Source organism: Bos mutus, chromosome 22 (genome assembly GCF_027580195.1).
Source record: "Bos mutus isolate GX-2022 chromosome 22, NWIPB_WYAK_1.1, whole genome shotgun sequence".
In the NCBI taxonomy this organism is placed as follows: domain Eukaryota; kingdom Metazoa; phylum Chordata; class Mammalia; order Artiodactyla; family Bovidae; genus Bos; species Bos mutus.
Window position 1 is genome coordinate 50,648,837 of NC_091638.1, and position 70,720 is coordinate 50,719,556.

Genomic DNA, 70,720 nt, shown 5'->3' on the forward strand with positions numbered 1-70,720 from the left:
CAAAGTTCACACAGGGTGTTGCCAGGTCTTATCGGACACCAAGCCTGCCCCAGAAGCTATCTGCCCCTCCAGCCCTCCCCCACCCTGCTCCGTGGCATGTGGATGAGCGCATGAGCCTCTGTCTGCCTTCCCAGGCCTCAGCCCAAGTTCTTGGGTGCAGAGGGCCTGGTGGGTACAGGCTCCACCCAGAAACAGAGTCCTTCCTGTGGAATGAGAAACCTGGGCAGAAAGGCTCCCTCAGGACACTGGCACTGGACAGGGCAGGTTACCATGGCAGGAGAGGCTGGCCAGTTGTCAAGCCAGAAGCAATGGATGTCTCCTGAGCTTGGCTGGAGCCAAGGACCCTGGCTCCCTCAAGACCCTGGGTCCCTGTGCCCTGCCTTGCCTGTGACTCACATCCCACTTGACTGGCCTGCAGCTTCCCCTTCCGCATCAGACTAGTCGGGTAAAAACAGTTTCCATTTTCTGCTGCTGCTGCTGCTGCTGAGTCGCTTCAGTTGTGTCCGACTCTGCGTGACCCCATGCATCCGTACGTGCAGGCCTGTTAAGGCCAGAACTGGGAGCAGAAAGAGTGGCCCCAGCCACCCATCTGAGTGGAAAGTTGGAAATGAGGATGTTCGCTACAGCATTGTTTACAACAGGAAAACTGGGAACATAGCACCTGTCTTTGAGGGCACTTTCAGCAGCCTGGCTGTAAACTCATGGTGCAGCTCTCTGGAGGCTGGGCACTGGAGGATGAACATCTAGGTATCTGGAATGAACGTGTAGAAATAAACAGAAGGCTAGAAAACAGGAACTTCTGTATCTTCTGGCTCTGTTTAAAATGAAAAACACAGGAAGGAAAAACATGCATCAAGGAAAGACATGCATCAAGATACTAACTTTGAGGAAGGCCAGAGGTGAGGCTGACACTCTTTTCACGTATCTGTGTTTTTATTTTTTTTTATTTTTACGTATCTGTGTTTTTAAACATTTCTAGAAACTCAGGGTTACTTTGATAAGAAGGCTTTCCTAGTCTGGGGAAGGACTAAGATCTAGTAACCCCCAAGAGTTTGGGTGTTGGAGTGGACACAGCCAAGGCAGACAGGTGTAGGGCTTGTTGGTGGCACCAGGGGGCAGCACCTGCTCACTTGCGTCCCCAGGAATCAGGCCCCAGAAAAGTGTGCACCCCAGACACTCGCAGACTGTGGAGGTACCCTCAACAGTCTGCCCTTGAGGGGGGGTAGGTGGGAGGGAGGGGATATATGTATACTTATAGCTGATTCACCTTGTTGTATAGCAGAAACTAACACAACACTATAAAGTAATTAAACCCCAATTTAAAAAACTTAAAAAAATTAACAAGTCTGCCCAGTGAACTAACTGCTCTCTCCAGGTTCAAGCATTAAACTTTGCCTTTGTGGAGGGACCCACTGTCTTTGGCCAGATTGCTGTGAGCTCTGCCCTGGCCTTGCCGGTACTTGCGCAACTTTGCCTTCTCATTCTTTCCCTTTAACCGTGAAAACACGGGGCTGTCACAGTTGGGGGATTTGTTCCTCTGCCTGCGCCTGCCCATTTCAGAAACCATCCCAGAGACAGTCTGTAGGTTGTTTATATCAAGTCCTTTTATTCTGATACCACAGAATTACCTTGTCACAATACAGGGGGAGGGACACTGAAGTACCACGAGTTCTCACAGAGCACGGAGGACGGCACACAGTTCACAAGGTCACGTGAAGGACTCGGGTCATTGCACTTACAACTGTAAACTTGTTTGTTTGACTTTGTACAGCACTCTTCCCCCCTCAAAGAAAGAAGGAGAGAAGGAAAGAAGGGAAGAGAGGAAAGAAGGGAGGCAGGGAAGGAGTGTGTGGGGGGACCCAAAACAAGACATAGAAGCTAGCAGAGGAAAGGCGTGGGGCGGCCACCACTCTCCAGGGCGCTGCTCTGAGAGAGGACGGGCTTATTGGGTCCCAGAGGCCGAGTGAGGCAGACACACACACACATACGCTCACACGCTTGTTCACATGCGCACACACACAATAACCTCACGACTCCCATGGCTCTCCCGCTCCCCCCAGTGCACATGGCACCAGGGCTGCTGGTACCCAGGGAGACAGAGGTGATGTCTCTGAGGCGCTTCAGTTGGTCAGGCCTGTCCCTTTGACGCTGTCGGAGTCCATGACGACAAGTATTTACAGAGTGCAAGGAGGGGGCACGAGGGCAAGGGAGGGGCCAACAGGCCAGGGCCTTGTTGCCATGGCAAAGGATCGGCCTGGAAAACTCCCCACAGGCTCCAGAAGACAGGACATAGTTGCTGCCACTGCTGCCTCTCACCATGGGCCCTGAGACCACAGTCTCTTCCCAAGGACTAAGCGATGGTGGGGCAGGGGTTGTTGCTGTGAATGCATTGGGCCCTGAAGTAGACAGAGGAGGCAGTGCCCTTACTCATGACACTGGGGCAGGGGAGGGTATAGAGAAGGCCTGGACTGCTTCCCAGAGACATCCCCTTGCCTGTGTGGAGATGTGCTTGGTGCTCCCCAGCACCCAAGGCATCGAACACTCGTCCCTCAGCCTCTGGTCCCTGGAGTCACAGCTGTATCTACATGAGGGCCAGCACACCTGTGGCCCAGAGGCCTGCTCCAGCCACCTTCACAAGGGGGTGATGGTACAGATGTGTCCTGTGGATATGTTGGGGGGGTAGGGAGTGGCAGATGTCAGAAATGTCCAACTCAGAGAGCTTGACCAGAAAGATTTGCTGAAAAGTCAATGTGTGAGAGCCTGAAACTAGCCTTGATGGGGGCTGGCCTGCTGTCATCTCCTTGCCTGTTCCCCGCTTCTGGACCCGTCCCTTGGCCTTCTTCGGGGAGGCTCACTGCATTAGTCCCTCACATACGTATCCAGCCACTAGGCACAGCTCACAAAAACCTGGCCCTGGGTGATCAGAGGGGCCAGATGATGGCCTCCCTCAGCCCTTGCACAGATGGGCTCACATAGCCCAGGCCTGCTCTCTGCAATGAGGCAGGTGTCCCGTTGGATGGGTGAAGCCCAAATCCAGAAGGGCAGGGCCTGGGCCCAACAAAGTGGGTAATAGCCTCCTATCTCATCCACAGCTGCCAGAGGTGGGCCAGGATCCCTCTCTGAAAGGGCTTGTAGACCTTTTTGGAAAGGAGAAATGCGGACCCCTGAGAAATGCATGGAGCAAACTCTGGAGGAAGGCCAGGCCTGGAGGGGTCAGGTGCCTGCTGCACGCTTGGCTCAGTCATGAGCAGTGGGACGCTGAGGCTCCAGAGATGGGGGCTGGTGGGGTGTTTAGATCCTGGGGACAGACGCAGAGAGTGTCACCACAGAACCTTCTGGAAGTCTTGTTATTGAGATTCTTCCCAAAAAACTCCGCTTGAAGCCACTGTGTATAGGAACACCCACTCTGATGCAAAGTGACTCTGTCAGCTGTCCGTGCCACAAATGCAAAGGTCCAGCCCTTCCTGAGCATCCTCTGGCCTCCAGTCCCGGCCTAGATCTCCTGGCTCACAGACCTTGGAGCTTACAAGCCAGAGGAGGGGCACAGATCAGGCACGGTCAGGAGCTGGGGTCCTAGGACACAGGCAGGCCCCACTCTTGGCTTCTGTCTCTGGCTGCAGAGGCAGCCCAGCTCTGCCCTCAAACACTGCCCCACTGGGAAGGGGCAGCCAGATGTCTCTGGCTCAGGGCCAGGGTAAGGGCGGGGGGCAACTTACAGATGGAAATCCCACAGCCAACCTTCCAAATGTTCACGTGCACACATCCTGTGTGGGCTCCCACCGTGTGTCTCCCCGGAGACGTCTTGGTCAGAGAAACACGCAGGGTGTGTGGGGCCTTGTACTGCCGGGCCGGCGGCCTGGCATGCTTGGGCAGCAATTCCGGCTGTCCTCACTAGCTCGTGCAGAAGTCAGCTAGAAGCACTCCTGAAGGAGGGGGTCTGAGACAAAAAGAACTCCAAGCAAGAGGGTCGAGCATTTAAAATGGATGAGATCGTGCAAAGAGGCTGCGAGCTGTGCATGCTCCGCTGTGGGACCGGCGGTGACTTGCTTGGCAGCAGCGAGTCCTGCCACAGGTCGAACATGCCACAGACTGAGAACTTCACACACACGGTGGGAGTGGGGGAGGGGGAGGGGAGTGAGGGGTCGGATATGAGCTGATCTATCCAGTTTCTCAATTGCATCTTCGCAATTAACTCCTTATACGTAACATGGAATTTAATAAATATTAACAGTTGTCTTTGAGGGTTTATATTTCATTGCATAGAACGTTAGAGATGAGACTTGCGGCTGTGCCCAAGATGAAGGGAGGCCCCAGACGGAAGGGCCTCAGGGAGGAGCCCCGCCCAGTCCACTGGGGTGGATTGGACGGCGCCACCCACCCCAGCACAGGACTCTGGGCCCTTCCCTCGCTCGGCTGGCAGAAGCCCTGGCCCCTCTGCTTTGAGCACGTCCACTGGTGATGGCTTAAGAAGGACTGGAGTTCCACGGTAAACAGAGGCGGGCTGAGGGGCCTCCCTAGACCCTGCCCTGGGCTTGTGCTCTTGGTGGCCTGCTGCCCACTATTGCTTCTTAGTCAACATTCTCCCTGTGCTGAGCAGGGGCAGAGCAAAGAGGAAACCAAACCATCAGTCACAAGGTGGTGGTGGAGGGGAGAGGCAAGGAGGTGAGCCGAGAGAGGGAAGAGAGAAAGGAGGGGTGGGAGGAGAAACCAAAGAACAATGTTTATGAGGTATACACTTAAATCAAACTGAAATGATTAAGGCTGTTCTCAAAATCAAAAGAAATCCCCAGGTGTACGAACGAGGAGCCGGCTGGTCGAGACAATGGAGGGGCCGCTGGGATGCTCATGATGATTGGGGGGGAATGGCTTTGAAGATAGCGGCGGGCGTGCTAGCACGCGGCCACCCAAAGGCTGGGAGAAGCCTCAGCCGGCGCCCACGCTGCTTTTCGGTGCTATGGCCTCTGATTTCAGCGATGAGACAGTGTTAGGTCCTAACGTTTGTAAAGTTCTCCCAATCCCACGCTAGCCACTTGGACACCTGCTCCGGTGTCACCCAGAGGGCAAGATGAGGTGGGGCAGGGCCCTGTGGCCACGGAAGGATCTGGGCCAGCTGGAATGTGAAGGAAACGGAGCCTGGGGCCCCCAGCCCTCGGTCAAAGCCCCTCTCCAAGGCTGTGGAAAAACTTCTGGCATGGTAGAGGGAGGGCAGCATCCGTCAAAAACAGGCAGCGTGCGCCCCAACTCTGTGTATAACGCATTGGAGGCCGGGCCGGCCGGGCCGCGGAGGGCAGCTATGGGAAGAGCAGCAAGACTGCCGTGTGGCAAGGTCTCCAGAGGGCGTTCCTCCCTCCCACCGATGGCTGCGCCTTGACGGTGGCGCCCGGAGGAGAGCAGGGTCTCTGGGAAGACAGTCACGGGTACCCGGGTCCAGTGGTCCCACGTGACCAGCACAGGCTTCACCCCGGCAGCTGCTGTTAGAAAACATCCTGTCCTCAACTGAGGCCCGACAGCCACGTCCCACCTCGTGTGAGTCTTTGGGCCGAAGGTTTGTCAGATTGTAGATGCTTGGAGGAGAAAAGGAGGAAGGAGAGAAGGAAAAAGGAAAGAGAAAATTTTGGTCAAGCACCGTGGACAGCTGCCTCTCGCCCGCCCTCCTTCCAGCTGTCAGCCACAGGCTGATGGCCCGGCTCCTCCACACCCACGGGATCCCAGCCCCACTGAGGTGGAGGAGATGGGTGCTGGGGCAGGTTTGAGGTCATAAAGAGAAGGTCAGGAAGAAAGAAGAATCATGTTGGCCAGGAAGGGACATTTCTTTAACACAAGTTGCTTCATATATATCTATTATACATAATCTCCAGTCTGTGTGAATTTATCTGTATTGAGAGAGTCTGTGTTGTGCTATTTTGTTACTATAAAGTTAAATCGGCCATTTCTGAGACAGCTTTGGTTTCCAAAAAAAAAAAAAGAATGGTGCCCTTTGACTGATTAATACTAGCAAATAAGCAACAAAATGTGGCTCTGAAAACAATAATACTGAAAAATAATACTGATTTGATGTACAGTCTATGGCACCTCATTAGAATCCTTAACAACATGGTACTTAGAGCCATGATGTGCTTTAAAGGATACACAGTTGTGGTTTTGCTTGGCACATTCATCTCTGTCAGATTCCTCCCTCACCACATCTTAAAATCTATTACATTAAAAATATTACTCAAACAAAAATGACTCTGTATGCATGTTCTCATCTATAATGGCAATTTTAAATACAAGGTGCACCTGTGTTATTTGTAAACCTTGAAACAAATAAACTTATTTTTAAAAATTTTTTTAAAAAAAGAATGAGGGAGATGGGGTTTTGTTTAAAATGACGAGCCTCTCCCAGCCCACTTCTGAAATCTCCACAAAAGGCACCGGGAGACGGACACTCACAGCAGCGCTGACCGCTTGGCCCCATCAGCTGGATGCCAGACCTTGAGGGAGACTCCTTGAAGTCCACAGTCAGTGGCTTCAGTGGCCCATGCATGTCACGGGGCAGAACGTGGGACGAAGCCACGCCAGTGGCTCCTTTTGCTCCCCAGTGACATAGCCCTGGCCCTACACCCGAGGCAGATCCTGCCATGGGCCTGGTCCCGAGCTGCCCCTACCTCCCCTTCCTTCAACACAAATTGCCATTTCACCTCTGTTCCAGGGCAACTCAGAGAAAACATGTGGTGGAGCAGGAAGGCAACAGGGAGTCCGCTGCCCTGGGGCTGAAGGCGGGATGAACACTGGAGTGCTGCGCTGTGACTAGTCTCCTTGGAACGAATTCTGGGCTCTCCACTTTGGCCTGCAAAGCCCAGCCCAGCTGGCTCCTCCGACTACACCCTTGGACACTCTCCCCTCCTCTATGGCTCCGACTGTACTGGCCTTCTGTCTGTCCCTGAAGTCTGTCTGTCTCATTGGAAGCTCTGCAGGTGCCGTTCCTCACCTGGGCACATTCCACAGCAGCCTCTTCTCCCTGCTTGAGCCTTACCTGTTACTAACCACCTTCTCTAGAGTAGACCCCTCTGAGCCATAACTGCCTTTAGAACACTTAAAACCTTCAGAAATTCCTTTTTTTTTTTTTAAGACTTTTTTTATAGATTCATATGCTTCTCATTTAAAAAAATATTTTCTTTTTACTTAAGGACTCAATTTCATTTTATTTAACATTTTTGGCCATGCTCTGTGGTATGTGGGATCTTAGTTCCTTGACCAGGGATTGAACATGCACCCCCTGCATTGGAAGTGCAGAATCTTAACCACTGGACCTCCAGGGATACCCCAGAAATTACCTTCTCATTTTTTTTTAACTTATTTCTTCTCTGCTCCTCTTAACAGGCTGCCAGCTTCAGAGGGCAGGGACCCAGTCCTGTTCTCTGCTGGATCCTCAGCACTCTTCAGAACAGGGCCCAGCACCTACTTGTACCTGACAAACACTTACTGAATAAATGAATAAATGGATGGGAACTGGACCTTTCCAGTCTCCCCACTGGTCCTCCAGAGACAGGTGACCTTTTCGATCTCACTCCTTCCTACAAGCAGGCCAGGCCTGGGCAGAGGCCCTGGCTGGTCCCAGGGCTCCCTTGTGATTTGACTGCTGAGCACCTGGCCCTGCCACCCACATGACTGCCCACCATGAGAAGCACCCATACCTCTGTACTCTTAGCAGCAGAAGTGGCAAAGGAGGGGTAGGAAGAGGACCCTAAGGCTATGGAATTCGAGGAGGTAGTCCCTGGTTTCCCACAGAGCAACGCAGACAGCCAACCTACCCTACCCACCATCCTGCAGGAGGTACCACTTCCTCTTGCCTGCCCAGAGGCAAGGCCAGGGCCAGAGAAGGCTCTAGGTCCAGGCTTCTGATCCTGCTTTGATCACCACAGCCCAGCAAGAGCCAGGGCCCCCGTCCTGAGGCCCTTCTGCTCTCTTCCTGGGCTTACCTGGTCTGGAGCTGAGACTCCCGTCTGGGTGTCCTCCCCTGACTCTCTGTCCCTTTCCCATCCACCTCTCCGCTCATTCTTCATGTCCCTCTTGCAACTGTGAGGTCGATTTTATTTTGACGTCACACTGAGGACTGCTAACTCTACAGGGTTTGGGGACTCCAGCTTCATCTGAACATCTGGAACAAAGTGACCAGCACTAGGCCTCAGAGACGGGGCTCTGGAATCAGCGCCCAGTGTATGGAGCCCCAGTTGTGGGGCACAGTTGGTTGCCCGGCCCTTTCCTGAGGTTACTACCTGAGTCATCTCAGCCAGCTCAGTTGTTTCTGCCTCCAGGTAGCTGCTGGGCCTGTCCCAGCTGAAGGAAGCTCCCGTAGGCCCCTCCTAGTTCACACTTGTAGAAGCTGGATCGGAGGCCTGGGCCCTTCACCTCCTCCTCCGCCCAGCCCAGCCTGGTCCTGATACTCACTGTTATACGCAGAGTCCAGAGCTGCGCCCAGGCCTCTGGCTCCAGAGATTTTTCCACAGCAATGATATCATCTCCCTTCATTTCTTCAAGAGCCTGTGGAGTATACACAAGGGAGGGCTGGGAGGAGCTGCACCCCTGTGGAACCCCCTACAACCTAATGTCAACGCGTAGCTCTCAGAACCCTGTCAGGGGCTGGGATGCTGAAAAAGGACAAAGGGAAGCTGGCCCTGGCTTCCCTTAGCTGGGGATCTCTACTGTATAGGCCCCACGTTGGGCCCTCTGTGCAGAGGGCCCCTCCTCCCTTTCCTCCTCCTACACTCACTGCAGCTCTGACCACATCACCCGCTCCTGAAGTGAATGCTTCAGTGAATGCTTCCGCATCACTGAAGACCATGCTCCTCCCAGAAGACCTCCCCAAAGTCCAATGCCTCAGGCCTTTCCCAGGGGAAGGTGGGTACAGGAGGCTCATACTCACCCTGAGGGCATGGTCACCAGAAGGAGGAGAATTTTTTACCAAAAGCAGACACAGCTGTGACACGGGAGAAAGGAGAGAGGTGTCAGGAAAGTGGGCAAGGCTTCCTCCTAGTCAAGGCCATTTGGTGCAAAGCCAAGCTTGGCCTGAGGGGCAGGGACTGCCTTCAGAATAACTAGGCAGCAGCAGGTGCACCCTTGGGCTGGCCCGTGCCCGGATGGCCCAGCCCGGAACCATTCCCCAGACCCGAACTCTGCCATGGTAGGGCCCGTGAGCACCGCCCACCACGGACCCGGCCGTAGGCACTGCTTACCTTCCGTCAGCTTGCCGGCCTGCTCCGCGGCCCCACCGGGGAGGATCTTGGAGAGCACGCTCTCCCCTTCGGCACCTGGCTGGCCGGCAGGAGCCCCTGGGGTCCCTCCAGGCTTGGCTCCAGCCTTCACGCCTAGGGGGAAAGAAGCCACCATCATGAGCCGTGCCTGGACCGGCTCTTCAGAGTCTGAGCAGGCAAGTAATGGCAACACAGGTGCCCTGTGCAATGAAAGGTGAGGAGGATGACAGAGAAATCAAGAGAGGAAGGTAAGAACAGGAAGAAAAGAGGTGTGAAGAAGCAGAAAAAAGAAAGAAGTTGAGGACGATAAAGAAGGAGCAAGGAAGGGAAAGGCAGGAAAAGAAAGGGAGGAGGGAGGAAGGAAAATAAGGAGCTAGGTCGTGGCACTGTGCTCACCAGCCCCTTCCAGGCTCTCCATTCGGAGCTGCCTGGGCCCTAAGTCCCCCGTGCTGGTGACCCATTGGCTAATTCTAACTCCAGGCTCGTTTCTGCTGGGGACGCCTGCAGTGCTGCACTGGGCACTTCTCAGGAACCAGTGACAGCACGCAGTGTGGGGAAGCTCAGGGTCCCGGTCAGCGTAGGAAGAGGGCAGCCCAGGTACTCTGGGTGATAGCCAAGGGTGCCCAAAGGCAGGCTCACCTGCAGGGCCAGGTCCTGGTGGTGGCTGGGCCTGAGGAGGCCTCCCCTGCTGGGGCGCTTTGGCTGTCCCTTTAGAGCTGTTCGCCTGCTCTGCCCGTGGCTGCAAAACACAGAACACAGCTGAGCTACTGTCCATCCACTCTGCCCAGCCTGGAACCCAGGGCCCATCCAAGATGCGGTCCCAGCATCCACCCTGCAGGGGATCCATGTGCCGGAGCCCTACTTACTGGTCCTGACGGCTGGGGGCCTGTGGCTGTCGGGGGGCCTGCCTGAGGCTTCCCTGCTGACTGGCTGGCAGCAGAGGCCGGACCCCGGGCAGCTGGCTGGCCCTGCTGCTGCAGCCGTGCCTGCGATGGGGCCTGCTGCGGAGGCTGCAGCCCAAGACCTTGCTGTGGCTGCGGCTGTGTCTGCGGCTGGCGCGACGCTGTTGCCGAGGGCATCTGCCTGGATGGCGGCGGCTGGGACGGCTGTGGCCCTGGGGCTGCCTGCCGGCCTTGAGGCTGCGGTTGGGATTCTAGCTTTGGCTGCAGCGCCGCGGGCCCAGGGTGGGCCTGTCGGGAGCTCTTCTTGCTCTCAGAAGAGTGATGGTATGCTGATGGGGCACGGGATGGCTGTGAGTATTCGGCGGAGCTGGGGTACCCAGGCTGACCTTTCTTCTGCACGGCCGGGGCAGGGCTGGGCTGCGGGTGAGGCCGGGCCTCATGGCGACCCACGTCCCGAACGTGTGGTTTGGCAGCCCGTCGGCTCGGCTCCTCGCCGGCGTGGCGGCCCGAGTGCCGCCCGTGGTCACCGTGGTGTCGGTGTTCCTTGGCTGAGGCGTGGCGGCCGGGGCCACCCTCATCGTGTGGCCACAGGCCCTCCTCGGGGGGCTCATCGTAGTCGTGGTAGCCGTGCCTGGCAGGGCCTCGCTTCTGGGAGGAGGAGGAGACTGCGTGGCCCCCATGGTGCCTGAACCGGTCAGAGCGGGCATCCCGGGGCTTATCAAACCAGTCTGTCTCCTCCTGGCCCAGGTGATACGCTTCAGAGACCAAAAACAGAACACGGTCAACCCCCGGGCTGGCCGCAGGGGGCTGGCCCAGCTGAAGCCATGCAAGGAAAACAGAGTGGGCGCCACAGCCACAAGCGTTAACGCCAGGCCCCCAGCCCCCCCCCACCGCTGGGGCCAGGGCACAGGCGGAGCAGGAGGAAGGGCAGCCAGCAGCAGGGCCCACCAGGTGAGGCACCTGGCCCGGCCCTGCTGGGACACCTCAGGGCTCAGGACCCCACGGGTAGGCAAGGCCCCCCAGGTGCTGAGCATCCGCAGACATCACCCCCAGCTGCCATTACCTTCGCTGTCGGAAACTACGCAGTGGGCATCATCCAGGATGTAGCCCTCGTCACGCTTATATGAGTGGGACCGCGGTCCCTCCTTGACGTGCTCCTGGACGTCAGGCATGGAGTGGCTGGAGCAGAATGGTGGGCAGGTGTCCCCGGGGGGAAGAGGGCCCCCAGCAGGGCGGGGCCGCCCCAAGGGGCTGACGGGGCTCTCTTCTTCAGAGGCCTGGCTCCGCATGGGGGGCCGGGTCCGGCCGTGGGCCATGCTCAGAGATGAGGGCTTGGGGCCCGCTTTTTGAAGTCGCTCCACAGCCTCCCGTTCCCGCTCGTATCCCTTGGCCCGGCCCCCGAAGTCGTGGCTGGACAGCTTCTCCCCGCTGTATGCAGGTGCCCCCCGGGACCTGCTGCTCCCACCATACATGCGGTCATCCTCCTCCGCTGGGTCCCGGCTGGACACCCCGTAATACCGCTGCTGCTCATACACGTTCTTCTTGAGCCCATAGGTGATTTCGTCCTGGAACTTCCTTCCCCGAGAAGCCAGGCTACTGCTGACTGCAGAGGAGGGGTAGGAAGCCAGGTCTGACTCCACATCCTTGGCCTCTTCGATAGGTGAGAACTTGGAGATCTTTTGCTCCATTCCCTGCTTCCGGTGCTTGCTGCGCTTCGAGGGGACGGCAGCTGGGGCCAGGCTCTTAGAGGGGTGCTTGGGCCCCGCAGGGCCTGGACTATACTTGTCCGCTCGAGTGCTGTGTCTGTAGTCGCTGTCGCTGTAATAGTGCGTGCTGGCTGGTCGGCCATTGCTCTCCACACCCCGGTGGTGGCCACTCTTACCACGGGGCTCGTAAGAGTCTTCCTCGGATTCTTCCTCCCCTCTGGTGTAGCAGCAGGGCAGTGCGGACCCCTCAAGGACCCCTGGTTCTCCTGGCTCTTTCGCTGGACGCCCACTGCTGCTTGGCCCCAGGGGCTCCAGGCGCTGGCTCTCGGGGGCAGTGGAGGTGCTGTCCTTGGTCAGTTCGCTGATGTCATCAATCATCACGTAGTTCCGGGGGACAGTCTGCTCCAGGCTGGTGTAGTGTGAGTCAGAGGAGTAGATGGGGGCTGGGCTCAGGCTCACACCGCTGCGGTCACTGACCCGTGGCAGCTCGGGAGCCTTGCCCTGTTCGTAGCTGCTGCTGGCGGCGGGGCCAGGGCCGCTGTAGCTGGTTTCCGACGGGGCTGAAGACATGGCCACGACGGGGCTGGCGATCACCTCGTAGTTAGTGGGCACTTTCTGCTCCAAGTCGGCCAGTGATGTCTGGCGCGGCTTCTGGTGGGGGGCACGGCTGTCAGCCGGGGCTGGGAAAAGGGTGGTCTGTGTGGTTGGCAGGGGCGTCTGGGCTGTATAATGGCCCGGGGGACGGAACGCTTGCTGGCTGGGCAGGCCAGGCTCAGCAGGGTAACTGGTGCCGGGAGGAAAAGCAGGTGCTGGGTATGTGCTGGGACCAGGGTAGGTGGGTGCCTGGTGGGCTGCGAATCCATTCTGAGTTGGCCCAGCGCTGCCTGCAGGGTACAGTGGCGCTGGAGGTGGGAACTGGGGCGGCTGGAAAGCAGCGGAGCCGGAGGGAGTAGCAGGGGCGGCGGCAGTGACAGGGAACTCCGCATACTGGCCAGCCGGGGTGGCACAGCCCTGGAGCCGCAGCTGGTTGAGCTCACTGTCCGACAGGTAGTCGCGATGCTCGCTGAGACCACGCAAAGGTGGGTAGTCCCGGCCACCCCGGTCTTTGGCCAGAGACTCTTTGCGCTGGGTGATGCCCAGCTCCAGGTACTTGAGCTTGGCGTCGATCTCCTTCTCCTCCTCGTCCAGCTCCGCCTGCTTCTTGCGCAGCTTGGTGGACTCATGCTCCACCAGCCGTAGGTCCCGGTCAAGCTCCCGGAGCAGGCTGGCCTTGGTGGCGGGGACAGCGGCGGGCCCCACCAGCCCGCGCTGCAGCAGGCTGGCTGCATACAGCTGCGGGGGAGCAGCCTGGCCAGCCAGGGGCAGGTGAGCCTCCTCTGGAGGGGGGCTGGGCAGCGTCCGCTTCACCTTGCGGACCAGGCCGTTGGGCGGCGGCGCCGACACCTGAGACAGAGGGAAGGGCGGGCAGCACTGAGACCCAAGGTGTGGGTGGCTTGCTGGGGCACGGGGTAGAAAAGCCCTGGCCTGGCCGGGGTCAACGCCCTGGTTCTCCAGGCAGCCTCGAGGCCTGCCCTGCCCACCCAATGGCCTTGGAAGGAGGACCTGTGATTGTTTTATGGGCCTTTTCCTTCCCAGAGCTCAGGGCAGTGGGAGGGGAGGAAGGAGCAGAGGCCCCTCTGGCTGATGCCCAGTACTGGCCTGGCCCCCAGCAGCTCTGAGAACCCCTGCTCATCTCCAGTGGGCTTAGCACCTTCTGCATCCCACTGAGTGTACTGAGGGCAGGAGAGTACAAATTTGGCTCTGGGTGTGGGTCTGAGCAGGCACCAAGGGCAGCGGAGGGCCATGGACAGGAGTGGAGAGAGTCCTGGGCCCACTGGGTTCCCTAGAGGGTCGTGGTCAGGGGTGCGTGCTGACAAAGTCAGGGGCTGCAGGCTCTTTTCTGCCTCCTGCCTTCCTCCTCTCTCAAGTGAAAGGCAGTTCAGCTGTCTGTTTGCAGTCTCCTGCCCTGCAGCCCTATATCACCCTCTGCCAGGCCATGCTCTCCACCTGGCCCCAGCTTCCTCCACGTCCCCATCAGGCCCCGAACTCTGAGGCTGCCAGACCCCTCGAGGGCCTCTGCAATCGTATCTCTGGCTCCTTAGTTTCCTGGTCCGGGCTCCCTAATGTGCGCTCCGTGGGGCCCTGTTCACCTGCTCATTCTGTGTTGCCGCAAGGTCCACCCTGCCAGAAGCTTTGCCCTCCAACTTTGCCCTCTAGCTCCCTGGCCTCTGGGTTTTATGGCCCACCCAAACCCCCAAATACACTGGGGACTAACACTGGACTTGCCAAGCAACTCTCAACCTGCTTTCAACACGTGTCCTAAAGGAAATGCTAATGTGTCCCTAAACCTCAGGACGAAGGGTGGCCTTTGAGGAAATGGAACAAATTTCCCTCTTTGAATTCCTCACGCTGTTGTCCATTGCTTGTCATTTTGACCACACGCCATGAGTGCTCACGGTAGAGCGCCCAGTGCACGGGACCTCTGTGCTGACCCTTGTGTGGAGGCAGGACCCCCGCCTCTCTGTCCTGCCCTCCCTGCCAGCACTGACTCTGTATCGCACCCCCTCCCCTCTGGGCTGCATACCCTAGGGCTCTCCTACACAACCCCACCCATCGAGGCCTCACCTCTCCCCTCTCTGCATCCTACCCAGAAGTATACCTCACAACGCCTCTGGCTCCTCCAGGCTCTCCCCAGGGCCACTGTACAGGCGCTTCCTTCAGTCCACCTGCCCACATTCTGCCCAGGAAGCTTCCTAAGATACTCATCTCGTCCTGTCTCACCTGCCTGAAACATCCAGAAGCTTCAAGGGCCTTTGAGAAAAGCCCTCCCCTCCTGGCCTGGCATTCAAAGTCCTTGGTGTCAGGCCCTAGCCATCCCCATCTTCCCAACATGCCAGGCCCTCTCTCACAGTTCCAGGACATCACTGGCAACTAAAGTCACAGACAAGGAGCTGCTATCTAGGGGAGCAGACAGGTATGTGAACAGATTCGCTGAGGGTTGGATGTGGGCACGGGACAAGATGAGGTGGAGTGCACACTGCAACCTACGGGGATGGGCCCTGAAGGGTAGTTCAGGGGGCTGGGGCTTAGTGTGGGGCAAGGGGAGCCAGGCTGGAGCTGGGGACTGGGAAGCAGCCCAGCCAGGTCCATGTTACTCATTTTCCCAGGAAAAATCCAGAGAAGAGGTTTGCACTAGGAGGGGCACAGGCCAGATGGGAGAGCTGAGGAGGCCACAAGGAGGAAGTGGCAGAGCCTAGGCCAGCTGTGGGCCGTGAAGAGGCAGCTCTAGGGAGGAGCTGAAGTTTCCAGCAGGGTCTGGATGGCCGCGGGGGCCCAAGTGTGAGTTTGTCTTGCCCAGGATCACCTTGCTGGGCTATGGGCTCCACCAGATATGGACCCAATGTGCCTCCGACTCTCGACTTCTAGCTCTGGGCCTCTGGAGCTGGAGGTGACTCCACCCCCACCCCAGGAGATGCCCCTCCCTGTGGGGCCCCCCAGGCTAGGCCGAGACCCCTGTCCCACCCTGGCCCAGCCCCGGTGCCCATACCTGGCTACCCAGTCCCCCCTGGTGCTGGTAGAGGGGGAACCTCTCTTTGGCAGACTCCTCGGCGGTGGGGCTGAGGGGCTTAGGGTCGGACAGGGAGCGCTGCAGGGTCTTCATGGGGCGCGGCAGCGTCTGCTGGCGGAAAGCGCTGTCAGCTGTGAAGTGCTTCTGGGGACTCACGTGAGCCTTGTTCAGCCTCTCACTGGAAGCAAAGGAGGTGTCCAGGAGCCGGTGTGGGGACAGAGGGGAGACTGGTGAGTACAGGACCTGGGGGGACTTGGGAGGCTGGCGGCTCACGAGCTGAGAGAGGGACTCCGGGGGCAGGTGGGCCTGGTATCCGATCTCCAGGGGATCCGGCTTCTTTTTTTCAAATCTGCCCAGGGGCCCTGGGGTGACGATCTGGATGCCAGGCAGGTAGGGACTGATGGCGGTCGGCCCCATGAGCTGCGGCCCGGCCACGCCCTGGGCTTGCCCCTCTGGCTCCGTCTGGCAGGCCAGGCTCTCACCGCGCCCAGTCTTCTCGGGCGCCGATATGTACCTGACGATCTCCACCTTGGGGTCAGTGACGGCTGTGATGTGAATGGCTGGAGAGACTCGGGGTAGCTGGTCAGGCTCCGTCTGCACAGAGCAGTCACTGATGGTCTGGATGCCCACGCTGCTCGTGGCCCTTGTGGTGGGGGCAGCAGCGGAGGAGGAGGCCGTGGCATCGTGCTTGCTGTCAGAGCCAGAGTCTGAGTGGCGGGAGAGACGGGACCGACGGCGGCGCACGGGCTGCTCCCACTCGGCGCTGTCCTCGTCGTCGGTCTGCACGCTGCAGTCGGTGCTCCGCCGTGCCCGGCGCCGTCGGGTCAGAAGGTAGCGGCCCTCTCCATCCTCCTCGTCCGTCTGCACACTGCTGTCCGCGATCCTCCTGACCCCGCAGGGCTCAGGCCCCGACTCCGGCTCGCACGCATCCCGCAGGCGTGGCATGGAGTGCCGCTTCTTGAGGCCACCACTGCGGCCCACCTCCCACGGCTCCTCCGTCTGCAGCGACATGTCCGAGGCAGAGCTGGGGAGACCGCGGTGCGGCATGGGCTCACGCGGCTGCCCGGACCCCTCGGGCACGGCGATGAAGGCTGCATGGGTCAGGGGTGGCCAGTATTGGCCATTCTGGGCCATCTCTGGGGCAGCCGGGGGTGGCCCTCTGCCAGGTGCCTCACAGGCCATGGGGAAGGGCGGCTTCTGCCGCTGCTTCTGTTCCTCCAGCTGCTGCTGCAGCTGCTGCTGCAGCTGCTGGATCTGCTCCAGCTGCAGGCGCTGTTGGGCCAGCTGCTCCCGCTGCAGGGCGAACTGTGCCTGCCGCTCCTCCTGCTGCTGCTGCAGCACGTGATGCTTGAGGGTCTGCAGCTCCTGCAGCTCCCGCTGCACCAGCAGCTGCTCCTCCTCACGGTGCCGCTGCAACTCCACGCGCTCCCGCTCCAGCTCCTCCTGCAGCCGCAGCTGCCGCAGCTTTTCCAGCTCCACCCTCTCTCGCTCCAGCTGCAGCAGCTGCTCCTGCTGCTTACGCTGCCTCTCCTCCGGCAAGGCATCCTCCTTCTCGAGCCCCGGCCGGCCCAGGGCCCCGCTGCCACCACCGGGAGTGGCCTCTCCCAGCGGCTTCTGGCCCGCCCCCAGGGCTGGGGCTGCTCCTGTCTCCTTGGCAGCAGCAGGGGGTGCTGTGGAAAGGGGTTCTTCCCGAGCAGCCCCGGCAGGCAGCTCTGGCCTGGGGGGCCCCCCAGTCCCTGGGCCCTTGGCAGCAGCCGGCTTCCCCAGGTAGACAGGACCCTCAGTGGGTGGAACACTGGCAGGGGTGGGGAATCTACTTGGTACAGGGTATCGGTACAGCCCCGTGGGCCCGAGAGGTACGCGCGGGGCAATCACAGGCATGCGCGTCAGGCTGGCAAGTGGCACGGCTGCGACTCCACCGGGTGGGTAAGGCCTGTACATGCCGCCACGCACCATGGGTCGCAGGACTGAGGCAGGCTGCGTGGTGATGGGCAGTGTTGCAGCAATTGGAGTATTGATGGTCGAGTAGATCATGCCATCGGCCGCCCGCACGGTGGCTGTGGATGGCAGCAGCTGTCTGACTGCTGCGGCCTGGCCAGCTGTAGGCCGGTACTGGGCGAGGCTTCCAGGACTACCCTGGCCCTCTGGGAAGGTGGGGTTCCCAAGGAGGCCAGGTCTCAGGGGAGCCAGGCCCTGTGGGGCACTGAGCCCGGGCTGGGGCTGATACTGCATGAGGTCGGGGCCCCCAACACCGCTGCCGTGCCTCCCTCCATACTGGTCCATGGAGTTGAGGGCCGCACACATACGACTTATCTCACGCGCTGTGGTGGCGCTGTACTGGGCCAGGCTGGCCTCCTGGAAGCCAGCTGCATCTCCCCGTGGGCCATACCTGTGGTCCGAGTAGATGTTTGACACTGAGCTGTAGCGCCGCATGGGAAGCGGGTGAGTCAAAAGGTCTGTGGGGTGACGCAGGTCAGTGAATGAACCGTACTGCAAGCCCTGCCCAAGGTAGCGGCCATCTGCAAAGCCCAGGCTGTAGGAGTGCTTCAAGGAGCTGAGGTCCATGGCTGAGTCTCGCCCTGGGCCCTGGAAGAGCTGCCCAAACCTGTGGGCATGATAGTTTAGGCCGGCCTCAGCCAGATTAGTGTCAGACATAGAGGAGTACAGCCTGCCAGGGAGGCCCTGTGGGTAGGGCCTCTGCTCGTCATGGGGGCCGGGTGCCCCGATCACCTGCGCCCGGTAGGTGGGGGGCTCGGGAGGTTCTGGGTCCCGGGGACTGTAGAAGGGGCCGCTGCTTTGGCCAGGTGGGGCAACTTCTGCCACACTCCTCTCAGGTGCACTTGGGGTGGCGCGGAAGCTGCCCGTGCAGCTGCTGCCAAACGGGAACTTGTAGACCATGTCGCAGCATGCCAGCTGGCTCTCTGGCCTCATCCCCGTGAGGTCTAGGGCCCCTGCCGGCTCCTCTGGGAGCAGTGTGCTCACGGTGCCTGCTGCACCTTCGCCCACCTGCACCACCACTGTGTGCGGCTTCCTGGCGCCTGGCAGGGCGTGCGACCGAAGCTCTGTAGGGGCGGCCCGATGGGGTTCAGTACTGGGCTCTGGCACTGGGCCCGACTTGAGGCCAACACTTTGGGCCGGGCCCACCTGAGTGATCAAAACGTCCCTTCTGGCCAGAGGTGCTACCTGGTTGGACAGGTTATACCTGGCAAACTTAGTCTCCCGGGGTCTTCCCCGAGGCCCACCACGATACGGCGTGGTCTGGACGGCCTGCTCTACCTGCTTGACCTGGGCCAGGCACACTGGGCTCCCTGCACCCTGGCCAAAGTCAAGCCGGCTCTGGAAGGGGTCTCCATAGACCACAGGCTGCTTCTGCTGAGCCATGAGCACAGAGGAGGCCATGGTGATGCTCACGGTGGTGGCGGTGCTGAGGAAGGCATGTGTCTGCTCCTGGGCATTGAGGTTGATCACCAGAGGCTGCACAGCAGTTGACTGGCGTCCTGGGACTGGATCCAGAGCCAGGCCGTACTTCCTCGCTTCCACGGCCAGAGAGGTCAGGTCCATGCCCTGGTCGGTGAGGATGATGGGCGTGGGCTTGACGGCAGTGCGAAGGTCTACCACGGCACTGCCCGGGGCTCTGGGGCCAGGCTCAACCCTAGACGTTCCAGGGACGGAGGAGATCCGGCACAAGGAGATGTTCTCAGCAGGCAGGGCGCCCCAGCCATACACTGCCAGGGGCCCATCTGCACCAGCGCTGGGTGCCCTCGGGAAGCCAGGGGGCCCAGGTGGCTCAGGGGGCTGAGACTCACTTGGAGGTGTTGTCTGGCTGTAGCTGTGGGTGATGGGCTGGGTGTCAACAGGTGAGCACACTGGGGAAGTGGAGGCACTGGCATGGACCATCTTGGTCTGGCTGGAGGCATCTGATGCCAGGGTGATAACCATGAATGGGGCATCCTGAGAGGACTGCTGCCATACCAGGCGAGGCGTGCTGGGTCGATGTGGCGTTTGTGTGCCCTGAGCCACCGTGGGTGTCGGTGCAGGGGCACCAGGGCTCCGTGGTGTGTCCGAGGCAGGGGTCAGGCTTGGCGTCTGTGTAGAGAACTCTGCGGTGGCCCTTGGGCCCAGCTTGCCAGGGGAGAATGTGGGACTCTCTGAGGGAGAAGATGGAGAAAGAGGGGGGCTGGAGCCCGCAAAGTAGGGATATCCCCCGGAGGTCTGTGGGGGGCCACTCTCACCCTCACTCATGCCCAGGGGCTTCTCTCTGGTAGCCCGCCCACTGACAGCTGGGCCACGGGGGGCTTGGGGTAGCTCCTCAGTTTGAGACCCATAGTTTGCAGTGGCCGGGCTCTGTCCATAGCCATGGCCAGTGAAAGAGGGTGAAAGGCTACGCTCCGAGGCTGCTGGGGAAGTCGGAGCCATGTACCCTCGTGGCAGGCCAGCCGGACTAGGGGTCACAGGCATGGAGGCCGAGGCCCCGAGGCCCTGGGCAAAGCCTATGCCTACTTCCTTGGAGGTGGAGCTGGGGGAGGCAGGAGTGCTGTGCAGCTTGATGGGGTCCTGAGGCTCTTTTGCAAAATGCTGAGTCACACGGACATCAGGGATGACTCGGCCCCCGCTGCTGTCTGAGGTGGTGGAGGTGGCGAAAGACACAGGGGCAGCGAGCTGGGTGGGACTGGTACCAGGGGTGAGTGGGCCGCCATTCTGTTTCATCGGGTCCATGTACGCGCTCTCGGCGTTCAGAAACTGCTTCTCCTTCTTCTTGTCCTCAGCAAAGGCCAGGTCCCGCGAGGAGGCCTGGTGCATTCGGGCGATGCTCTGGGACGTCTGGAGGATCTCCTGGTACACGGCTGCTCCCAAGCCGGCTGGCGTGCCCTCCGCGGCCGGCTGAGCAACCCCGCTGTAGTCGCGGTCTGGGCTGTCCTGGTATTCAAAGGAACCCTGAGCCCGGGGAGCTACGGGCTGAGAGGGACCACTGTGGGGCCCGCGGCCCACTGCCGCCTGGCCCTGTTGCCGCTGAAGCAGCTCGGCCTTCCGCATCATCTCCTCATAGGCCTCCTCAGCGCTCTTGAGGGGCCGGCCGGAGCTGGGGGTTGTGGCGCTGCCCGAGGGGGTCTCGGTTGGAGAGTAGAGGGACATGAAGGTGGGCAGGTTGTACTCGCTGCCCGACTTGTAGAGCCGGCCGGGGCCCCCCTCCGGGGCCTCAGCCTCCGAGTCGAGGGAAGGTGAGGGCGAGTACTCGGAACAGGAGGAGCGATGGAGCTCCTCCATCTCGGCCGCCTGCCTCAGCTCCTCCGTGGGCGAGGCGTCCTCGATGGGCGACAGGTTGCTGGGCGGGGTCTTGGAGCGCTCGCGCCGCCGCTGGGCCCGCAGCTCCTCCTTGTCCCGCCGGGTCTTGCGGGCCGTGCTGCGGATGCGCTGCTGCTCCACCTCCCGCATCTTCTCCTGCTCCCGCAGCAGCTCCTCCTCCTCCCGCAGCTCCTCCTCCTCCGAGGAGTCCTCGATGGTGGGCAGCAGGGGCCCATGCGACCGGTGCCGGGCCTTGCGCTGCTGCTTGGCTTCCTCCAGCCGCTGCCGGCGGCTGGGGCTGCTGTCGCTGTCCTCCTCCAGCGAGGACAGGGAAGTGGGCGAGGTGCCCGACGTGTAGCTGGGCGTGGAGGCTGGCAGCGTGGATGAGTGCTCCCCACGGGAGCGGTCCTCGGGCGAGCCTGTCAGGCTCTCCATCTCCAACTCTGGCTCCCGGTCCAGGCTGGGGTCGGGGCCTGGGCCCATGTCCAGCTCATGGCCATAGCTGCCCGTGCTATTGAGCTCGATGGTCTTGAAGCGGCGGAGCCCACCCTGCAGGGCCCCAGCAGTGCCGTCTACGTCCTCTGCAGGGCCTCCCTCGGACAGCAGTTCCTCGTAGCCCGTGGTGGCGTTGTGGGGCAGGCGCCTCTTGGGCAGTGCTCCCGGCTCTTGGCTGGGCTCGGGCCGGGGCCGGGGGCCACCCTTCTGGGAGGCGTGTTTGGCGGGGGCGGCCTCATCCTCCTCCAGGTTGTCTTCCTCCGCGCTCATCTCCAGGATCTGCCGCCGCATGAACTCCCTCGTCGGTCAGGTCTGCCGCCCGGGCCGGGGGCTGGGGCGGGAGGGGGGACAGGCCACCTTCACTGCTGTCCTCCACGTAGTCGTGCCTCAGCTGGCTCCCGAAGTCGTCGGAGGACTCTGCTGCATCCTGCTGCTCCCCCCGGCGCCCCCACTCTGTGGAGTCTTCTTCCTCCTCCAGGATCTCCTCCAGCTCCTCATCGGAGTTGAAGGCCTCGGGCATGATGGACAAAGAGTGGGGCCGCCGCTTCTGCTCCTCGGCACTGCCGCTCGGTGGCCTGCTCCGCTCGCCACTGGGCGCCGGGCCCTGGGCCTCCAGCGAAGGCCGCATGCTACTCCCCACCTTGTGGAGCTCCGAGGGGCTGGGTGGGCGGGGCCCCGTCACCCCGGCGCTGTCCAGCTGCTCCACCTCCTGCCGCACAATACCGGTGATCTCGCTCTGCGAGCTGGAGATGCCGTCAGAGGAATAGCCTGTGTCGCTGAGGCTCTGTGGGCTCCGAGACAGGTCCTGAGAGTAAGGCTTGCCCCCAGGCTCCTACAGCGGGCAAGAAGTAGATGCTGACTGCCAATGGCAGACGGCTCCTGGGGGAGCCCCAGCCTCTCTGTCAACCCCCGGAGCCCTAGGGAGGGGGTGCCTCCACTCCTGGGGGAATCAGGGCCCGCCACCCACTCCATTGCTCTGGGCTTGCATAACTCACAGGTTCCATGTCAAACCACAAGCATCCCTAGGTTCTCAAAGAGAAGTGTTACTAGATCTAATGGTAGCAAAGATGCAACAAAGCATCTAAAAAGGCGTCAAACACAGGATCAGCCTAGAACCCACAGGCTCCAGGCCCACCATGCCTCAGCAAGGCGGCCCTGCTGTCCTCTCTGGCCCAAAGGGCCGTCCCAGGTCCATATCCCAGTCCCGCAGGGAGCTAAACCCTTCTCCACACTCCCCTGCCTGAAAGCCAGGACCCCTGGGAATGATGACTGACCTCTGTCTCCCCACCCTTGGGGGCTTCTGGAACAGCCTTGGTGATGGGGGTGGTGGGTTCGGTCCTCCGCACCCCAGCTTTTGCCTTAGGAGTCCCAGGGGGCAGGGTGGTCTCTGGAGGGGGCTTCGGCACAGGCTCGGCTTTAGCTGGGACTCCTATCTTCTTTTCCTGGGCACTGCTCGGGGTTCTGCTGGGTTCAGAAGCCCTAGAGGGCTTGGCCTGGGGACTGGCCTTGGTGGGCAGGGGACTGGCCTTAGTGGGCAGGGGACTGGCCTTGGTGGGCAGGGGGGTGGCCTTGGCAGGCGGGGGGCCTGATGGCTGGCCCAGCCCCTGTGGCCCTTTCTGCTTTGGAGGGGCTGTTCCAGCTGTACGGTGAGGGGCCCCCGCAGGGGGCTGCTGTGAGCTGGGCAGCGGCAGGGGCGTCGGCTCTCCCAGGCTGCCCTCGAGAAGCCGCTTAGTTTGGCAGTTCAGACAGAGCCACTCGGTTTTCTGTAAGGAAACGAGAGAGGAGGGTTTTGATGAAAATCACAAAGACACTGAAGTACTTAAAGATGACTTCCATGACTATTTCTATAAACATGAGGAGAAAGACTCCCAAAGCATGACACTACAGGCAAAAGGACTGATGAGGAGCAAAAGACTGATGGGTCTGTTGGTCCCAAATGACAGAGGGCCCCAGCCTTTAGATGCTCGTGTACAGCATTAAAAAGACAAACCCCAAGGAAGGATCCCTTCCTTACCCCACAGGGAGCTTTTTACTAGGCTGAAAAGGAGGACCTGTATGAGAGAGGAGGCTACAAAAGCAGCACATGGTCTAGGGAAGAGGGGGGCTGGGGACCCCCCCCAGGTTGTGAACACCCCTGGGAGTGGAGCAGAGTCCCCCAGGTGAGCACACCCTTTCAGGAAGGGCATCAGGCTGAGAGCACCTCCCAGATGCACTGCCCCTCCCCAGCCTCCTAATTCTCAGGCCTCAGGCACCATCCTTCTCCATTCCCAAGTAAGTGCTGTGCTGGGAGGAGACCGGCTTGCGGGGCCAGGGGAGGCGGTCTAGAGGAAGTCCTGCTTGGTGGTTGGGGGTGGGGCCGAGCAGTCCCCTTTGCTCACACCTTCCAACCCAACTCACCTTGTCTTAGACCAGCAAAGACCCCCATGCAAAAGCCTCCTCCTGCTCCCCAGGCTCTGGGCTGTTCTGATGGGGACTGTGTGCTGGCTCTGAGGCCAGGGGCCCTGCTCCCTCCAGAGCCAGGCTGGGATCCTCCTCCACCATCAGCCCCTCACTTTCAAGACTACTCTCTTTGTGTCAGTCTCAGTGCTGGGGGCTGGAGACACAGCCATAACTAAGACGGACACATGGGCTGGTACACAGTCTTCTTGGAAGCCAGAGCCCAAAGGGGTTGTTCCAAGTATGACATGGACATCAATGGTGAAGTTTCCAGAACCCCAGCAACCAAGTCGAACTCCCCCCCCAGGTGCCACTGTCTGTACAGGGAAGGGTCTGAGCACCTCTGAGCAGGTGATTTCTGTAGCAGCTCAGCGGCGGGCAGGGGATGTCTTCCAAGGGCCTCCTCCAGAGTCAGAGCTCCTCCCTGGTGGGACTTGGGCGGGGAATGAGAGTAACAGGCACCCCAGTGCCTATTCTCGCCCCAGGGGTGCAGAGCCTTGGCACCCCTACTGTCCTGCTCTTACACATGAGGGTGCCCAGACTCTTGGGATCCTGCCAGCAGCCTGACCATCAGGATGGGGAGTCAGGGGAACCAGAGGACATGGAACCACAAGGTCAGAGAGCCAGGGACAGGGCCAGAGAGCGCCCTCAGCCCTTACCAGCCCAGAGGACCAGAATCCTTAGCACTCTTAGCTCACATACCACCCCTGGGCCCACGACATCCCTGAGTCCACCCAACAGAACCCTGGAAGTATGGTACCTCCAAGATGTCTGCTCTTGGCCTGGCACCTGCAGGCCACCATAGTGGGTGCTGTATCAATGGTTCTGCCCTGGGCCCCGGCAGAAGGCCAGGCCAGGCTGGTGGCAGGGCCTGGGTGTTGACTGAGGGATAGGTCTGCTCCACAGGCTTGGGATTCGGGCCTTGAGACTGCTTCCCTGAGACTGGAGCTCCTGGAGGCTGAATTCCACACCCAGGTCCTGAGCAGAGGGGCTCTGCTATGGAGGGGAACCCTTCAGAGGTCCCACATGTCCTCACCCTGCTCCTTGCAGGGCCTGGTTCCAGCACCACTGCTGACTCCCTGGGACCTTATCTGATGCTCTGTGTGTCCCCTGTACAAACTCCTACAAGGTCATGGGTGCTGCCCCTGGCTGGGCCATGGGCTCACTTGGTGCCTAGGGAAACTGCTGGGTGGGCTGGGCCAGCATCACCTTGGGTCACAGTGGGAATCCCTCCATGTTGGAGATAGCTGTGAGGTGGCAAAAAGATTGAGAGGGGTGTCAGCATAGGCCCAGAGAAAGTTCTAGAAATGAGCAAACAGTCCCTTCCCTTGCCCCACGATCAGCATCACGGGGTGAGGATCTGGGCCTGGATAGGGGGGCTGGCCCAAGGTAACACTGCCCTGGCTCTCCCTTGGCCCCATGTAGATGGCCATCCAGGTTAGGCCTCTTGAAGCTTGGTCATCTGCCTTGCTCACCTTGGTAATCTGGCAAACCTCTGACCTCCACCTCTGGCTGGCAGACCCAGCCCCAGAAGAAACGGTCCAAATGAAGCAAGGACACCTTGGAAGGGTGGCCAGAATGGAGGCGACAGACTTCATGCCTAGAGCTCAGAACAGCCCCTGCAGCGGCCTGCTTACCCGAGCCCAGAGGCCCAGCCCTCAGCAGAGTGTGTCGACTGTGGTCACAGGCTCCCTGGGGCCTTGTTCCTTCCCACACTTACTCCTCACAGAGGCAGCCAGGCTGCAGAAGGGGTGCCCCAGTTGGCCCTCTTGCTCCTGGCTCTGCTATAGCAGGCAGCGGGGGAGGGAGGTGGGGGAGGCAGAGGCATGTGAGGGAACAGCTAAAAATAAACACCTGACCTGGTAGCTGGAGGCCCTTCCCGAGCCCCTTGGGGGTGGGGGGAGAAGGGTATAGGGCATTGAGACCATTAGAAGGGGAGCCAGAGGGAGACCTGGCCAAGGCCCAAGTCTTCTGGAGGATGGGAGGCTGGCCGTGCCTGGGGGTGGGAAGAAGCTGGAACTGCAGCCCTGAATCCTCTGTTTGTGCTGCTCGCATCTCTGGCCCTCACTTGCCCCTACTCCACCACCACCCCTTCATTCCCTGTTCATTCATTCCCTCTCCCCATTTAGTGTCTACCCCTCATTCATTCATTCACTTGCGTGTTCTCTGTCATACTCTCCGTCACCCAGCCCCAGCTTTGAGGAGCTGCTTGCTTGCTCTTTTCCTACCCCCTTTGGCAAGTGGGCTGGGGATGATCTGGGACCTGGGGATAGACAATGGGAGGCTCTGATGACCATGTCGGCTTTGCCTCCCTCTGTCCAGTGCCTTTCCGGGGGCAGGAAGGCAGCAGCCCCCAAGGGCAATCACCATCTCACGCGCTACCCTTCGGACGGAGCTAGGTGGGTTCGGGGCGAGGCAGGGGACGTTGAGTTGTCAGAGAGTTGGTAGGGAACCCCCGGCAGGCATGTGAGACCTCCTACCTTCCAGAATCACTAGCTGCTGTGCCTCGTGGGCCGAGAGAGCCCAGCGCGCCTCCTCCCCACACTGTGCCTGAATGACCCTGCTGAACACAGTCTCTCTGCAGGTATTGCTGGCTGAGGTGTCCACCTGGTTACAGTGACACTGGGCTGGCTGCCTAGCCCAACGTATCCCCAGTCCTACTGCAAGACCCGGGACAGCCAATGAGAACTCCTGAGACAAGGATGCCCAGAGGTTAAAAAAATAAAAGCCCAAGAGTGGCACACTGGACCACAGGCATGGCCATTACTGGGCTGCTGCTCCTCTCCTGACTGTGGCCTCTGCCTCCAATAAGAGGAATCCTTGCTGAGAGCCCCAAGGTGTGCCTTCACAGTTGGGTTGCCCTCTACTCACGCTGCAACAACAAATGTGTTCGTTCCCTGGGGCCAAACCTGATGAAACAAGGGGCTTGCACTGGCCACAGGCTCAATTCACACTCAGGCAGTCGGGGCTGGTAGGGACTTTCTTGTCCCTGCAGAGACTTCCTTTTCGGACACTCTGGTTCCAACCTCCTGGCTGAAGGGCTGCCTGTGTGCTGGACCTCGCACAAGGGTCTGAGGCATGGCATTTCACCGGTTCTCACAGAAACCTAAGAGAGAACGCTATGGCTCCCATTCCGCGTGGAGGAAATGAGGCTCCCTGAGATCTATTCCCAGAGGCAGACTGAGGCATGTGTAGAGCAGAGGTAGCCCCCTCCCCCAGCCCCTTCCACATCACAGGCACCAGGCCCTCTGCCACGGGAAGGTCTGACTTCTCAAGGCCATGGCTGCTAGTTCAGCAATTATAATAAAATAAGAAGCTGGCGGCATTACTGTAACTATTCCGATTGCACTAATTTCTTCACAAACCCTATTTTGAACCGAAAGCCAATTAAAAATTAAGCCAGAGGGTACTATTATCCTTCAAAAAGATAAATAGGTAAAAAAAATTTGGAATCAACAACTCTTAATTATGAAATGACTCACTAAGTAGCACTATGGTTAATTTTTCGGAGGAAATTTCAAAGGGAAAAGAGATCTAGCTTTTCAATGCCACCTCCATTGTGTGCTCTGGACTCCCTCTGGAGAAAGAAGGTGGAAAGGTTTTTACGGCTCAGAGATGTTGGGGATGGTCCCCACCCTGGCAGCCCAGACAGGTGGCTGGAGCCACAGCAGGTCTAAGAGGCCTGGAGGGAGCTGGTCTGTCCCCGCCAGGTACCCAGCACGCATGCTGACATGGCTCCCTCTGTTCCACGTTGTGCATAGAGGCAGCTTGATGGGGAGAGACTGCCAAGGCAGACCTAACCCTTGGTCCTGGAGAAGGCTCTCTTCCCTACCTCCTCCTGCCACCTCCCTCCCAGGGAGGGATGTGTCTGGGCCACCTGCTGAGAAACCAAGAGCCTCTTACCAAGAATACACAGGGAAACACAAAACTGCTCCAAGAGCCAAGCGGCCATTCGCTGAGACAACACCAAAGATGGCCCACTGAGGACAGGCAACAGTGCTGGTGGGAAAGGCGGGGGAGGGGGACACACCAAGCACCAGTCCCTTCCCATCAGCCCCTCGCAAGACCCAAAGAGGCAGAGCCGTGAGAAAACTCTGATCATTGTCTGCAGGGAGAGAGGACAAAGGCTTGGAGTAAGGCCGTGGCTACTGGGATGGAGAGATGAGGCCAGAGTCTTGACAGTGAGAAGGCAGAGCCGCAAGGCTTGGGCCATGGAGGATGTTCAGGGGGACAGGGAGCTGAGGATGTCCCAGATTGCCAGCTGGCACCTCTGATGGATAATGGTGGCATGGTCTAATGGTAGGAACCATGGGAAGTGGCATGATGGCTGCCCATCCACACTTCCCCAGGAGCAGCCCCGGGCCCTCTGGGGATAGCAGCTTTAAGCAACAGAGCCTTGAGGAGAAATGAGTCAGAGAAGCTGGGCAACCTCCGGACTGCTGTCAGGAGCACAGGACCAGGACACCCAGCAGCTCTGCCATCAAGCCCATGGAACCCACAGATCCTGTGGAGGCAAGGGTGGCCCTGGCCCAGGAGGAGGCAGTGGGGCAGGATGTGGAGACAGCGGGACATGGACGATGGGGGCAGAGGCTCCAGAGTCCAGGAAGATGACAAGCCAACCTCTCACGAGAGGCTGAGCTGAGAATCCAGACCGCTCACCCCGAGTCAGCATGTGACTGAGACTCTTCTGTTTGGGCAGAATCAGCACTTCCTCTGGCCCGGCCCGGAGGCCGCTGAAAGGCACTGTCGGGAACATTCATCCTCCTGGCCAGAGACAGTTCTGCCTTCCCCTCTGCACAGCCTGCCTAATGAGGAAATGTGGGCCAGGAGGTCTCCTGGGGACAAGGTCCTCTAGGCTAGGCAGCACAGTGGGCCAGAGGGGCTTGGCTCAGGTCCCCCCACCCAGCAGTGTGTGCGTGCCTGGCTCTGACCAGAGCGCCTCTGCTCTGCAGTGGCTCCTTGGTGTCCCCTCAGCTCTCTGGGCCGCCAGGCCAGCCATCTTCCGGTGAGCCACCAGACCTAGGGCTTGGGGCAGCGGCACTGAGGGCCTGGAGGGCCACACAGGCATCCATGAAGAGGTCATCTGTTTTGCTCAAGCCACCCCTCCCTGCATGTTGGAAAACATGGCCTCTCGCAGCCAAAGTTATTCTCATTATCGAGCTGCTCCCATGGAGGCCTGACCCAAGACAAGTCAGAACTAGGTGCCACAGAGCCCATTCCACCACCACACACATTCCTCTGTTGTCTCTGGGCCGGCAGTCATGGCACCACACTCTTCTGCCCACCATCAGTTACACATGGCTCAGCCCAGGGGCCCCAAGACTCAGGAAACTGCTGTGTGCCGGAGAAGGGGGCTTGACATCTCCTGATGTGACACAGCTAGGGACACATCAACCTGCCCAGATGAGCCAATCATAGACCCCATGGGCACTCTCGGAAGGGGACATACCCAGCTATGTGCAAGGCAGCAAAAGTGGAGTTCGCATGGATGAACCTGGTGGGACGGAGTGGGGTGAGGGGAGGAGCCACAGCAGCCTCCCAGCCCAGGCTCACCCTGCTCTGCCAGGGTAGCTCCATGGGCACCTTCGGAGCCTCCCAGGGTGGGCTCCAAGCTTCACGAGAATACCAAGCCTCCTGCCCACTTTCACCCCACTCTGCACAGGGCCAGAGCCCTCCAGGGGAAGAGGGACTACAGAGAGATGGGCCCCAACCCCAGTACTCCCTCAGACTTCCCTCTGGGTAAGAAGAACATCTCTGAGCATCTCCACAAATAGCTCCATGGACAGCCAGGCCCTGCCAGGGATAATCTGTGGACCAAAGGTTATGGCATTGACAAGTAAACATTAACACCCATGACCTCGGAAGAGGAAATGAAGGGAGGACATTGCCTGGCTGGGCTGTCGTGCTATGAGGAAGCCTTCTGCCCGGCCCTGGGCATGGGGGCATAGCCCACTGCCTAACTTCCCTTCAACCCCTGTGAGGGTCACAGACAGTGGGCAAGGTGGGACCTCAGGCCCTTCTTGCATGCACAGGGGTGACTGGAATCTTCCATCAGGGCCATGCCCATGATAGCTGGGAATGGGGAAGCCAGCACAGGGCCTCCTAAGCCTGGTTACCTTTGGGACCAGCCTCAGGCACTGGTCAGCTGGTCAGAGACAGTGGACACCAGGACTCCATTCACTGCACCACTTAACTCTCAGAGTGGAAGGAGAGGCTGGGGCCAAGGCCAGATAAGGGAGTGGAGCCCTGCTGCAGCGATAGGGACAGTCCCGTGACTGCTCCAGAATCAGCTTTCTGCCACCCTTTCTGACTCTGATGCCCTCCATCACCCCAGGCTCAGCCCCTCACCAAGGCCCAGAGGAACCTGCTTGGTCCAGCTCTTACCTCCACCAGGTGGGGCGTCGGGTTGAAGCCACACAGGTTGCACACCTGGAGTTTGCAGGTGGTGCAGGTGTTATAGTTGGCGGGGCCCTTGCTGCCCACGTTGAGCTCAGCTTGGCACAGTGGGCAGGTGGCCCTTTCCTTCGTCGTGGTCTTTGGCTTGGCAGCAGCCTTCGATGCTGCCTGGTGTTCTGTTCTGCCATGTTTTGGGCTGGTGGTTCCCCCCGTTCTCGCCTGGGCTCTGGGCCCTGAACCAGGCTCAGTTTTGGCTCCAGTTGTGGGCCCGGGCCCAGGCCCTGAGCCTGGGGGTCTTGGGCCAGCCTCCTTGCTGGCATCGCTGAAGACAATCTTGGGCGGCCCCTTGCTCGGGGCAGGCTGGCCCTGGGAGTCCGCTTCAGGCTGCGCAGACATGAGGGTGCTCGCCTGGGTCAGCAGCGACGCACCAAGGCCAAAAAGCTTCCCAGTGAGGCCCTCCTGGGTTGGCTCAGCAGCACCAGGCCCGGAGGGCGCTGCAGTGGCACTCTTGGCCGGGGCCTCTCCTGCTGGGGGCCTAGGCTCGGCTGTGGAAGGCTTGATGGGGAGAGAGGGCTGGGGAGACACCTTCCCCACTTCCGGAGGGGCGGCGGCTGGGGCAGGCCCCGGCACTGAGGTGGCCCTGGCTGTCTCGGCCTGCCGGGGCCCAGGCTGTGGTCCCCCTGGGCCCCGAGCTCTCTCTTGCTCTGGCTTCCCCAGGGGCTGTTTGGCTGGGGAGTGGGAAGGAGACAGGCCCGGGGAGTGCAGCTGCTGCTGGCTCTTGGAGCGAGGCGCCGTGGTCATGTCCATCCCTAGAGCCCTCTGCATCTGGCAGTTCAGACACAGCCACTCCTTCACCTGAGGAGGAAGCAGCAGGGTCACCAGGACGTTAAGGACTGGGGCACCCACGGCCCAGGTCCTCGCAGCCCCCAGCAGCCAGGGCCAGCTCCTCGCACAGGCAGGAGCACCAAGCCTGGGACAGGTGTTTCTGGGCTGCCAGGTACACGGAGATGAACGGAGGCACTCACACACCCCCCAGCCCCAAACTGCCGACCCACTGCCGGCCACAGTCCTCCCCACACCCACTGGCTGTACCTGGGTACATCGTGCGTCTCCACATCCCACCTCGCCAACCCACGCTCCCATCCTCCTGGTTGGATGACCCCTCGTTGTGCATGCTAAGTCACTTCAGGCATGTCTGACTCTTTGCGACCCCATGGACTGTAGCCCGCCAAGCTCCTCTATCCATGGGATTCTCCAGGCAAGAATATTGGAGTAGGTTGCCCTTTCCTTCTCCAAATGATCTTTCCGACCCAGGAATCAAACCCATGTCTCCTGTGTCTCCTGCACTGGCAGGTGGATTCTTTACCACTAGAGCCACCTAAGAATAGCCTCCAACTGCTCACTCTCTTTCCCCTGCTGCCTGCTTCAGGTCACTCCCACAGGGCAGCAGAGTGATCTTTTAAAACGTATATCAGGACAGACCGCATGGCCCTAGAACAAGTGCCTGGTATGCAACAGGCACTCAATAAAAACTTGCAGAATGAATAAAGGAGTGAAGAATAGTAGGTGGGAGAGGGAGGAAAAGAAAACAAAAAGAAACCATGATCCCTGTCCTTGAGGAGCTCACAGTCTTGCTGAGGAGAAAAGATACAAATGAAACTTCTTGAGAGCAAAATAAATGAGGGCAAAGTGATACGATGTGAGTGACGTAAGCCAAATGAAAAAATCTTTTGCTTTCTTAAGGAAGACAAATTTTTTTTTTAGGGATAATTTGTGCCTCCAGACTAAACAAGGCATGTGCTGCTGTTCACAGGATGGATGTGTCATTTCTCTCTGTCATTAGCTCCTTCCCAAGGAGAGCAGGCTCACATTTGGGTTGAGCCAATCACTGGCTTCAGCCAGGGTTGCAGGGATGGGCACATGACCTTGCAAACAGGGCCAATCAGTGCCCTTCCATATTTCAGGGTGAATGAACAGTAGGAGATAGCGTCACTCATCAGAAGGACGTAGCAGTGGCGTGGGCAGGAGCCTTCTTGCCCAGCGTGCAGAGAGGCGCTAAGAATGAAGTGAAGAGACAGTCAGAAGTGGAGCCAAGACAGGAGAAACGAGCAGACCCCATGGCTTCATTTATTTCTCTGGATTCAGCTCTGCCTTAAATCTACCCTCAGATTCCCAGTTACATGAGCCAATATTATCTTCCTCTCAAAATCCAAATATAAATCAGAGCATGTCACTTACAGGCTCAAAGCCCTCTAGTGGACTCCCCCCTCACTTACCATGGGAACTCTCTTCTGTAATCCAGGAGTGCCCCCATCTACTCCAGCCTATGCCTCTCTCTGTCCCTCTCTCCTGCCCTCTCACCTCAGGCATGTTGGTCTCCTCTTCTACCAAGAGATCCTTTGCGCTCTCTTCCATAACCAGGCCTTTCACTCACCCTTTCCTCAGCCCCGGAGCCAGCTACCTGCACATGTCTCAGCCAGGATCACTTCCCCATCAGGGCCCTTCCTGGCCATATGATTGAAAATCCCTCCGAAGTACTCTGTAGCTAACCACCCAGTTTGTCTTCATGGTACTTGTTCTTTCCCAAAGCGTATGCTACTTTATTCCTCTGGGTGTCTCCTTGCCCTGCCCATGAGCTCTTATTGAGGTGGTCCAGGGACAGTGCATAGTACCGGGCACAGAGCAGAGCTTACGCCACAGAGTCTTGCTGGGGGATGAAGCCTGATAACCTATCAATAGGGGCATGGCTCTTACAAGGCTACAGCCATGAGACTGGAGAGTCAGCACCCCATGGTGTGGAAGGAGCTCCTCCTTCTCAACCTGAGCCAAGGCAGAGGACAAGTCTGCTCATCCATGGTTGCAACTAGAGTCTGAATGCACCACAGTAGCCTAGTTGCCAGGGAAAGTTCAGTCTGGTCCCTGGGGCAGAAAGCCCCTTCTGCCCATCCTCAGTAGGTACCACTGGCCCTGCTCTCTGCCTTGAGGTCACAAGGCTGTACGGCTGCCACTGTGGCTGACTTGGAGTTTGGGAGCCTGGGCTTGGCTGTCTTGCCATGAAACCAAGAGTAGCATCTGAGACAGGGGAGAAACATGCACTTTGGTGAGTACCCCATGGCGCCCTGCATCATGCAGGGCATGTTTTGCAGGCATTCTTTCATTTTGTCTTCACAGTAGAGAAAAACCAAGGTCTAATATGATTTAGCCTCTGGCTCTTGCGGTTACCCAGCTAGGAAGTGATGCTGCTGGAGAGACTGGCCCTGCCAGCCCTGCCCAGCTCCTGAGCTGCAGCCTGGAGCCCAGTGCCTTTCATATGTCTACCTCTTCTTCAGGCCACTGAGCCTCATGCAAGTCAAGTGAGAGGTCTAGAAGCTGCCCTCGAGAAACTCAAAGACCAAGCCCAGCTCTGGAAACCATAAGATTAGTCATGCCATAGCACTGGGTGTGAACTGCCCCGCCCCAAGCCGGGAACTGTGAACTCATCTAAGCGCTTTGAAGACCCAAGGCAGCTCTGTATACTTTTGGACGGAGAAAGTCACAGAGAAGACAATGTGTGTCCTTGGGACTCAGCCCCAAGACTCCTTTAAAGAAGTCATATTTGGTAGGGGTGTCAGGATTCATTTTTGTCCAAAGTAGGAGCTTGCAGAGGCGAGCTGTTTGGGCTAACCCTCAAAGAAACCCAGGAGATGATCACCCTCCTGAGCAGGATGCCAAGGCCCTGGCCCAGGGCGGAAGCCACAGACTCAGCTCCTGAGGTGAGTACACTGCTCACACCCAAGGTTCTGTCTGTGAAGCATGCCCTGAGGTGGGATTTCCGGAGAAGAGGAATCTGGGAGGTGAGACCCTTTGATTCTGAGACTTCAGGGAGACCCTGTTTTGGGTCCCGGATCAACAAGGGGTCAACAAGGGCCTGTGCTAAAACTGCACTTAACACAAGAAGCTCCCCTTATCCAGCCCCCGGCACCCAGGCTGTCACAGGCGTCTCACCCAAAATAGAACCTCGCCAAGAAACGGCTAAAACGCCCCTCAGTGAGTCATCTCCCAGATGGGCGCAACTATTTCTATCTAGCATCTTCCAGACGGCGAGGAGCCTGCACTGTGCCCTCTCCCAGCCCCTCCCAGGCCCAGGCCTGGGCCGAGAGGACCAGCACACAGGCCTCCTGGGGAGGATGCTGGCTGAGCAAATCTCTGAATCCATAAGACTCCCCTCTCTGGCTCCCCCGTGGACCCCTGGGAGCCTGCTGGGAGGGGGTCATCCTCAGCCTCTTCCTCCCTACTCCAAGATCCTTATCCCACGTTAGGGACATGTGGGTGGCCCACTGGTTGGGCAGGGAGATGGCTGTGCATCACCAGCCCACCTAGGCTATGGATCCATGACCAGGCCTGGGGCAGGTCCCCAGACTCCGGGACCAACCACAGAGAGAGTCTTCCTTGGCTGGACCGTGTCTGTGGCTCCTGGGCACCCTCCTAGCCTACTGCCCACTAGAATCAGAGGGCAGGCCTTCCATCAGTGTGACAGAGGACCTCTTTTAGAGCCTTGTTATCAGATAACTCCGTAAGCCTAACTTGGCACTCGGCTGGGAGATGTGCCAGTCACAGACCTCCTGTCCCAAGACCCAGAGGTGGAGCTAAGGGGACCTCCCAGGGCTCCAGCTACCAGGTAGATGGCTCTGCCAGGTGGTGGCTGATCCTTCTTGAAAGCGAGGGGCCCATCCTGCCATCTCAGAGGCGCAGAGGCCCCTGGACCCCGCCCAGTGGGGGCCTGAGCAGCAGTGGGGGTGGGGAGGCTCAGGGCGGTGTGCTGGTCTGGAGGCAGGGAAGCAGAGGCTCTAGGAAAGTGGCTTCCAGCAGGGAGGCAGTGCCTGTGGTGTAGGAGCCAGCTCGAGGGTGAGCACAGCAAGCCCCGTGGGCTCTGAAGGGAGGTCCTCCCCGGGAGAGCCTTCTCAGCTGCTCCCTTCCTCGCACCGTTCAGTGCACAACAGGGCAATGGAAGTGATGCCATCCTCCAGGAGCCGGAGGCTGGGGGCTCTGGGAACCGCACGTCTGCGTGGCCTCTCCCTCCATGGGGCTCCGGGGCAGGAAGGGGAGTGGGGACACCTTTCGGGACGGGTTTCTCTATCTTTCCCACAGGGACGCTGGTGGCACTGCACCTGCCGCCCTGTGTCTCAGCCCCAGAGGGTAGAATCCAGCCTTGCATGTGGTTATTTGGCCCCAAAGAAGGCTGCCCAGGGTGGGGCCTGTGGCGCTGTCACCTCCAGGGCTGCCGGGAAGCTCTGGGCCCCCAGCAGTAATGGGTGCTCCTGCAGCATCCCCTTCCACGGCGCCATCAGCAAGGAGGAAGGAGGGTGGCACACGTCACGTGGCCCACCTTCCTGCGGAGAGCAGCCGCTTGCCTCGGAGCCCAGCCCTCCCAGGGAGAGCAGGCAGGCTGCGTGTCGGATCACTGCACTGACATCATACCTGATGCTGCATTCACGCCTTTTTCCATTTTGGTACAAGCTGAAACATCACAGAAGCGGGTTATAAATGAGCCCTCCCTGCTGGTGCCAAGTCCAGAGGCTCCTGGGAGGGCCCCACTGGCCAGTATGATGCCATGCCCTTCCGGGCTGTGAGTCATGGGCCAGGCCGCGACTGGAGGCATGCAGCCCACTGTGGGCCAGGGACGGGGGCAGGACTGTGTGCTCACACTGCCCACGGCATCAACACGTCACCTGCCTCATCCAGCATCCGACTGTCTCAAGTCTGCCACTAAACTGATTCCCCTGTCAACTGGTTGACCTCAGGCCTAGAGGTGGGCACCACAGGGTCCCACAGGACAGGGCACGTTGGCCCAGAGCCTGTTCAGCCAGGCCTGGCCCACAGGGGAGGTCCGTGCCAATGTCATTGGGTCAGGACCCTGAGAAAGGTCCTCGGAACCTGCCTAGCATCCGAGGCCAGGATTTGGGTAGTGGAGGCTGAACCCAATTGCTGCTTGGTGCTGGAAGGCCTCACTAGCCTGAAGCTCCATGAAAGGGAGAGAGTTTATACCTTGCTGGTCCTTCCCCACCTCCCAAGAGCCCTCAACTCCCCCGGTCCTACACCAGATGGCCCCCCTCCCTCCCAGGCCTATCTTCTCTGCGCTATATATTCATTCTCAGATAATTTTACAGCCTCCTCTCATAGCTAAAGTTAGGTGTGCCACGCCTGATGGCCGCAGCAGTGAAAAACCCCCTCTCCTGCACAGCAGCCTCATCGGTCTGCCCCAGTGACTCTAGCCTCCACCTCGCAGTGATCCAAGCAAGACAACCGAGAGGCCCAGCTCCTGGGACCAGGGCTGGTAGGGCTAGCTGCCCAGGGCTGGCTGAAGCTTCAGGGCATTTCCCTATTGACTCAGAGATGGTTTGGGTCAAAGTGGCTACTGCCAAGCAAACCCACCCAGAAGGGACAAAGGCCACCTAGAGGTCCTTTCACATCCCCTCTGCTTGGAGGTGGAACAGGGAGGGCTAGGCCCAGGAAGAGAGGAAGACACCTTAGCCGCTCCGCAGCCCACCGCTGATCCATGTCCTTCTAACACCTGCTCCTCTTTCCTCACGGCCTGGGCGGGTGGCAAGGTGACCAGGAAGGAACGGAGGGAACGGGGCAAGGCTGGAGGCTGCGGCAGAGGGATCCAGGCTGCACTCACAGCACCACCCCCAGGCCATCTGGTGGCCCGGCCCTCGCCGCCGGAAAGAGTGGGATGCAGTCAGGAGAGGAAGAGGCTTGTGGCCACTGCGTCTCTCCCTCCCTTCTCCACACCACCCACCCTGGGTACATACCTAAGCCCAAGGTTTGCCAGGGGGGTGGGGGTGGGGTGATGGCACAGTAGCTTGATCTCAACAACATCTAGACCTTGGAACAGGTGAAGAAAGACCGTGATCATGTTTCCATAGTTTTCTTAGAGGGGGCTTGTGAGTGATTCTGACTAGAGCAAGGGGGTGGAAGGCACACGGGTTCCTGGACCTGGAGGAGTGGGGAGGAGGTGGCAGCCCTGCTGTACCCACAGGGGCAGAGGGTGGGCGCCCCTGGGTGCAGGCTGCAGCATCATTTCAGGTGGTGCTCCAGGAGAATTCTGCTGATTGGAGTGAGACGCAGGCGTGCAGTCAACCCTGCCTCCGCACAGCACTCATTCCCGTGGTGCTGTTCCTGGAGTGAGGACGGACTCCTCTGGAGGAGTTCCAAGCCAGCATGCGTTGCTGGGGCAGCTCCGAGCGGGGCAAGGAGACCCCTGATGGGGCTGACAGACAGGGCACGGCTCATCCTCTCCAGGAGTGGCTCCCACCCCGACCTCACTGTTCCCCTCTACTTGCTGGCCCACGGCCACACCTGTCTGCTTCGCCCAGCTATCAGAACAGGTGTCTCTGTCCTGGAGGAGAAAGGGGTGGCAGACCTGAATACAGAGTCACTGAAGAGCAGAGAGGCGGGCTAACAGGGTGGAGCAGGCTTGGGGCATCAGCAAAGCCACCGAGGCTGGCACCCACAGCCTGCTTCTCCCTGAGAGAAATGCAATCTTCGGGAGGTTATGGTGCTTGTGTAGGAACCCACATCCAGGGAGAGAACAGCCTTCCTGTCTTGTCCCCATCACTGGGCACTGGATAGGCTTAAATGTGAACACCTCTGGGCTCCTGGTCAGTGCGTCCTCACTGGGAGGGTCTCCTGGGGCTGGCGAGAAACATTCGGACCCTGTCAGGTGAGCACCTGGAGAATGGTCAGCATTTCCCAAACTGGGTTCCATAACCGCAGCCATGAAAGCAGGTCTGGGGAAGGCGGCCAGTGACAGCCCTGTCTCGGAGCTCCTGCCTGGACGTGCCATGAAGGGCCTGGCCCGGAGGCCTGCTCTTCCTCTGCAGTAAGTTGGGGGCCCCTTTCCTCCTGGACCAGAGCCTCGGCTCCTCCAGGCACAATGAGACAGATGGACCGAGTGTCGCCAGGCCCTCCCACTCTGCTGTTTTTCCAGGCACAGCCCAAGGCTGGCTCCCCTCCCTGCTCACCGAAGGTCCTCGGTGTAGGGGAAAGGCTGGGAGGCCCACCGTGGAACTGGTGCTGCATGTGTGGCTCTCCCTTGATCTCCGCCCACCACACCCAGCGTCATTCAGGTCCTGCTGCTCTATGAGCCTCTCCAGAGGCTGGATCCCAGGGGGCAGGGCCAGCATAAGGCGGCGGGGGGTGGGGTGGGGAGATTCCCGCAGTGGCCTCTCATCCCTGCCTGCCAAACCCCCTGCTCCTGCGAGGCTGGGTGCTTCTGGCTTCTCGGCAGCAGGATCACAGGTGAGCTTCCCTGGCCTTCATCACAGTGCTCTAGATACTACGGAGCAACACTTACCTAACTGATCAGCGCAGGGACGGGCTGTTTCTAATCACAGATGTAATAATCACGAGTGTGCACGCCTCCGCAGGAAGCCCCCACACTCCAGGAGCGACTCCAAACGCACTGAGTCATCATCCTACACCGGCAGCTCCTTCCTCGGAATCTCACACTTACCTCTCGCAAACCACACGTCCCACACCCACAGCACCTCATGTCACAAATAGACCCCGACCTGTGAACGATTCTCACTCAGCCCTCCCCCACCCACGTGATCCAAACGGCTCCTGCTGCTGCTAATCCCAGCTGCAGCCACAGCCACGCAGTCACCATGCTCCAACCAGCCCAAGAGCAGAGCTCTGGGGGGACAATCGGAGACTTCCGGGGGTTACTGCAGCAGGGAGGGAGGGAGCCACTCATTTCAGAGGCACGGGCCCCAGCCCAGCTAGTAAACTGGAGCACCTGGCCTCCAGGGCACCTAAGAGAGGCTCCTGGGCTTGGATGAGCACTCCACAGCAATTCAAAGCATCCCAACACAGCCAGGGTAGGGCTGGGGACCCTGGGTCCTCTAGGGCAGAAAGGAGGCCAATCTCATGGAAATGGCCTTCCAGTGGCCTCGGAGTGAGGGTAGGACACTGTCACCATGTGAATCCTGGCTCCTCACCGGCGAAGGGGAGCTGCTCTGCCCCCTCAGGCCCCAGCTAACCGGAAGGGGACACAGAGGAGGCTCTTCCCAAAGCCCAGTCCCCTGCCTCCCTTAACACCTGCTCCCCTCCCCTGGTCCCCTCTCCAGGACCCACTGGAGGGAGGCTGGCCAGGGGTCAGGGAGATTTGCCTCTCTTTGGGTCCTGAGGCTGCTCATGACCCTCTCCAAGTGTGCACCCATGGGAAAAGCTATCCGTAAGGCTCTCTTTGGCCTCCCTAGGGCATTTTTCCAGGTCGGACTTGGAGCAGATAGGAAAGCACCTTCTACACAGGACTGAGCCCAAGCTTTCAGGAGGCGCAGTAATCAGCTCCTCTGGAGATCTGGGACCAGGACTTGCTCTCTACTTCCACACCTGGGAGCCAGAATCCCAGCCCAGGGAAGACGCAGGGGCTGACGGCCAAGGGAAATGACCAGGAAGAGAAAGGGAACCAGGGGAGGCCTGGGAAGGCAGGTGGGGTGGGGGGAGCCGGCGCAGAGGTGATTACCTGGGTGAGGTGAGGGTTGGGGTTGAACCCACACTGGTTGCAGACCTTGTTGTGACACTGGGTACAGGTGTTGAAGTTCGGCTGGCTGGGGGTTGACGTGAGGTCCGAGGTCTTACATATGGGACACAGCGTGCTGCTGGGAAGGGGGGCGATCTGGGGGACGGAGTAGGGTGATGTGGGGGTGCTGCCTCTGTCTGGTGACACAGAGGGGGACCGCCCTGATCTCTGCGTCCTGCTGTCTACCTGCAGCGTCCTGCGGGGGCCGTCGGCCTCTTGGCCTGCAGGGCCCTGTGCCCTCGTCTCCCGGGGGCTCTCACGGCCGGGAGTGGTAGCAGAAGGCTGCTTCGGGGTTGGGGAAGCTGCTCTCTGGCTACCCAGGGGCTCCTTGGGGTCCAGTCTCCGGGGAACACTGAAATGACATTGAAAATGACAAGGTTAGAGAAGTTGCTTGCAGAGGTCTCCACCAACCCAGGTGGCTGCCAGCCGGTGCCATTAGCACAGCCCTCCACCAGCCCAGTGCTAACTGTGCTCCATGCTGAGCCCTGACAAGTGTCCCCACCTGAGCCGTCAGCACCAGGCCATGTGGTCGGCTCAGGAATGTTCCCTTCATTCCCTGAAATGCAGAGTCTGATTCAGTAGGTCTGCGGTATAGTCTGTATTTTTACGATCTCTAAGGTGATGCCTTTACTATGGTCTGCAGACCACACTTTGAGAACCAAGGTTCTAAACTATATATGAATAACACCTAGACTGATTTTAACATTTCTGACTCTTAGACTGCACACCAAATTACATCAATATCTGTGAGGGCAGGACCCTGGCATTAGTATTTTTTCCCTCCCTAGGTGATTTCAACATGCAGCTAGTTTAGATCAACTGCTCTGGCAGGTCTGTTACTTTCTGGCTTGTCTGCTTCAGAGGCCCATATTGGGCAGCTGGAGGTAAGCAGGGGAGGCCCTCGAAGGCCCAGCTAATGCCACCTCCAGCAGGGACAATGGAGCCTTCCTTCTGGTGGTCTTCCAGAATGTCTAATGCCAGACCAAGTCCATCAAGATGGGTGATGTGTTTGTTACTTTTCTGCTACTGTAAGAAAGGACAGGGCCAGAGCTCTAGGATCCAGGCCTTGAGGAACCATTGAGGGGAGTTCAATATGCCTGACCCCCACCTCCATCCGACATGGCCCAGCTGCAGCAGAGGCATCAGAGCTGAGTAGAAGGCAAACCATGAGGCTAAACTCAATGCCCCACATTCCTTCGTTTGACCCCCCTCCCAGTTTTCCAGTTTGAAGAAAGCCACGTACAAAAAGCCAAAGGCAAGGCTTCACACTGCTTCCATGACATTTTATACTTGCTTCAGTGTGTATTCATTTGGGTGGATGCTGGAACCTAGGCAACAGGGCAGCCTGGCTGAAAGTCACTGCGGAGGCCTGGCCACAGCCGCCTGCGGAGCATCCTGGCCTGGCCCCTTCGGCCCCTGTGCCCCCAGTCCTTGTAGGGTCTGACTAACAGAAGGAGACTCTAAGTCTGCTGCCCTTATGTGAACGCCATCTGCTTGCCAAAAAGATTCAGGAGCCCACTGGTAGGCTGTCTCAGGTAAAGCCATTTTAGAGGGGAACCGCAGAGCCCGCCGGGAGATCCACTCCAAGACACTCTATGGTCCTTCCTCCCTTCCAAGGGACTGCCAGGGAGGAGACACACCCTCGGTCTAATAAAGACTCTTCCAGGAAAAAGAAAAAGGACACTGTTAACTGTCTGTCAGCCAACACAGCACACATCCACCCATCCAGTCTCACAGACTGGCCACTTCGGATGGCCAGAGCCTGAGTCTAGCCCTCTGGAAGTCACCTTTGCCGCCAGCTGTGAGGCCCATTGCAGTGTGGTGGCTGGTGGTGGCTGCAGCCATCTCTAGGCCCAAAGGGCTCCAGGGCCTTTCAGTAGACTAATTTCTAGGTGTCATAAAGAAATAACCCCACTTGGTTAAATGCATCGTTTCATATCTTACTTAAATTACTTGGGGCTGCAAGCTCATCAGAAGCTATGGAGAGCCCTTTATAATATGCAAAGGGACCAGAACCCTGTTTCCAGGCTGGGCAAGGTCCGTGGTTTCTTCTGAGAAAGTAAGCAATTTCTACTGTGTTTGTTTTGCATGCTGTGTGACACGCAGTCTTTTGTGTACACAGTGACTTTTTAATTCAATGTTGCGTCAAAATGCAGTCTTTCTGGGGACACTGTATGTGACCATCAGGGATCCAAATTCAGGTTAACTTTCAACTCAGCTGTGGTGGCAGTGAACAAACAAGCAATGCCCTCTGCACCCAGCAGAGCCTGTGTGGCGAGGCTGGTGCCCCCTGCACACAGGCCCGATGTGTGTCCACACACCATGTGGTGGCTGCAACTGACGCCCGGCAATCGCGACACACACCCGTGGACCCTTAACTCTCCTGTCTCCTGGACGACTCCTCACACCTTCTCCTTGATCTCCAGGCCGCCAGCCACCTCCCTCTGCTCACTGCCACTGACAGACTGTCCACAATCTTGCTGGGAAAGTGGGAGCGGCTGGAGGGGAATTTGTACAACTAAGGCCTCTTGACGACTGTCCCTATGTTTGCCAGTCTCCTGCTCCCAAGGCCCACTTCTCACCTTCATAAATTCTCCCCTCTCCTTCATCATCCTTGCTTACCTCTCTACTCAGATGATTTTAATGTCCATACAAAGATGCTTCTCCCATCTTGAAAAAGAAAAAGGAAATCTGGCCCACTTTCCCCTTCAGCTACTGCCTCATTTCTCTGCTTCTCTTACAGCAAAACTCCCTGAAAGAGTGGCCTCCACTCATGGCCTCCAGCCCCACTCCTCCCTTCCTCTCAACCAGGCCACCTGGCTTCGCCCATCCTTCCACAGAAGTCTCTCAGGTCATAGTCATTGGTGACCTCCACGGCATCAAATCCAAAAGTCGCTTCTAGGTTCCTCCTCTCACCTGATCATCCCCTGACCCGACAGCGCTGAGGCCTCCCTCTCTCCCGAAAGAAATTCTCAGCTTCCTCTGGGAACACCACCCTCTGCCAGGCGGCTTCCTCCCTCCTGGTCATGCTGTTCTGAGCTCTTCTGCAGGTGCTTCCTCGTCTCCCAAACCCAGAATCCCACTTCCAACATTGCAGGGACTCAGCCTTTGTGCACACGAGGCTTTCCAAGCCCACAGCTGCCTGAGGCTCAAGGCTTTATCTCCTACTCCCCACTGGTAACTGCAAATGTGTGTCTGGCCCAGACCCCTCCCCTGAACTCCCCTCTCCTCTCCCTGCCGACCCCATGTCTTCACCGAGATGTCTTACAGACACCTCGAACGTGACATGCCCAAACTGAGGCCCCCATCTGCCCACATACGTGCTCCTCCCCATTTTCCCCTTGGAGACTCTGACTCCTTCTCCTCTCAGGCCTTATCAGTCATCAGTAAATCTTGGGCTTCAGTGTCTGGACATCCCGCTGCCTCCTCGCTCCACCTAGTTCAAGTTGCGGTGCCCTCTGTTCTCCAGTTTTGCACAAGCTGGGCTGCTCCCTCTTGCCCGTCTACGGTCTTCTCTGTGCGGCAGCTGGGATAATCCTTTATACACATGAATCAAACTGCTTCCCTTGTTTGCTTAAACCCTCCTTTCCCTCCCACAGGAAGAGCCAAAGGCTTTATAATGGCCCGTGAGGTCCCGTGAGGTTCGGGCCCTTTCCCTCCAGCCTCCTACTCTCTCTCTCGCCCTGGGTCTGCTGCCCTTCCGCCAGGCCCGCTCCTGTCTCTGGATGTTGGCACCTGCTGGCACTTGCACGCACACTCAAGGGAGTGCATGTAGATACAAACACCCAGAGACAGGAGCGGGACCGGCAGAAGGGGAGCAGACACAGGGAGAGTCTTGGCTCTGGTGGCATTGTTGTTGGGACACTTTTGCGGACCAACCTATTAAAAAACGCAGCTTCCGGATTTCCCTGGCCATCCAGGGGTTAAGACTTCACCTTCCTGTGCCGGGGGTGTGGGTTCAATTCCTGGTGAAGGAGGCCAAAAAACCAAAATATAAAACAGAAGCAATACTGTAACAAATTCAAGCCCATTCTTTACCGTCTGAGCCACCAGGGAAGCCCAAGAATACTGGAGTGGGTAGCCTTTCCCTTCTCCAGGCGATCTTTTCGACCCAGAAATCGAACTGGGGTCTCCTGCATTGCAGGCAGATTCTTTACCAGCTGAGCTACCAGGGAGGCCCTAACAAATTCAATAAAGACTTTAAAACTGGTCCATCTAAAAAAAAAAAATGCAGCTTCCGTCCCTCCGGCCTCTCTGTGCTCCAGGGCACTGAGACCTCCTGACTCATCATTGCTGCACCCGTGCACCCTCTGTGGTCCTGGCAAGACCTCTGGGCTTCCTCCACAGCGTTGCCCCAGAACTCAGCACTCACTGGATGCTCATACGTGTCTCCTGGGTGGATGGACTGCACTCATATCACGACTCAGAACAGTAAAACGTGGCCCCTAAATGTGTTTGAGCTGAGGAAACACGGCACATGATGGGCGTGCACTTGGCCCACCCTGGATCTGGCCTCATGCAGGGCAGAACGGCAGGAGCAACACTCCAAGCCCTCTCTGGCCACTTGCTGTATACCCCCAGTTCCACCACACAGAACACTCCACTGACCACAGAAGTGCTTGTGCCAACCGTGCACTTGCACACACCTGAACACCACCATATGCCAGGTACCTGTCACGGCAAATCCATGTGGTAGGATGCAACTTGCCTATTTCACAGATGAGAACACTGCCACACATAGAAGTTAAGGAACTTGCAAAGCCATTATGACCTGTAAGTGGTGGTGCTGTGATTCCAATACCAAGCCCAATAGTTCAGACTTCTCTGGCAGCCCAGTGGTTAAGACTGTGATTCCACTGCGAGCGGCATGGGTTCGATCTCTGGTTGTGGAACTAAGATACCACATGCCGCACAGTGTGGTCAAAAAAAAAAAAAAGGCCACCAGTCCTTGTCCTAAAACATTCCGCGTTGCCTCTGGGTGAGCACAGTGAGGCTGTAGAGGAGTGGGAAGCACGGCAATGTGATTCACAGAGAAAACCACACTCAAGTCACTTGCTCATTCGAGCATTCAGTCATTCACAAACATTCACTGACCCCTGGAATGATAGCTCCAGGCTGTGTGATAGGTGCTGATGGTATGAATGGATTGCAACTCACAAATGCAAGGTGGGTCCACAGGTGCTCATTGTATTGCTATTCTTTACATTTTATACATATTTTATAAGTATTCTTATATTCTGTATAATTGCTAAGTCACTTCAGTCGTGTCCGACTCTGTGTGACCCCATAGATGGCAGCCCATCAGGCTTACCCGTCCCTGGGATTCTCCAGGCAAGAACACTGGAGTGGGTTGCCATTTCCTTCTCCAATGCATGAAAGTGAAAAGTGAAAGTGAAGTCGCTCAGTCGTGTCCGACCCTCAGCGACCCCATGGACTGCAGCCTTCTAGGCTCCTCCATCCATGGGATTTTCCAGGCAAGAGTACTGCAGTGGGGTGCCATTGCCTTCTCCGATTCTGTATAAACACCTATTCAATATTTAATTAAAATATATTTTTTAAAAAGTGGATCAGATAGGGATCCAGTCTTCGGGGAGCCTCCAGTCCAGAGATGAGACCAGATGTGCAAACAAATCATTGCAAGACACGTCCACACAGTCCGGGGTGGAGTTTGAGAAGGCTTTGAGAACTCGGAGGCGTCTAAACCAAGTCTTCGTGGATGGGCTGCCTGCCGCCCCCCTCCCAGGTAAAGGGGAACTGAGGCAGAAGGGAAAACATGTGCAAAGACCCAGATGCATGACAAGGTGTTGCTGTTGTTGACTCGCTAAGTCAAGTCCGACTCCTTGCAACTGCATGGACTGTAGCCTGCCAGGCTCCTCTGTCCATTGGATTTCCCAGGCAAAAATACTGGAGTGGATTGCCATTTCCTTCTCCAGGGGTTCTTTCTGACCCAGGGATCCAACCCGTATCTCCTGCATTGGCAGGTGGGTTCTTTATCACTAAGTCACTGGGGTAGCTCCATGACAGGGTGTAAGTCAGTGCTGTTCTCAGCATTTAGAACAGCTCCTGGAGACAGCGTGCAGCAAACAACTTGAATTCAGAGACAAGATGGGAAGGGCCAGGAGAGCAGGGCCTTTAAGCTTTTCAAACAAGGAAGTATTCCACTCTGTGACAAAGAGACGGTGGAGGTAGGGAGATAGAGAGAATAACTGAAAGTTGCTCAGTCGTGTCCGACTCTTTGTGACCCCATGAACTATACAGTCCATGGAATTCTCCAGGCCAGAATACTGGAGTGGGTAGCCTTTCCCTTCTCCAGCGGATCTTCCTAACCAAGGATCGAACCCAGGTCTCCCACATTGCAGGCGGATTCTTTACCAGCTGAGCCACCGGGGAAGTCCAAGAATACTGGAGTGGGTAGCCTATCGCTTCTCCAGCAGATCTTCCTGACCCATGAATCAAACCAGGGTCTCCTGCATTGCAGGCTGATTTTTTTCTAGCTGAGCTAGCAGGGAAACCCTACCAGGAAGATAGAATAAGGTGACAGCCCAAAAGACAGTCCAGGGGCTGAGAGAGAGGGAAGGCTTAGCAGGAGTATTCTGGCCTGGGGTCTGGGGAGCAGGGTCCTTTTGACTGAACTGGAGGATCCGGGGAGAGAAGCCAATTGGTGGGTGGAGACTGGGGGGTGAAATGGCAAAATCACAAGGTTGAGCTGGTTTTGTCGAATTGGTGATCTCCGTGGGGGCATCCAAGAGACATCAAGAGATGGGTTGGAGCTTGGGTTCAATTCAGACAGGTCTAGATATTTTTACCTGGGAGAGTTAAGGGTTCAGTTCATAGGCAAATCTCCAGAGGAACCTCCTTAACAAAGGTCTCCACTGGGCACAGAAGGGAGGGAGGGAGGTGTCCATAGGCAGGACCCAGCCCAGCCTCAGGAAGCCCTGGTTTCATGGATGTGGCTCATCAGCAGTGAGAGCCCTGGAGGCCAGTGTACCTCCCTCAGCCTCCGGGAGCCCTGCTCCCTGGGGAGGGCTGGGATGAGGACAGGTGAGCAAGAGGGGGAGAGGAAACTGCCATGAAGTGGGAAAGACACAGGAGGACAGGCAGGCGGAGGAGGGAGAGGGCAGAAGCACGGAGGAGTGGCTGGAAGACAAGGAGGGGAAGACTAAAAATGCCTTATCCAGGCTAGATATTTTTAAAAGATGGCCACGAAAGGTGGAGGATGTAAAAATAGCTGTATTTCCACCAGCTCTCCTCCCTTTCAGCATTTAAGGCTACTGACTAATCAGAGACAAGTCTTAAAGCTGGTTAGCAAAGCAGGAAGGAGCCTCCGCCACAAGGCCCAGCCCATCGGCCTCCCCCGCAACTCTCCTCAGTAACCTGAGGCCTGCTGTCCCATTCCATGACCAGTGCCAGGAGGAATAATCCAGATTGCGCTGGTCAGAAGCTGGGCTCTGCTCTGTCAAAAACCCCCAAGAAAGGCAGGAGGCCAACAAGCTCCAGTGGCTGAAGATGCTCTGACCCCAGGTATGTCCCTAGGGTCAGAGCCGGGGCTGCCCTGGCAGGTGTGCTCAGGGGGGCCTGCTCAGGCTGGGCAGACTGGCCGGAAAAGCGGGGAGAGACTGTGCGGGGTCCCAAGGGAAAACTAGGCTGGGTTCCACATGGCAGCCTTCTAGAGCATCACACCCCACCCCCCGCCCGCCCCCTGCCGCCTCCAGTTGAGTATTTGAAAGAAAGATACTTCACACAAATAAATAGCTGTCTTTGCTCACCAGGAGGGGAGTGAACTTAAGGACACTGTTTTTTCTAAGTCAGAGCAGCCGGAAGAGCCCTGCAGGGTTCAAACAAGGTTTTTGATAAATCCCTGGCTGACCTTTCTGTAACGGGCAATTACAGCCAAGGAGATGCAGGGGGAGGACTTCTTTAAGGCCCAGGCTAGGAAGGACCGCTAGGATGGTCACACACACCAGTGTGTCCAGGCAGAGAATCAGGGGCTGCAGAACAGTGGGCACCAGGATCTAGTTCTGGGCCCTGGAGCAGCTCTCTCAAGAAGGGATGGTAGAATTGAGAAAGTTTGAGTTAAAAAAAAAAAGCCAGTTTTCACATAAGAAAACATTTCCTGACTTGCCCACTTTCAGGCCAGTAGCCTCCTGCCTTTTTGATCACCAGTCCCTATCGCTAAAACATGTTCACGTATCCCCGACAGATGACTATTTACCAATTAAGTGCATATATATTACTGCTAAAACACACCTCCCTAACTGGCAATGTTTGAAAGAATGAGATAGGGCACAATGTAAATAGGAGTTTTCATGTTTTTCTCCATGCCTCACTTGACTGTCCTGTCTCCCTCCTCTCCCAGCACGTGTGCTCCGGTTCAGAGGGAATTCTTACTTTCCCAGTCTTTAAAGGGGTCTCTGCCGGTTGCCAAGACCAGGTTCTCTCCTGCTCTCAGCCCTGCCCCATCGCAGGTGTACTGAGGTCAGGGTCGGGGAGGCCTGAGGCTATCGGGGGGCCCTCCCCAGCCTTTCTGACCAGATGAACCAAAAAGGAATTGTCTTGCTAAGAGCAGCAGCACAGAGGTGAGGTCTCCGCAACACTCAGCTGCAGGCCTCAGGAGCCTGTGAGTGGACACAAAGCCAGCACCAGGGGCTCAGAGTGCATCTCTAGACGTTTTTATTCATTCATTCATTTTTTAAAAGTTCATAGGAACCTTGTTCCCTAGTCTGGGTCTCAAGTCACAGGCCGCTACCTTCCACACCATCCTGTCTCTCAAGCATTGTCCACACATCCCCTAATGCAAGCCCTGCCTGAGGTCTGGGAACTCCCCAAGGGGCCAGAGGCCTTCCTGCATCCGTGCCCACAGGCTCCCCAGAGCGCTGGCTGAACAGCACCATTCCAATGCGGCTTCTGGCGCGGAGCCTCCCGGGGTCCCCCTCCCTGTGTGTCCCCCACCAGCCCGGTCCCAGTGCTGCCCCACTGCAAGGCACTGCCCACTGTCTGTCTCTTTGGTCAGACTGGGCACCCCCAGGAGGCCAGGGGCTCCCAGAATCTAATTTGGTTGCAATCTCTGTTTGCCAGTCGAAGGAAGCAGAAGTTCACACAGGTAGTTAAAATCAACTGATGAAAAATAACTTGCAATTAGGCAAGATTTGTAGGAAATGAGTCTGGTAGGGCTTGAAAGCAACTTCGTATTTTAGGTGAATTAAACAGTCATATTTACATCATTTACCTTTTACAAATGTCTGGTTCAGCCAATTACCACAAATTCCAAGGGGAAGGGATCCAAACATTGTTTTTACTATAGCATATAAAGGAACCGGCTTCCTTAGGTAGAACTCAGTAGGAGGGGAGCGTTACTGCTTTTAGTGCTCTAATGTCTTATTCCCACTTATTCATCAGTCTTGGGTAACAGCACATCAGTAGGAGATTACTGAGGGAGCCGGGAGCAGGGGCCCCGGAGCCAAGAGGGCCAGAGGAGGGAAGAAGCAGCAGGTCAGAGCAGAGTGACCAGAGTCACCGCCCAGAGCTGAGACCCAGGTCAGCAGCTCCTCAAAGGCTCTCCCCAACCCCTGCCAGGCGTTCCAGGTGGCCTGACCTGGGACATTAGAGGAAACAAGGGCCCCACCTTAGGGACCCTTCCCTTTGGGCACCATAAGGACTGGACCTAGTATGCTGACATTCGTATGGACTAATCCCTGCACATTCCTGTCCTAAGGGCTACGGCATCGACAGCATTTGAACTTTAAAGAACTCCCTGGCCTTTCTAGCCTGTGGTGACTGGGGTACCCTTCAACAGTGCATCCAGGCCAGTCACATGCCCCCGTGGACTCCCCTCCCAGGCTCAGCTTTCTGAGGGCACACATGGCAGACAGGCAAATTCTTCACCCCTCCTACAGCCTTCTCAAGATCTCTGGCCCCAGTCCAGCCCTTGGTTCTCATTTACCAACCCTGTCTTCTGGGAGTGCTGTGGCTTCCAGGCATGGCCCAGGAGCTCTAACCCAGCCCAAGCCACTGAGGCACCTGCCCCCAGACAGCCCTGGGTTTGCAGACATCTGCACCGGGACCCCACATGAGGACCACTTGGAGCTGCAAAGCCTCCCAGTTTTCTGGCTCAGGGGGAAGATTTCTGAGCTAGGAAGCTCTAATCAGGAGCCAGGCATTATTACATAAAGCTGAGCCAGCCCTTCCCTGCTTCTCGCTCCAGCAAATTCTACAACTGTAGCCTTTTACCAAGGGGACAGCGTTATGCTTGTCAGCTCGCCTCCAGATTCTGCTGAAACTAGGAGATAAGTCAAGAGGAGACTCTAACTCTTTGTGACAACGGAGGCGGCAGGCCTAACCCCTCACTCCAATTGGAAGCCAGGACTCTGGCTCACAAAGCTTGAGAAGCTTCAGTCCTGTCTTCAGACCTAGCACAGCAGCCTGAGCCCTCAGCCTGGCCTAAGGGCCAGGGACACATCCTGTGCCACAAACACGGCTACGGGCCCGCTTCATGTCCGGCCATGATCCAAGCGCTGGAAGGAAGACAGGCCAGAACAATGCTGTGAGTAAGATAAGCCAGCGCCTGCATCATTAATACGTGAGTTAGCTGAACATCTGCCGAGCGCAGGCAACCAGGTGGGACCTGAACACACCTCAAGTGTCTGAGGCTTCCCACTGCCTGATCTTCCAAGACCAGCAGGGAAACCCCACCAAGCCTGAGGAACCCTTAGCTCCCTTCTCCTGGAAGCCAGTGGGATCCAAAAACTACAACTATTGTGTATTCTGGGAGAGAAAGAAACACCAAAATAATATCTCCATGTTAAAAACCTCTCTGTCCAGAAATAAGGCCTGCTCTTTTCCTTTCCGCCCCCCCTAGTTTAACATTTTTTAAACTAGTAAGAGCTTGTCTGCTCTTTATGCTTCTATACCATAAGGAAAAACTTACCTGTGACCCAAAAATGGTAAAAGAAAATTGTGACCGAGGGTCTGGCCCCTAGTTTCAGCTCTAAATGAAACAACAGAAGAGGGTCCCCGCCTGCTCATCTTCCAGAGCCACCCTGCCTGCACCTGCCTTCTGTCACTTGCGCCCACAGCCCAGGGCACAGAGCTAGTCCTTGGGCAGGGCTATTCCAACCGCTAAAGAGTCCTGCCTTCCGACAAGGACCTGCAGCACTGGAAACCGCAGGTCCTGAAAAGAGAAGAGAAGCCTCTGAACAACGCCTTTGCCTGGCGACTTCAAATTTATTACAGTCAAGGTGCTGAGGAAGTGTTTAACTAGTGAATGCAATTCTTTACAGGGCCTGTGAAAAAAATCAGAATGACAAAAAACTGACATCTCAAGATGGGAAATGAGACTCAAGATTCCATCAGGAAAAAGCAGGCCTTAAACGACACTGCAAAAGCAAGAGTTCCCACCACCCTTCCAGCCTTCAGCATCCCCGTGTCCATTGTTCTACCTGCCCCCTCAGCCTAGTTGCAGAAAAATGCACATGGCTGGGGGCTCAGTTTCCTTGTTTGCCAATTTCACAGCCTTTCCTCTGTGGCTCTCTTGTCTTTCACTTCTGAGGGCTCTAACTCAGAGGGAGAAATCTAACATCTACTTGTGGCACTTGGGTTCCTGAACCTCCCTCTCCCTTAGACTGTGAGGGCTAGGAAGGTGCTGGGAGTTCCTTTCTAGATTCCTCCTGTTGAAGGTTCACCTACCAGCCTCCCAGGGAGCTTGCCTGCCACTGGGAGAGATTTCCCAATAACATGAGAGGCCAGGGAGGCTTCCTGTAGGAGGCGCTCCCCTTTCCCCACCCCTCCTCACCCCACCCCATTCTTCCTCCTGCTTCAAGGGGCTGATTCCCACGGCTCAGCCTGCTGCTGTAGGATAGCTCTCTTGCAAGGTCCCTTGGGCCTGACCTAAGGCCAGAACTTCCTATCCAAGCAGCCTAAGTCCTTTTCAGTGGGGGCCCTTGGCCAGGAAAAGCCCTCGACCAAGAGCTCCCTTCCCTACTCTCCTCCCTTTCCCAGGGCTCAGCCTCCGACCAGCACAGGCTTGGGGATGACCGTGTTCCTACCTGACACGTGTTCACATGTCGAGAGCATTAAACTCAGCCACTTGGGCTTAAAAAATCTATTAAGACAGATGTACTCATAAGGAAAATGTGGGTCTGAGAGTGGTGATTAAGACTGAGATGATGAGATGCTCTGTGAGTACACATGCACACGTGTGAGTGGGGGGTACGCGTGAGTGCTCACATGTGTGTGCAAGGTTGGGTGTGCATGTGGGCACTAGTGTGGGTGCTGTTGTGTGCGTGGGCAGTTCACTGCACATACACATGTGTGAGCACATGTGTGACCACGTTTTTCATGGTACATGGAGTTACCTCTCTGAGTAACAAGTAAAGTCCAGGATGTCTGCTCCCCAGGGGAAGGGCCGATGTCCTGAGGGACTAACCCAACCCTGCGTCCTCACCCAGAGTGCCCAGGCCAGCCTGAGCCAGCAGAGAGAACAGGGTCACCCAGCCTGCAGAAGAGCAATGCCAGGTGCCCAGCAGGCGCTGAGAAAAACATGCGCTCTTTCCTTCCTCCCTTCCTTCCTTCCCTGGCTTACAGCAAGGGGAGTGGGCAGGGAGCCTGGGATTCTGATGCCAAAGTCTTTAGAGAAGTGGCAAGTAATGAGAGGTGCAGGCAGCGATGCCGAGGGAGAGAAAGGACTAGAACCATATGGCCAGTGGCTGACAGGAGAGGAAGGACCGGGGTCTGAGGGCTGGGCTCATGCCACCCCAAAGGCCCCCTGGCCAGGAGGGACAAGTGAGTGAGAGGGGGTCTGGATCGCCCTGCCGAGGGGGTGAGGGGAACACTGCGGCCTCACGCAGAGCCAGGCGCTCAGCTGGCAGAAGTGGAGGGAATGTCTGGGGAAGGTGCTGGGGACTCAGGTGGTCTGGGGTTCCTGATAACGGGGTGATGCCTGGACAGAGGATGTGGTGGGTGCAATCCAAACACACGATGGGGAGATAAAAGGGGGTTGGGCTCCGGCAGCAGCCACAGCGGCACAAGTGTGAGGCATCACTGAACACCCATTTTCCCAAGAGCTCCAGGGCGCCTGGCACTGCGCTGCACTGCAGACCATGGTTACCTAGCAGTGAGCAAGGCAAACAAGGCCTCTCTTCTCCTGGAACTTGCCGTGTGGTGCAGAGACAAGCAAACACCAAGAAGACAAATGGGTAAACCTGACTTGTTCAGAACAATATAGATGAGAAAGGAGTGGGGGGGGCCCTCGGAAGAGGGGACACTTGAGCAGAGCCACACAAAGGCCATGGGACGTGGGAGCAGACCCTGCTTCTGGACTCGTCCCCAAGCCTCAGGACCTCATCCCAGGGCTGGGCTATGTCTGTGCTCTCCCTGTCCACCAGGATACCGAGATGCAGGATCCCTGCGTTATTCATAACAGCCTAAAAATGGAAACAACCCCAAAGCCCATGGATGGCTAAATGGATACACAGAATGTGGCATATATACACTATGACATGTTATTCAGACTTACAAAGGAATGGAGCGCTGATACATGTCACAACATGGATGTTCATACTGAAGACATTACGTTAAATTAAGTCTGAGTAAATATTACATGATTCCACTTATATGAAGTACCTAGAACCGTTAAGTTCATAGAGGCAGAAGGGAGAGCAGTGGTTACCAGGGGCTGGGGAGGGGGATGGGGAATTCTGTTGAATGGCCACAGTTTCAATCTGGGATGATGAAAAAGTTCTGGAGACGGACAGAACTGTGGAGATGGCTCCACAACAATGAACGTACCTAACGCTCATATACTATACACTTAAAAATCATTAAAATGGTAAATTGTATGTGATGTATAGTTTACCACAATAAACAAAACAAAACAAAAGGAATGAAATCCTGATTCATGCAGGTAGTGTAGAGGAACCCTGAAAATATTAGGCTCACTGAAAGAAGCCAGACAAAAAGGCTACATATGTTGTGGTTCCATTTATGTGAAATATCTAGAATAAGTAAATCAATAGAAAGGGAAAGCAGACTACTGGGTGCCAGAGGCTGGGGGAAGAAACGGGGAGCAACTACTTCATGGGTGTGGGGTTTTCTGTGGGGTGAAGAGAATGTTTTAGAACTGGACAGGTGTGGGGGCTCTGCACTCACTGGGAGCTGGTGAGCTTAGCTGGCCACTTCTTTGGGCTGAGCTGGGCCTTAAGCTTCAGCACACAGTGACAGCGAGGCTCACCAAAACCTGCTAGAAGAACAGCCAACAGGAACGCTATCTCCCTGGGCCTTCAGAGCTACCAGTATCCCTGTAGGGAAGAGCTTCTGGGAGTCTCCAGCAGTGGAGTGGGGTCCACTCAGGACTCCTCACACAAGGCTCGCTCTTGAGAAAGGCCTCTGGTCGTTTGCCAGTTCTGTACTCATAATGCAACCTGATAGGCCTGTGTGGACTGGGGTGCCAATCAATCCTGTGACACACCTGGGTAGTTGGGAAACTGAAGAAGGAATCAGGTGGAGCTGATGGCATCTGCTTACAGTGGCCTCACAGTCACTTTGTGAGCCCCTAGGAGGAGGAGCCCACTGAGGCTATACGTTGGCCGGGCAGCACACCACCAACCGGCAGAGGTGAGGGGCACGGCGTGTCCAATGACAGTTCAGAACAAGGCCTCCCAGCTCGAGCAGAAGAGGAAAGCAGCAGTGTAGCACCTGTGCCCCTCCGGAGTCCCCAGGCTCCTGGTCCTGGAGGAGCCGGCAGAAGCTGGGCACGGCTCTATGGGCCCAGCCCCTCTGATGGGTGTGGAAGGCCAGGCCCCAGCTGCCCAGCAAGAGGCAGGTCTGTGAGCAGGCGAGTGAGGCAGGCCAATCTGCTGATGGCAACGAGGCTGGGATCTGAGAGCAACTTGCTCCGCCCACAGAGCAGCCAGCCTCGCAGGGTGAAAGGGGACATGACCACCTCACGTGCTGTGCCCCTGACTCCCAGCTCACCTCTTCTTTCACTCAGCACGTGAGAGAGACCTGTCACTGATGAAGGAGCTGGCAGAGGTCAGTGGACAAGGAGCCCTGGGTGTGAGCTCCTGCCCATACCCACCTCACCCAAGCTCAGTGGACAAATTGCATGGATCACACGTTGAGAAGTTCTCAGGAAACAGGGTCCTCTTCCCCACATCTTTGCTTGTGAGACTTGGGCCTGACAGGCAGGGCCAGTCATGGTGAGCGCCCGGAACACCAAGTTCTCCTGCCTCCTTTATAGCTTAGTCACAGAGAACAGAACTGGAGACCACGCAAAGGCAACAGATGGAGTCCTATCTATTTCAGCCAACTGCTGTGACTCATTTAAACAAACCCCACATTTCCCAGAAATCTAATAATTACCTCCTATGGAGAAATAAAAGTATAAATTCTTCAGAAGCAAACAATGCTAGTGATAACACACAAAAACTTGGGAAGCTTTCTGGTGTCTTTCTGAGACTAGATAGAGAGCCTTCACTCTGAAGCATCATGGAGCGAATTCATCGAGGAAAACCACATCCGGGGCATCTGCCCCGGGGACTAGTGCCAGAGCCTTGGCCTCTGTTTACCAGCTCTGGACTTAGCTTCGCCCTCAAATTTTTTGGCCAAGACACAGAGCCATAAGGTAGCACTGGAAGAGGTGTTACAATCAGAAGACCAACCTCAAAGAAACCACGTTTTTACTGAGGTCTTTCTAGGTTTCTGGTTATTCACATAGCTCTCTAGGCCTCAGAAAGGAAAGCAGAGTTAAGCTCATTGCACACTGGAGTGCAAGTAAGGACCTTCTTAACTTCTCCAGAACCTTCAGGGGGCAGGTCTCATGTATGATGTTCAGGTAGTTCTGAAGGTTGCCACCTGTACTGCAGGCCACCTCCTCAGTCCCTCCAATTTTTCTTCCAGCCTACCGCACCCACCATGGCTTCCCTTTTTTCTGGAGCCTAGGAGCCTCCCTACTTTCTCTCTTCTCTGCTCCCCGAGAGGAGTTCCCCTGATACAGCATTGGTACCTGCCACTGGTCACTGACCATGTCACGGGGGCAAGGAAAATAAATGGGGGCTTCTTGTCTTGCCTTGGTCTAGTCTTGAAGATGGCGCCTCATCTACTTCTTCCTCACTTCCTGTATGCCATTCTTCTATCTCAGGCCCATGTTCAGCAACCTCTGACACTGGCTCCAAGATGAGGCTCTGGGCTGTGACTATAGCCTCCACTCATTCCCAGGGCTCCAGGCTCCCCTCCTTGATGAATGTCACAGACAGTGTCCAGAAGAATTTCCTGTCCAAGTCAACTCAAGTCCAAATCCCGCTGGCCACTCCAAGCCCTTTGGTCTCTGGCCTCATTGCCCCCTTAAACCTGATACCCAGACATCCCTTGGCCCAGCACTCCCTTACCACTCTTAGTCAACGTAGTACTGCAAATTCTAACTGCTGTAATAAGGCAAGTAAAAGGAATAAAAGACATCCATACTGGAAAGGAAGAAGTAAAACTTAATATATTGCAGATGACATGATTATCTACATTAAAAATCCCAGAGTCCACAAAAAAAAATAGAGTTATTAAATAAGTTCAACAAGGTTGAAAGATACAAAATAAATATATAAAACCAATTCTATTTCTAGATACTAACAATAAACATGAAGAAATCACAAGTAAAAACACAATGTCACTTATAATCATTCCAAAGAAAATAAAACTTAGGTAAACAAAGTTTTTTTTATAGAATCTGTAGCTAAAAATTACCAAATGCTGATGAAAGAAATCAAAGAAGTCCTAAGTAAATGGAAGAGCATACTATGCTCATGAACTAGAAGATTCAGCATAGAAAAGATGTCAACTCTCCCCAGACTGATCTATTAGGTTTAATGCAATTCATATCGAAATTCCAGTAAAGTTTTTATAGACATAGACAAACTTATTTTAGAAGTTATATGGAAAAGAATGTGACCTACAACACTAAAATAATCTTGTTAAAGGAGAGTAAAGTGAGAGGAATAACTATCCAGTATTAACACTTACTATATAATTATGTTAAGAAAACGGTATTGTTAAGATGATAGACATATAAGTTGATGGAAAAGATTAAAGGATTCAGAAATATATGCACACAAATCTGCTCAACTGACTTTTTACAAAGGTGCAAAACCAAACAACTGAGGAAGGACAGCGTTTTCAACAAACTGTATTGAAGCAACTGGACATCCAAAGACAGGGGAAAAAAGACAAAACACAACTCTTTGGCCTAAGCCTCAGACTTAATACAAAAACTAATTCAAAATAAATAATAAACATTAAGGTCAGGAAAATATTCAAGATCTAGCTAGGCAAATAGTTCCTAAACTTGATACTGTAAGTATGATCCATTACAGAAAAATTGATTAATGGACTTCACCAAATTTCACAAGTTTTGCTTTGTAAATGCCTATGTAAGGAGACTGAAAAGAAAAGCTACAGAGTAAGAGAAAGTATCTGAAATCACATGTTCAATAAAGGACTAGTATTCAGAACATATGAAGAACTCTCAAAACTCGACAGAAAAAATATCAATTCAAAAATGGGCAAAAGACATGAACAGACTAAAGAGCATATATAAATGGCAAATAAGCATATGAAAAGATGGTTCTACATCATTAGCCATTAGGGAAATGCAAACTGAAACCAAAATGCATATCAGAATAACTAAACTAAACAAGTAATGAATATACCATAGGCTGGAAAGGATGCAAAGAAACTGGATCGCTCACATACTGCTGATGAAAATGTAAATGGTACAGCCACTTTGGAAAACGTTTTGGCAACTTCTTTAAAAACTAAACTTGCAACTGTCAAAAGACTCAGCAGTTGCATTCCTGACATTTATCCCAGAGAAATGAAAACTTATGTTCACATAAAAACCTGTGCACGAGTGTTCCTAAGAGCTTTATTTGTAAAAGACCAAAACTCAAGCCAGCCCAGATGTCCTTCAACAGTGACTGGTTGAACAAACTGTGGCATATACATACCATGAAGTACTATTTAGCAATAAAAAGGAACGAACAACTGATAGACACATCAGCTTAGACAAATCTTGATAGAATTATAGGTTAAAAAAGGGAAAAGAGCCAATCCCAAAAGGTTATGCACTGTAGTGACTGCACTTGTGCAACAGTCTTGAAAGGACAAAATTTAAAAATGGAGGACAGACTGGTGTAGCCAGGGATTAGGGATGGAGAGGAGAGCAGAGGCAGGAGGGAGGCTGGACACAATTATACAAGGACAACACAAGAGAAATGTGCAGTTGGAACTGTTCAGAATCTTGACTACGGTAGTGGGTACCCAAATCTACGCAGGTGATAAAAGTGTATACCTTAGTAATTAATAAGCACACATACAAATGAGTACAAGTAAAACTAGGGAAACCTGAATAAGATGGTATGAATGTCAGTGTCTTGGCTATGATATTATACTGTAGTTTTACAAAGTGTCACCACTGGGAGAAACTGGGCAAAATATAGAAGGAATGTCTCTGCATTGTTTCTGAAACCACATGTGAATCTACAATAATTTAAATTAAAAAATGTGTCTCAAATTGTCCATTTTTAATAAAGCCAATTGTCCATTGGCTTGCCATTAAAATTTTTTTGAACATTTTTAATAGTTTTTAAAAACTGAATAAGAAATATGTTGATATTTCATCATTTCATAATATTACTTTGTCCTTTTGGTTCTCAATCTTATCAGCGCCAACAATTTTTTTAATAACATAAAATGAGTTTAAAAATCTCTGGAAAAAACAGATATTTTTAAATGAAGGCAAAATAAAGCATTCTCAGATAAACAAAAGCAGAAAAAAAAAAGTGTTGATATCAAATTGCCCCATAAGAAACAATAAAAGTCAATTATAGCTCAATAAAGCTAAGAAAATAAAGAAAGAAATAATAGAGGAAATTATTTCGACAGATAACAAGTGATACCATATAGTAATTCAAATCCACACACAAAAAGACAGTGCTGGTGAAGATAATTATGAAACCAAGTATAAAAGGATGTATAATTGCATATTCTTCTCTTAACTGATAAGAAGGCAACTGCATAAAACCGTGTGTGTTGTTGAGCTTATAATGTATAGAAACATAATATGTTTGACAAAAAGAGCAGAAAAGAGGTGCGTGGGAACAAAGCTATATTGAGGTAGGGAAATGACATCAGCTAGTAACTCGAAGTCTCAGGAAAAAATGAGGAGACTCAGTAAATAAGAAAGTCAGTATAACAAATTCTGCAAATATATACTTTCTCCCCTCTTTCTCTCAATTTCTGTAAAAGGTCTTATATGATTGTATATAACATTACACAATATTATATAAAGTGCTGGGAAAGATTAAGGGCAAGAGGAGAAGGGGGCAACGGAAGATGAGATGGTTGGATGGCCTCACTGACTCAGTGGACATGAGTTTGAGCAAACCCTGGGAGATAACAAGGCACAGGGAAGGCTGGCATGCTGCAGCTCATGGTGGCAAAGAGTCAGACATGATTTAGCAACTGAGCAACAACAATAATTATAATAATGTACTTGTTCAGTTCAGTTCAGTTGCTCATTCATGTCCAACTCTTTGCGACCCCATGAACCGCAGCACACCAGGCCTCCCTGTCCATCACCAACTCCTGGAGTTTACCCAAACTCATGTCCATTGAGTCGGTGATGCCATCCAACCATCTCATCCTCTATTGTCCCCTTCTCCTCCCACCCTCAATCTTTCCCAGCATCAGGGTCTTTTCAAATGAGTCAGCTCTTCACATCAGGTGGCCAATGTATTGGAGTTTCAGCTTCAACATCAGTCCTTCCAATGAATACCCAGGGCTGATCTCCTTTAGGATGACAGGTTGGATCTCCTTGCAGTCCAAGGGTAAGAGACATAGTAAGTGTAACAATAATCATATAAAAAACGGGGGTAAAGTAATAGAATTGTAAAGGAGTGACATTACTATATTTCAATGAAATTAAGTTAGCATAAATCTGAAGTAGATTCTGACAAACCAAGATGTATACTGTGTCAGTCTTAAAGCAACTACCTGGCAGATAATCTAAACATAAGTAATTTAAAAATCATCGGAGGAACTAAAATGTTACTCCAAAAAGTGAGTACACTTAATACAGAACAAGGCAGTAAACAGGAAAAAATGAATTAAAAGCAATGAGAACATAAAAACTAAACTGGCAAATGTAAACCCAACTACATCAATAACATCACTTAAATAAAAATCAAACAATCGAATCAAAAGGCAGAAACTAGTAGACTGATTTTTAAAATTCAACTATATATGCTCTATAAGAGACATATTTTGAAGTCAAAGGTATGGTTCGAAATTTTTTAAATGGGAAAAGATTACCACACAAACAGCAACCATAAGAGAGCTAGAGTGGCTATACTAATATCAGACAAAATAGACTATAGAAGAAAAGTGTACTGAAGATAAAGATTGATTTTAAGAAATCAATTCATTATAAAGATTTAAATTATATATAACTATATATAATCAGTATACAATATCTAACTGTATATAATTATAAACATATATACATCTAGAACTGCTGCCAAGTCACTTCAGTCGTGTCCGACTCTGTGCGACCCCACAGACAGCACCCAACAGGCTCCTCTGTCCCTGGGATTCTCGAGGCAAGAACAGTGGAGTGGGTTGCCATTTCCTTCTCCAGTGCATGAAAAGTGAAAAGTGAAAGTGAAGTCGCTCAGTCGTGTCCGACTCTTCGTGACCCCATGGACTGCAGCCCACCAGGCTCCTCCATCCATGGGGTTTTCCAGGCAAGAGTACTGGAGTGGGCTGCCATCGCCTTCTCAGAGTGCCAAAATACATGAAGCAAACACTGACAGAATTAAAGGGAAAAACGGAAAATTCAACAACGATAATTGGAGACTTCAATATCTTTTTTTTTAAATTGTTCGGTTGCACTGCGTGGCTTGCGGGATTTTAGTTCCTCAACCAGGGACTGAATACAGGCCCTTGGTGGTGAAAAGTGCAAGTCCTAGTCACTGGACCACCAGGAAATTTCCTTCGATACCCTACTAACCATGGATAGAATAACCAGGCAGAAAATCAACAAGAAAACAGACTTGAACAACACTATAAACCAACTAGAATTAACAGGCATCTATGAAACACTCTGCCCACCAATGCAGAATGCTCATTCTTCTCAAGTGCACATGGAACATTCTACAGGTCAGACCACATGCCAGGCCATAAAACAAGGCTCAATAAATTTAAAAGACACGGAATCATAAAAAGGATGTTCTCTGAACACAACCTACAAACGAGTAAATTAGAAATCACTAGCAGAAAGAAATTTAGGGAATTCATAAGTAACTGTAACTTATACAACAGACTCCTAAACAGCCAATGGGTCAAAGAAGAAATCACAAGGGAAATTAGAAAATCAATCAGAGAGAAAGATAACGACACACATGGGCAAGGATGCAGAAAAAAGGAACCATCATTTACTGCTTGTTGGAATGTAAAATGGTGCAGTTACTTTAGAAAAGAGTCCAGTAGTTCTCCAAATGTTACACGTAAAGCTATCAAATGACCCAGCAATTTCACTTCTAGGAATTCATCCAAAATAATTTAAAACATATGTCTACAGAAAAACTTGTACTCAGACATTCATAACAGAATTATTCATAATAGCCAAAGCCAAAAGTGCAAACAACCCAAATGTCCATGAGCCGATGAAGGAATAAAATTTGGTAGATCCATATAAGGGCATATTATTGGGCAGTAAAAAGGAATAAACAAATGACATATGCAACATCATGGAGGAACCCTGAACACATGCTGAGTGAGAGAAGTCTGACACAAACAACCACAATTGCATGATTCTATTTAATCATGAAATGTCCGAAGTAGGCAAATCTATAGACACAAATAGTATAATAGATTATTGGCTGCCTGACCCTAGGGGTGGGAAAGAATAACAAGTGACTGTTAATGGATGTGAGATTTCTTTTGGGGGTGATGAAAATGTTTTAAACTTAGATTATAGCTTTTGTGATCCAACTCTGTTCTAAAAACCATTGAATGGTACACTTAAAATTGGGTGAATTTTATAGTATGTGAATTATAACTTAGAAAAGGATTTCAAAATAGTACCCTCAAATACGCAATATTTATTTCAAAATTATAAGCATGTGCTATTGTGCTAATGTATTAAGCATTCACAAAATCAGAAAATAAAAAGTAATATTTAAAGAAAAATCCTGGCTGATGAAATACATAATAGCTTCACTGCCTTTCGTTCACTGGGAGTCAGGTTACAAACATCATCACCCCCAGCACCATCACGCTCTCAGCTCACTCAGTGTGCCAGACTGGCCCTTTACGTAATTGACCTCCTAACAGCCACGCAGGGTGGGTATTCTTATCATTTCCATTTTTTTCCAATGAGAAGACTGAAGATTAAAAAAACAAAGCAGTAGGGATCTCCCTGGTGGTCCAGTTGTTAAGATTCCATGCTTCCAATGCAGAGGGCATGGGTTCAATCCCTAGTTGGGGAACTAGGATCCCGTAGGCTGTGTGGCCAAAAAATAAAATAAACAGAGAAACAAAGCAGCTTAAGGGCACCAGAAAAACAGACAGCAAGGCTGGGTCCTGGCCTAAGAACTGCTGCCCCTCCAAGCCCCTCTCTCAAACTCCCAATCCTTAAAACTAAGTGCCTGGGCTTCCCTGGTGGCTCAGTGGGAACAATCACCTGCCATGCAGGAGACACAGATTCCATCCCTGATCCGGGAAGATCCCACATGCCGTGGAGCAACTAAGCCCATTCACCACAGCTACTGAGCTGGTGCTCTGGACCTGGGAGCCACAACAACTGAGCCCCATGTGCCTAACTACTAAAGCCCAAGTGCCCCAGAACCTGTGCTCGGCAACAGGAGAAGCTACTGTAGTGAGAAGCCCACACACTGCAACTAGAGGGTAGCCCCTGCTCACCACACTGGAGAAGCCCCACAGCACAAACACCTGGCACAGCCAAAAAGCAAACAGAGCTGCATTAAAAATAAACGCCTCATCAGAAACATACCAAGGCTAGTTTCTAGGAAACATGCCTCCTGTTTGTTTGGCATTTCAAAGGAGATTAAAACTTTAGTTCCTGGTAGGATAGAATTTGAGTAAAAACTCAGGGAAAAAATTCTTGTGATTTATTTAGCTGGACATTTAATTTTCATGTTCCTGAGGCAAATTTAGAGGCAAAAGCCTGTGCAAGCAGTGAGGAAACCAGCAAAGCAAAGAAGAAATTTGGGAGGAGGACATGATTAATAGGCAACAGCAAGGACTGCCTAGAACAGTACTTAGCATGTAGCATGTGCTCAATAAATATTTACTGAATACATAAATGACCTCAAGTACATTCTGTCCTGGAGTGGAGGTCTGACCCAACATGGAGCTGGGCTGCATTAAAAAACCTTCAAGTTTCAAACCTCAAAACTCTTGGTGGGAAGAGTTAGAGAGTTGGAGTCCAGCCTCCATCAGATTGGGGGTTGGGTCTCTGCAGGGGCACAGGCAGTGTGTACTAATACAGGCCACCAGGGGGACCAAGAAGAAACACAAGATGCTGGCTCAGGCGATTCCTCGTGCTGTAGGTGGCCCTGCCCTGCAAGCCGTCTTCTACTCAGATGACTGAACTGCAAAAGCTACGAAGAGAGAAAGGGAATTCACACCACATGTCAGGGAAGAAAAAGGAACTTTGCAGGGACCTCTGCATCCAGGAGACAGCCCTAGATGGCAAAACAGACCAGGACCCTGAAACTCTCTGAAGCTTGGAGGCAGAGCCTCAGGGTCAAGACCACTGTTATACCCCTGCAGGCTGCTGCTGTAGCTCATGCTACCCTGAAGGCTGAGCAGTTAGGTGTCCAGCTAGACAAAGGTCTGGTAGCTTGCCTGGAGATACGTCTGGGACACAGGGGTGACCAACAGACCCCAAAAGGCACAAGGATTACTCCCATTCAGGAAGGGACAAGGTGACAAAAGGTTATCTAGGGCCCAAACTGCTGATTCTTTGAAAAGCGGGAGGGTAGGAAGAAATGTTTCCTCACACTGTTCTGTGGGGTGGGGTGGGGGGAGCTGGCTACAAGACAACATATTCAATGTGATCCCATTTCTTTAAAAAAAAAAAAAAAGTATGTGTGTTGATCTTTTAGTGGCCAGTGGAGAGGGTGGGCGGATTCAAGATGGCAGACGGTGAAGGAGCCACAAGCACAGTGGAGAAAGGTACAGGAGCCATGGCCAGTGCAGCGGATGCAGTCGGTAGTGCCAACCGCCAAGGCAGGCCAGGTGGTCCTGGAAGCCCGAGCAGCTCAGGGCCTGGCACCCTAGGGACTCTGGGTGATCCTAAGGCCCTGGCATCACAGGAGAGGAAGATGCCATAGCCTGTGGCACCCCCCAGATAGAACAGGTACCCAGATGTATACACCAAGGCCCGGTGGCTCGAGGGCCATGTAACTCAGTGCTCCAATCCAAGCTTCACTGTTCCTCTGCTAGGACCCATGGAGGCGGAGATCACCCACCAGTTTCTGACTCCAAATGGTTACCTCTGAGGGACAGTTCAGATATAGCTCCATGTGAATGGCTGAAAACCCTGGTCAACTCTGAATTTCCCATCCCTTCCTGTCTTGACCAGCTTTCTCTGGTGGTGCAGAGCTTTGTGGCATATTTTTTGTGAAGCCTAGCAGGGGAAAAGGGAGCTGAGTCTAACTCCATGCCCCTCCCAGACAGCACATCCTTCCCCAGGGCGCTGATTTCTGGATTAGCTGCCACTTTATTGTTGCAGCCAAACATTCTGCCTGTCCAGAGGGGGCACAAGATTTGTTTGGTGAGTAAATGTTTGTTACTAGAGAAAATAACATTGAGCTATTTTTAAAAAGTGTGTGTGTGTGTGTACACAACAGATTCAAGAATATAAATACTTGGAGAAAGATCTTAGAAGTATAGATAGAAAAGCAATAATGCTAGAAAGCAAAACAGAAGTTTTACTCAGTACATGATTGGATGGTTTGAAGGTTTACATCAAAAATAAATTCAAGTCTTACTTGTATAATTTTTAATTAATTCCAAAAGAGTCTCATCAACAAAGCTAAAACTCAGAATTACCTGGATATATCAGGAGGAGGGAGAGTCACATAAAACAGGGAAGCCAAGAAAAAGCCCAGGAACAGAGACAGAAAATAAGCCTCACTGGCAACAGGAGTCCTGGTCAGGCAAGATCTCCGAGAAGCAAGGGGGCAGCGGGATCCAAAGACGACCCTTCCCCAAGATTCATTCCCAAAGTCCCTGCTGAGGGTCCAGCCCATTCCTGGGGCCCCCACTATGTCTGGGATGAAAACGTAGTAAACTTGCTCTCCATGTCCCAGTCATGCTAAGCAAGCACACAGTCAGCACCTTGGTCAGTGGTATCACGGTCACCCAGTGGAAGCCACCCCAGGCAGGCTTTCCTGCTCCCCTGCCATTCTCCCTGCCTCTCCTTCTGGTCAGTCCTGGGGAGGGGGAGTGGGCGAGGGGGAGGCAGGGTCTCTGTTCCATCTGTCTGGAGGCCTGGCCTTGGCTTCCCAAAGGTGTGACTTGTGCTGTGGGGGTTTGAAGAGGCTCACCTTGAAGCCAAAGTTGCAAGAAGGCCTCCCTGGGAGCACTGTCACAAGCTGATAAGGCTGATGAGAGCTAGCGGGCTTGCTCCAGAGAGACCTTGCTGCACACCTGCTTAAAAAAGGGAAATTGGCAGCATCCTCAGGGGAGATTCCAACAGGACAGAGTTCAACTCTAAGAGAAACACCTGGGCCCACCCAGAAGCTTCTCCCCAGGGAGGCCACGATTCACCACCCTGCCCTGAGCCCCATCCCACCCCAGCACTTCTCACTCCTTTCTCTGAACTGGGTGGCTCTGGCTGAGTTCCTCATGCTCACTCGGACTGTGGGGTCCAAGTAGGCTAACTACTGCATTTCCTCTGTAAACCCAGAGCCTGCACAGACCCAGATACACTGCGGGATTAATAAAGGCTTGTTGAATGAACAAACACTGAACAAAAATAAATAATGAACAAAAATGTGGGACAAAGAAACCGCATTCTCAGGATGGGAATCGTTTGAGAGCAAAGCCTTCCCTGGGGATAAAGCAGGGCCTCTGGAGAAATCAATTTGTCAGGGGAAAGTGTTGGTGCTGCAGAGATCCTAGGTGTCTGTCTACACCTACCTCCCAAGGCAGGTCATGGGGTAATAACTAGCATGCTTTATCAGAATCGCTTATATGGCTGTGGGTCTTAATCTGAAGGCTGTGCATGCCACAAGACCCTGGAGCTTGTGGGCTTGTACACAAGGGGCCCCTGCATCCACGCCAGCATGTGAGACGACTGAACCGTCTCTGTGCTTGCTCCCGACTGCACCCTGAGGTCTGGCACGAAGTGAGTGCACTACAAGACTAAGCTGTTTGGAGTCTGCGGCAGGGGCCTTGCCCCTGAACTCCACCTAGTGGGGGCTGGGCTTTTCTCTCTGGCCCTGGAGCTTTATACCCCCAGGCCACCCTGAGATTGTCACCGGCTTCCCACCCTGAGCCCACTCTACCCAGGGGCAGAGGGGGTACCAAGCAGACCAGTCCTGGACTCTAGATGTCTGATCCATTTGCTGGACACACAAGAATCTCCTTATCCGGAGCGGCCATGGAGACTTCCTGACCCTGTCCCACACCACAGTACAGCCTTCCTGGGGTTTATGAACACAAGGGAGGGTCAAGAGGGAACAGTGATACTCTCCCTACAGCGAGAGGGTGTTCTCTGTGGCTCTGGTGGTCTGGGCTTCAGACCCAACCAGCAATGAATTCTGAGAGCCTATGGTACGGGCCAGGACTTTCAAGTAAACTGTCAGGTCTAAGGTTCAAATTTCTGTATCTGCTTTAGTAGCTTTTTGTGAAGATGAGCAGGATGGACCACAGTCCTCTCTGCATCCTCTGAGCATCTCCCAGAGGGCAGAGACCATACCTTTAATCAAGTTTAATTCAAAGATGCTCTGTAGCAGGAAACAGGGATGCTAATCTACCTGTTCATCTTTATATCCTCAGCCCTGGGCAGGAACCGGGCACCAGCTGGTATTTAATGCCAGGCCTCTTGTGAGTGCTTTCATTTCTAGCATTTCATTTGATAAAGTAAATGCTTGTAGAGCTAAATATACTTGACTTGCCCTCTTGGAACTCCAGTACTGCCTCAATTTATTCCTCTTCCTTATCTCTGACTCCAAGTGCTTGTAGCAACCAGGTGGCATTAATATTAAAGCATTTGAAGGTGAAATGCTGCTTTTTTAGCCCAGACCAGACTTAACGACCCCACTGCCTACCTAACATCTCTCCTGGATGCCCCTAAAACACAAGCTGTCCTGGAACAAAATCCTGATCTTAGGCCCATCCTTGTTGCCTCCAGTGTACACAGACACACAGGCCAAAACTCAGGGGTCCTCCTGACTCCTCTCTTTTTCTAACTCTTCACAGTCAACCCTCCAGCCACCCAGCTGACTCTACGTCCAGAATCTATTCAGAAGTCGAGCACTTACCAGCACTCTCAGCCCCCTCCCCACTCCATCACCCCTTCCTCATCCTCATCCAGTGACTATTCTCTCTCACCTGAATACTGCCCAAACCCCTCACTAGCTCCCAGCTTCCGCCTTTGCCCCTCAGACTTGGCAACACAGAGAAAAATATGCATTTACCATTTCATTTCCACATCCAACAGGAAACTATCCTATAGGTACACTGGAAAAAACACAATGTATCCCATAGACACACTGGTAAAAATACAAATGACATATACACCAGGTCTCTCACTGTGGTGCACTTTGTAAGAGCAAAAGACTGGACACAGGCTGATGCTCATGGATTAACCATGGCATGACCGCGTGCTAGAGCAGTGCACACACGGAAAAAGGAATCAGGAGGATTTCTGGATTCTGCTAGGAAATGATCTTCAGGAGACATTAAGTGAAAAAAAGGCAAAGTATAGCATAGTGTTTAGGGTTTGTTGACTCATATATAGAAAAGAAAAGAAATGTATTTTTTCCTTACATTTTCAAAGAGAAACAATCTAATAAAAAATGGTTTCTTATCAGGGAAGGCAGAGAACAAGGTGGAAGGGAACAAGATGGAGCTAGCCCTCTTTCAGTACACCTTGTTTTATTTGTAATCACATGAAAGTTGTACATAATTTTAAGAAAATTAAGTGGAAAAGAAAAAATAGGGTAGATGGCATTGTTCTTCAATCTTTACCTTCCCTGGATCTCTGCTCTTTACCATGTGACTCTGCAATTTTTCCCACTAGAGGTGCAGTATATTTTTCCAGCTGCAGCAGACTCTATTTTTGAAAATAATCTCAGCAAGATTTCCAGTCTCATATGCTTTTTTTTTTTTTGGCCAAGCCACATGGCATGCAGGATCTTAGTTCCTTGACCAGGGATGGAATTCATGTCCCCTGCAGTGGAAGCACAGAGTCCTAACCACTAGACCACCAGGGAATTCCCTCATATGCTCTTATAAAACCTGGACACTCTCAATCAAGAGATGGAGTCTGTCTCCCCCTCTCAAATCTGGGCAGGACTTTGTGACTGCACCAATGAATGGAATGTGGCAGAAGTAACAACGTGTCTTTTGAGATTAGGTAATAAAGAAGTGGGCTTCCCTGGTGGCTTTCCACCAGGGAAAGGTAGGCTTTCCTGCCTGCCAGAAGGAAACGTACAGTTTGATCCCTGGATAGGGAAGACCCCCTGCAGAAGGAAATGGCAACCCACTCCAGTATTCTTGCCTAGAGAATTCCATGGACAGAGGAGCTTGGTAAGCTACAGTCTACGGAGTCACAAAAGAGACGGGCATGACTTAGCAACTAAACAACAACAATAAAGGCAGCACAGCCCCTACCTGCTTCCTTTCTCAGGACACCCTTGGAACCCAGGAACCATGTTGTGAGGAAGCTCAATCTAGTCCGCACTGGGAAGTACTGAGGCCCCAGCTAATAGCCAGCATAAGCTGTGAGACGCATTAATGATGAAGACATGTCAAATGACTCCAGTCCGCAGCCTTCAAGTCTTCCAGCTGAAGATCCAGACATTGTAGAGCGGAAATAACCATCCCTCTGTTCTCTGCCTCAGTTTCTGACCTATAGAATCTGTGAGCAAAGCAATGATGTTTTACAGCACTAACTTTTGGGGTAATTTGTTATATCGCCACTGTAACTACAGTACCACACCTTGATGTTGGGCTTAACTATAAATTACTTTGACTCAAGAAATCTTAGTGGATGTGTCATTCCAAGCAGTGGCTTGGAATGTGTGTGTATGGTTAGGCATGCCCTCCTGTGCCTCTGTCATCACCATGGGAAACACGCCCTGGGCAGCCTGCTATCTGAGGAGGATGGGAGACACGGAGCAGACCTGGACTCACCTGCAGCCTGGAGTCCAGCCTGGATCAGTGAATTCTACCCAGCAGGCAAATGCATGAGATACCTGTGATGGATTCATTTTGATATTTGGCAAAACTAATACAATTATGTAAAGTTTAAAAATAAAATAAAAATTTTAAAAAATGGTAAAAAAAAAAAAACAACTGCTTTTGAAGCCACTGAGTTTGGTTGATTTATTGTGCAGTATGACAATAGCAACAGATAAGTGATCAAAAAGCGATCTCTACAAGCTGAACACAAACTGGAAAAACAAACTTAATTGCATATCCTCTTAGTAGCATAACTAGACAGAGAAGAATCATTTATAATAACTCTAGAACACAAACTTTGACTACAAATTCCTGAAAAGATAAAAGCTAAGGACAAAAGAAACCACAAGGGAATCTTAAACTACACTCATTATTAGTATTAAGTGAAGTCACTCAGTCGTGTCAGACTCTTTGTGACCCCATGGACTATAGCCTACCAGGCTCATTAGTATTACTGCTAGTAAAAATATCTATATTATTATTTTGAAACAAGCACATATATATATATATACATATATCAGTCTATATATATGCAAGATTTGTTTGCATTCTGATGTGAAAGAACAAATTCTAAAGTGTCATTTTTGGAAATCACATTTTTCTCTGAACTCCCCCAGACATACATAAATAAAAATCTATCTTTTCTCTTGCTAAAAAAAAAGTTTAATTTAAAAATTAAAAATAAAGAGTCATTTTTGAGATAATCAAGGAAAACTGAACATGGACTAGGTTTAGATTATATTAAGAATTTACTAACTTTGTTGTCTGTGATAATGTCACTGGATGAAAATAAAAATATCTTTTAACTATTAGACGTACATCCTAAAGTATTTATGACTCAAATGATACATTAGGATTTTCATTGAAAATACTCCAGCCAAAAAAAAGTGGGGGGAATATATATGAAACAAGTTGGCGAAACATTGATCATTGCCGATGTGATGGGTTCATAGGAGGGAGTTCACCCTGTCATCTTTTCTCCTTTTACGTGTTTCTGAAACTCACCTTCAGAGCATCTGCAGTCCCAGGGACATCTAACCTACAGAGCCAAAGGCCAAGGCACCCTGAAGAGTGGTCAGCATGACCTGGCCACCAGCGAAGGACAAGCCTGCACCGGGTCTGCCATGGCAAGGATGCCGGCAGTGGCTGCCTCTCCATTTGAGCCCTGACTCTGCCACCATCCTCAGCTGGCACCGCTCCAAACCCAAGCCGGCAAGGCTGTGGCCTCTAGACCCAACACTGGCCACTCAAGAGCAGATAAAGGGGTTTGGAAAGTGGGCTCGAGGGGCCATAGGAAGGGGAGAAGTTCTCATAACATAATTACCAAAACAATGACTGCCTTAGTTATTACCCCAATTCAGAGGTAAGAATCAGGATCCAAAAGAGGTCTCACTAGGTTGGAAGGGATCTTTAAGTGCAACCAGAGAAGTCATGCCAGGGACCCCTGCAGAACCCCCAAAGATTCACACTCAGGTCGCACAAGCCCAGGAAGGAGGGAACCCAGCCTTCACGATGAGATGCCCAGAATGAGGCTGGACAACCATGGAGTGCAGGGCCACGGGAGTGCTCAGGAAGGTGTAGGGTGGTGTTTTCAGGCTGTATGAGCCAAGGCACTT

General features: G+C 54.3%; 1 protein-coding gene across 1 annotated transcript; it reads right to left on the minus strand.

Moving 5' to 3' along the window:
- Positions 1-1,594: 1,594 nt before the first annotated feature.
- On the minus strand, positions 1,595-42,235 carry BSN (bassoon presynaptic cytomatrix protein). Its single transcript, XM_070358957.1, is given in 14 exon segments — positions 1,595-5,564; positions 8,431-8,523; positions 8,906-8,959; positions 9,216-9,347; positions 9,873-9,972; positions 10,100-10,890; positions 11,199-13,284; positions 15,428-21,523; positions 21,525-22,058; positions 22,501-22,989; positions 30,047-30,913; positions 39,567-39,975; positions 42,030-42,103; positions 42,206-42,235. Coding segments are annotated over 12 exon segments (11,649 nt in total). The 3' UTR covers positions 1,595-5,564; positions 8,431-8,523; positions 8,906-8,918.
- Positions 42,236-70,720: the final 28,485 nt, after the last annotated feature.